General features: G+C 42.9%; 4 protein-coding genes across 19 annotated transcripts; 3 read left to right on the plus strand and 1 right to left on the minus strand.

Annotated features, from left to right (window-relative positions):
• The first annotated feature begins 1,180 nt into the window (after window positions 1-1,180).
• LOC125550377 (probable transcription factor At5g28040) lies at window positions 1,181-2,723 on the plus strand. Its single transcript, XM_048713361.1, has one exon. It carries the CDS (start codon window positions 1,313-1,315, stop codon window positions 2,519-2,521), a length of 1,209 nt encoding a protein of 402 aa, XP_048569318.1. The 5' UTR covers window positions 1,181-1,312; the 3' UTR covers window positions 2,522-2,723.
• Window positions 2,724-15,729: 13,006 nt separating this feature from the next.
• LOC125550378 (myosin-binding protein 2-like) lies at window positions 15,730-21,335 on the plus strand. The gene is made up of 4 exons (XM_048713362.1): window positions 15,730-17,529; window positions 18,465-18,956; window positions 19,065-20,427; window positions 20,708-21,335. The coding sequence occupies exons 1-3, from the start codon at window positions 16,689-16,691 to the stop codon at window positions 20,420-20,422; spliced, it is 2,691 nt and encodes an 896-aa protein (XP_048569319.1). The 5' UTR covers window positions 15,730-16,688; the 3' UTR covers window positions 20,423-20,427; window positions 20,708-21,335.
• A 9,188-nt stretch (window positions 21,336-30,523) lies between these two features.
• LOC125550380 (DEAD-box ATP-dependent RNA helicase 21) lies at window positions 30,524-35,804 on the plus strand. 7 transcript variants are annotated; one of them, XM_048713368.1, is made up of 3 exons: window positions 30,524-32,890; window positions 33,156-33,224; window positions 35,448-35,804. In XM_048713368.1, the coding sequence occupies exon 1, from the start codon at window positions 30,621-30,623 to the stop codon at window positions 32,802-32,804; it is 2,184 nt and encodes a 727-aa protein (XP_048569325.1). In that variant the 5' UTR covers window positions 30,524-30,620; the 3' UTR covers window positions 32,805-32,890; window positions 33,156-33,224; window positions 35,448-35,804. The 7 variants fall into 7 exon arrangements, with proteins under 7 accessions (XP_048569325.1, XP_048569327.1, XP_048569322.1 ...); XM_048713370.1 differs by having other exon boundaries at window positions 35,457-35,804; XM_048713365.1 differs by lacking the exon at window positions 35,448-35,804 and adding an exon at window positions 33,888-35,279.
• A 137-nt stretch (window positions 35,805-35,941) lies between these two features.
• On the minus strand, window positions 35,942-59,772 carry LOC125550381 (60S ribosomal protein L5-1-like). Of its 10 annotated transcripts, none has more exons than XR_007301597.1 (12): window positions 59,424-59,772; window positions 59,260-59,341; window positions 58,266-58,402; window positions 49,832-58,146; window positions 43,667-49,237; window positions 43,125-43,224; window positions 42,560-42,694; window positions 42,268-42,355; window positions 41,645-41,767; window positions 41,381-41,560; window positions 39,167-39,451; window positions 35,942-38,484 (listed from the first exon to the last, which is right to left on the minus strand). XR_007301597.1 is itself a non-coding variant. In XM_048713371.1 (3 exons), the coding sequence occupies exons 1-3, from the start codon at window positions 43,273-43,275 to the stop codon at window positions 42,299-42,301; spliced, it is 330 nt and encodes a 109-aa protein (XP_048569328.1). In that variant the 5' UTR covers window positions 43,276-43,659; the 3' UTR covers window positions 42,110-42,298. The 10 variants fall into 10 exon arrangements, 1 of the variants encoding a protein (XP_048569328.1); XR_007301601.1 differs by having other exon boundaries at window positions 41,381-41,430; window positions 41,505-41,560; window positions 41,645-42,355; XR_007301598.1 differs by having other exon boundaries at window positions 35,942-38,020; window positions 38,401-38,484; window positions 41,645-42,355.
• Between the last annotated feature and the right edge of the window lie 12,317 nt (window positions 59,773-72,089).

Below are 72,089 nucleotides of genomic sequence, written 5' to 3' on the forward strand. Positions count from 1 at the left end.
CCGCGGTCAACCTCCACCAAGCGCCGCCGTCGTCCTCGACCAAGTGTTGGTCGTCGCCGTCGTCGTTCACGACCAAGGGTAGCCGCCGCCGCCGTCCTCGACCAAGCACCACCGCCGTCGTCCTCGACCAAGCGCCGCCGCCGTCGTCGTCCTCGACCAAGCATCGCCGCCGCCACCGTCCTGGACCAAGTGCCGTCGCCGCCGCCGTCGTCCTCGACCAAGTGTCGTCGCCGTCGTCCTCGACCAAGGGTTGCAGCCGCCGCCGTCCTCGACCAAGCATCGTTGTTGCCGTCGTCGTCCCACCGTCTGGAGCTGCTGAGCTCCAGATCTCGTTACCCCGGGCTGCTGCGTCACCGCGTTCCTCACTGAAGGAAACGATCAGTGCCTTTGCACGGTGACTCGCGGCAACATCGGTCGAGTCTGCGCAACTTGGTCGATCCATCTCCTCTGTTTCAGTTCAAGTATGGGAGATAGCTAATGGAGCAATGCAGTTTTGGTCATGACGGGATTAGGTACTAGCCATATATCGCTCAAGTAGCTAGCAAACAATGATATGGCAAGACCAGCAAAATTCAGAAAAACCTGCTCGTGGTGCAGCAATATCATGCAAGTTCACCAAACAGCCATCTCTGGTCATACTTGCATCAGCCCAACCAGGCCAAGCTCACCCAGGACGCCCCATGCAATGCAGCCTGTAGCTACACAAGGAACCAAACACACCCTAAATGTCCCTGTATAATGCACGTGGGCATAATATAGGGTTTGCCGACGGTTGATGGGAATGAGGGGAGACTACCAACCCTTCCTTAAAAGTAGAGATAAAAAGGTAGAGTGCCTCATCATTTTATTACGGAAAACATTTTTTTTAGCAACAACATTTTTTTTGTTTTAATCTATGTTGTCGGGCCGGGCCTGACTACACCCGGGCTTTTCATCTTGGGGTCGGCTCTGCGGAGCCCAGCCCGGCCCGGCCCTGATTCTCCCTAGTCACTCACGAGCAACCCAGTGTCGGGCCCACGCGTCGGTGCACATACCCGTGGCCACCCACCCCCCACCGGTCACCACACAGACGCGCACCCAAGCGATCGACCTTTACCCCGTCCCGTCCCGTCTAGTACTACTCTACTCGTCTAGGTCTAGCCGTCTCCATCCTCGGAGCCGCACCCCCAACCCAATCAATCCAGCCAACCCCCCGTCCGGCCGCGGCGCGACCCAATCCACCCACCACAGATCGACCCCCCACCACGTCTCGCCTCCCAGAGAGAGAGAGAGAGAGGGAGAGGTCGGGGGCGGGGCTCGCTCGGCTCGATCCATGGCCTCGGACCAAACCCTCCCACTCCCACCCCCACCGCTACTCCCGTCCAACCCCAACCAGATCCCCACCCCGACCCCGACCGCACCGCACCCGACCCCGTCCCCGTCCCCCGCCTCCGCCGCGCGCAAGCTCCCCATCAAGCGCCGCTCCCCGCCGCGCCCCTCCTCCTCGCCCTCCTCCTCCGCCGGCGCCGCCTCCTCCGGCCAGAACCCGCCCTTCAAGTTCCAGCGCATCTGGTCCGAGTCCGACGAGCTGCGCTTCCTGCAGGGCCTCCTCGGCTGCGGCGCGCAGGGCCTCGTCTTCCCGCGCGACCTCAACGTCTTCTACGACCGCTTCTCCGAGTCCATGCCGCAGCCCTACACCCGCTCCCAGCTCTCCGAGAAGCTCCGCCGCCTCAAGAACAAGCACCGCAACGTCTCCTCCCGCGTCGCCAGGGGCCTCGACCCCGCCCGCCTCGCCCCGCACGACCGCGACGTCCTCCACCTCTGCTCCCGCCTCTGGGACCCCGCCAACGCCGCCACCTCGCCCTTCGCCGCCGCCGCCGCGCCCGCAGGCTCCTCGGGGAACAAGCGCCGCCGCTCCAACCCTGCCGTCGTGCCGCTCGACGTCCCGGCCCCCTCGGGGGACAGCAACTCCCATGGCTACAATGGGATCGGTTCCTCCACCCCCGGCGCCGCCTTCCCCGATGACAACGGCGCCGAGGATGTGATGTATCTTGAGCAGGAGAGCGGCCACCACCTCTATTTTGACGAGGGTGCCGCCTTTGTTGCCGACGGCAACCTTGATGGGATTACCTTGGACGGGATTGCGCTGGACCAGGCTGAGACAATGGCTGTTCTCACCGATGTCGGTGACAATGGAGTTGTTGCCGGTGACGATGGAGTTGTTGGCAACGACGCAGCTCCCCAAAATGCTGTCAACAATGGAGGTAATCCCCAAAATGCTATGAACAATGGAGGTACCGGTCAGAACGGTAACTGCAATGTATTGCTGCCGCGTAGCAGCGAGCATCGCATGGCAAGCGCCGTGCTGGATGTATTTGAGGAGTGTTTGAGAGAGGCAAAGGCCGATGGAATAGTCAACGGTGGCAATGCCCAGGAAAGCGAACTCGCCAGGCGATGGAGGGCGCAGAGGATTGATGAGCTTGATGTGTTGAGCCGAAGGCTCAGGTTGATCATTGAGGATGCTACCGCCGCTGGGCACTGAATGAGATGTATCCGATGACGTGCTTCCACCCTTTGCCGCCATGTATAGAAGAAATCAGGTTATTATGCATGCTATGTTTTTGTAGCGCATTGCTCAGCTTGAGCCTTGCCTTAGCCGCTCTAGTTACAAATTATGCCTATGTGACATTGCTATGGATATTGTTGTTCCGTTTAATAATTTAATCACTCGATCGTCTTAATAATGCCTTATGATTCCAGCATTGTTGTTTATATAGCATGCTTCTGCCACTATCATTTTCAGTTTATGCTAATGAGTAATCAGTAGTTCATGTAGCTTCAGCCCTCCACTATTACATGTTGTTCTAACTGCGCAAATAGCATAGGGTTCGACCACTGTGGGACAGATTAAATCTCATTGATCTATTTTGTGGGGCAAATAAACTATTGTACCTTGTTTTCTTCTTAATTATGAGCTGGGGGTTGGTTGTACCCTTGGTCTCGTTATTTTGAACCTACAAACTGTGAAAGATGAATATGCTGTTTCCCCACGGACCAAATTTATTCTGGTTGCTTTTTGTTGACTCATTTCCATGCTATTGCAAAAATTGTAATTCAAACAATGATTTAGATTGTCACGAGGTGCCACGGTATAGGAAATACCAACCCTATGTATGGACTAGGAATGTATGTTATCCTGCTTTAGACTCAGCAGATCTATTGTGCAATTTTGGTGTCACTGGGATTGGGTGGAATAGGTGCGGTAATGGTATTACATTGGTATTGACTGTTTCATTCAGATGAAGATTTGTATTTGAACCTAATTGACCATTTAAGACATTCATGGTACCCAATTCAAGCCAAATTTGAATTTCCATTAGCTGATTATAGGATAACAATGTAGAAAAGCGTCCTTGTTTTGTGATTCTGACCCTGACCAAGTGATGTGTTGGTTGGAGTATTAGATAACTTGTCAGATGGCATCCTTTTATGCAATTTGAGACCGTTGTTCTTTTTAATCAACTATAATCATTCCGCAATCTGCAGCAGGCCTATCCCAGCTGTATGTTGTTTGCTTATGTTGCCATCTTCTCATAACGACCTTATTTATAGAAGTAAATTGTATTTTTCAGTGAGAGCATTATGTCTCTATGCCCTGATGCTTCGTGATATGATGCTGGTGCTGATTCTCTGCATACCTGATAGGGTTCTAGATCTACTTGAATTAGTTGCATTGCTGCCGAGACTATTTTGCTCAACAAAATATCTAGTCAGCATAACCAAATAATATAAGTGATGTAAATTGATGTCTGTGAATCCCATTAAGATTTACATCCAACATCGGGATGCCTGTTTATTAGTTGTTACACTGTCTTAACATAGTTATGTTTTCTCTCAAATAAAAGAATGGCCACCGTTTTGAATTATCTTCTTTAAGCTGAAATATATGACATAGCACATAAGAAGCCTCAATCTGTTTTTTTTTGTTTCATTCGAGGACATATGTTAGATAATGCTGTCCTCATTTGCATATAGAGGAATGCTGGAGCAAACATGATGTCTGTTTGCGTGAGAATATTTTTTTTGTAATGTTATTGTGGAATGTAATGTTTTGTATCGATTCTTCCATTTAACTTGTGCTCAGTGATGGCCAAATTTTCCAGGTGACTGGTGTAGTGCATCTACAGTTTTTCTGGAGATCTCTTAACCATTCATTTTTTCAGAGGACCATTTATTCATTTAGCTCTTCGGATTGCATGAGGATTGTGCATCTCCACATTCTCGACTGAATGTTTTTCCTTTGTTTCTTCATAATGTGTTTCGGCATTTTTCTTGGATTCCTTTATAGATATAGCCCAGTGGTCAGTGCCTAGGTCATGACTTGTCTTCAGGTCCAAATTCAACTTCTTGCTCTAGTACGTACTGATTATCTTTCACCGATGTATATGGGTCTCCATTCTGATCAAATGGATCACCAGTTTGCAGCTTTTGCTTGCTGATCTTTTTCAATGCACGATATCACCAGCTTGCGAGTGTCATTGATCGAGCTGATCCGTGAATTTTGAACCCTGCTGATCTTGTCACATCTTTTTTCTGCTGTCTGTAATCTTTGGCTGTGGCACAAATCAAAGGAGTAGATCTCTCTACCTCTTGCAGCTGGTGTATCTTTGGCCAGACCACTTCATATCAAATGAGAGGATCGCTTTAGTTTCCGCAGTTCGTATCATCTTGGGAATAATTGACTTGTTTTCTGCCTGCCAGCTATGAGAGTTGCCCCCAAACATGCACATAATGAGTTGCTGGTAACTTGCTAATAACTTGGCTTCCATGAGCAGAATGCAGATTGTCTCTTTCGGTTTTGCTAAAAGTCAGGGCCCAAAAATGCGACTAAATCTAAATTTGTTTTTCGGTTAACCGATGAATAGGGCTTCTCTATTTTTATCTCAAAATGTTTTGCGCTGTACATGATCGTAGCCTCAACCTCTTGCTGCTGACAGTGGCTTGACCGCAGCTGAGCACATCGCTTGATCCATTAGACTTGAAAAACAGCATGCTATCATCAACGAAAAAAAAGTTGGTTCACTGCCTGGGCAGTGGGAGCCATCACAATACATTGCAAGTTTGATGATTCACTTCCGAGTTTTAGGAGTGAAAAACAGCAGGTTATCATCAACGGAAAACAAGTTGGTTCACTGCCTGGGCAGTGGGAGCCAACATTGCAAGTTTGATGATTCACTTCTGAGTTTTAGGAGGCACGGCGCTGCTAACAAGAACAAGTACGGACCCTACTTCGCTTGGTTTCATCGTTCTCTGAGGATATATCTGACGGTTAGGTATGAACCAAAAGAAAGCGCCCGGGTCTGCCGGGTCATCTCCGTCCGGAGGTAGTCGTCGCGCGCCCACCGTAGGGCGTCCGCGTCGGAGAAGTCGCATCGGGCTATCTCCTCGTACTCCGGGGGAGACTGGGCTCCGGCTTGGGCGCGACGGCGGCGGAAGGGCACGACGCCGTTGGTGGCCTCGAGCTACTCGGCGTGACGGCGGCGGAAGTAGGGCTCCCAGAGCGGGCTGTCGGGGACGTAGCGCGGCCCCTCCCTCGCCGCCCGCGGCAGAGGCGTGAATACGCGCGATCTCCGCACGACGCGCCGCCCCGGTGGGCGGTGGTGGCACCGGGACCTCGCCGGCGCTGATTCTCCACGCCCCGAGCACCCGCATGTCCGGCGGGACTGGGTACTCGGCCTTGAAGAGGAGCCGAGCTTCGTTTTCGTGAAGGTGGCGGCGGCCGAAGCCGTTCGCCGTCGCCTGGGAATCGTTCGGCCATTTCCATGAACTGAGACGGCGAGGGGAGAAGGAGGAAGGGGAGATAGGGCGCGTCGGCGGTGTAGACTCTGTGCGTGCCACCGGCGCGCTGGGGTCGGCTTATATAGGCGGAGGCGGCACGAGCACGCGTGGCATGCGCGGGGACGCGCGTCATCACGCCTTCACTGTGCCGCCCGTGAGGCATCAATAGCGGAGGCTGACCGGCGCGGCAGCGCGTGACATTGATTCGCCGCGGGAAACGAGGCGATGAGGACGACGAAGCAGCGAGAAGCGAGATGAGTCGCTGGCAAGGAGGGCCCACGGCTCTTTCGCGCCAAAAACGATTCGCCCGGCGCCTCTGAGCGCCCCCCAGCGCGTTGGGTTCGGGTTGGGTCCGCCAGCGTCAAATTCGGCCCGAGCCGGCGAAATTTAGGCCCTTGGGGCACGACTGGGCCGATTTTTTGACACCGACGGCTGAAAAGTCACCTAGGGGGCTTTGTTGGGGACGCGGTTGGAAATGCTTTTATAGTACCGTTTAAGCTCTCCGACATGAAAGGTGGATGCGGAATCATGTGTGTTAACGACATGGTACAACCTCAGTTCCAATTATGAAGCACTAAACATCGGAAATTCAGGAGCTGAATCATGCATGCCTCTTTGTCGATTGGCATAATAATTGCTTGCTTGGCTTTTTTGATACGTACTGGATATCTTTTCTCTGCCCGGGCTTACACGTGCATGCACTGTGGGTGTGATCATGCCCCAACATGAATCTTGCTCCTAGCAGATGCAAACGTAGTCTCTGTCGAATCATTCCGTGCCCAGAAGCCTAGAATGATGCGTGCTCTTCTCTTCTTGTCACCGGCACATTGATGCCTTGAGGAATTTCTTAGTGGGCGTACTTACGTGCGAGCAAAGTGGAGAGAGTTTTATTATAGTTAAACGTTCGAGGGTCTATTACAGCTGAAAGCAAAAGTCATTCCGTAATCTCCATTGAGGCTAATTTTTGATCGACTATTTGTTATTCGCACGAGGATTGTGCATCTCCACATGCTCAACCGAATGTTTTTTTTCTTTGTTTCTTCATGATGTGTTTCTGCATTTTTGGATTTCTAAATATTTGTCTTTTTAGATATTTCAAATGGACGATCATATACGGATGTATATAGACATATTTTAGAGTGTAGGTTCACTCATTTTGCTCCGTATGTAGTTACTTGTTGAAATCTTTAGAAAAACAAATATTTAGGAACGGAGGGAGTACATCTCAGTGACTAGTCAAATTCAACCTCTTGCTCTAGTACCGTGGTTATCTTTCACCGATGTGTATGTTCAGAACACCTTTGGTCTCCATTCTGATCAATGGAATTACCAGCTTGCAGCTTTTGCTTGCTGATTTTTTCAAGGCACGATATAACAGAAAAGAAAGGGAAAAATAAACAAAAAAATAATAACAGTGTCTGATCGAGCTGATCCGTGCATTTTGAACCCTGATGATCTTATCATATCTGTTTTCTTCTGCTGTTTGTAATCTTTGGCCGTGGCACAAATCAAACGAGTAGATCTCTCTGCTTTTCGCAGCTGGCGTATATTTGGCCATATACCAATTATGTATATCAAATGAGTGGATTGCTTTTGTTTCCGTGGTTCGTATCATCTTGGGAATCATTGAGTTGTTTTCTGCCTGTCAGTTATGAATGAGTTGCCCCTGAAGACGTACATACATGTCAGAGTTGCTGCTAATAGCTTGACTTTCATGAGCAGAACGCAGATGACACTGGTCCTGTTTTGCTAAATGCCAGCTGCCTTGGACAAAAAATTTCTAGAGGCAGTCGAATTTATGCTTTGCGCGAGGCTGGCGGTGGACCAATGTGAGGCATCGAGGGGGAGGGCGAGGGGGGGGGGGGGGGGATATCTGGTGCACCGGTGCTTGTGGTGCTACCGGTGCACCGAACTCAAGTCGCACATTTTAAATATTTGAATTTTTTAAAAAAAAAATGTAGCACATTGACACAACATTAATGAATATTGTCACAAAATTTCAAGACGAAATTCGAAACACAACTCCTAAAACAAAAATGACAAATTCAACACTAAATAGTATGTAAGATAAGTTGGGCTTTAGATTTGGCCCATTATCACATTGATGTCAATTTTGTTATTTTTGTATCTCAAAAAATATTTCAAATTTAGATACAAAATTTTATGACGACATACATTGATGTTATGTCAATGTGCTCGATTTTTTTTGGAATTTTAAAAATGTTGTACGGCATCCGGTGCACCAGTAGCACCACAAGTGTTGGTGCATCGGATACGTTCCCGTGTGGGGGGGGGGGGGGGTGTGGGGGGGGGGGCAGGGCAGGGCAACGAGGCGGTCCTGGGTGGCTGGGAGGTGGTGCGGGAGGAAGACAATGAAGAGTGGCGGCGCGATCCTGACCGTTGGATGAAGATTTGACGGCCCAAAAATTTGGTTTGTTTTTCAGTTAACAGATGAATAGGAGGCCCTATCTTTATCTCAAACTGTTTTGCCATGTACATGACCGTAGCCTCACCCCTTGCTGCTGACAGTGGCTTGACGGCGGCTGACCCACATCCGTTTAAGCTTTCCGACATGAAAGGTGGATGCGGAATCATGTGTGTTAGAGAGATAGTACTACAACCTTAGTTCCAATTATTATGAAGCACTAAACACCGGAAATTCAGGCATAATTTTAATGAAAAAAGTCTCTGTCGAATCATTCCTTCCGCAGCCTAGAACAAACAATGCAATGGGGTTCTTCTCTCGTCGTCCCTGAGACCTGATGTCTCGAGGAATTTCTTGGTGGGCGTACGTACGTACGTGCGAGCAAAGTGAAGGGAAGCTTTTAGAGGGTTATAATCTACTACAGCCGAAAGCGAAAGTCATTCCGTCACACTCCCCTTCCATTGGGTTCAAGCCAGACCGGCAGAATCTCCATCGAGGCTATTTTCCTTTCATTTTTGACCGACTATTTGTTGTTAGTCGCATGAAAAAAGTTTGCTTTTCTGTCCATCCTCGTCAGCCTGCCGTCGCGCCCTTCGATGTTGCGCTTCACCGACCCGACCACTGAACCACAAGTCGTTGATGTTTTTTTTAATAAAGGATGAATTTTATTGGCTCAAAATGAATCATCCTAGTTGACGTTTCCGTCGTGTTGCCTTGCCGGCCGGCCCTATCTGAGCTCTCCACACCTCGTTGTTGAGGCTTCAACCGTCCCTTCAAAGTTATTGTCCCCTTCTTTAGGGCCGGCAAGCCTGCTCCCCCCTCCTCCCATGCACCTTTGCACCCACATCCATCAACCTCCGCCGTCGCCCTTTGTCAAGCCGCCGCCCACCACCAGCCGAACTGCCACCCATGATGGGTGTTGCTACTACCATGTCGCCTCGTTGTCCCGCCCTGTTCGAGCCACTGCCTCCACCTCGCCGTTGTGGCCCCGAGCCCCCGACCATCCCTCTAAACCTTCATCCCCTTCATCAGGGCCGACGAGCTCCCTCCACCCTCGCACCCTTGCACCCTCACATGTCAACCTCCGCCCCGCCTCTACAGGCGGCGCAACGGCGTCCCGCCTCTGGCTTGTTGCTTGCTCACCCTCAGTCGATCGTTGCATGACAAAAATCAATTGAAACCGAAGACTACCAAATGTGCTATTTTTGTAAAATCCACTTCTTGTGAGGAGATCATCTTGGACTTATTGAAGACAATAAGAACAACACTAAGAAAATACTCACTTCGTTTCTAAATATAAGTCATTTTAGATATTCCAATGAGGGACTACATACGAAGCAATATGAGTGAATCCACACTCTAAAATATGTCTATGTACATCCGTATATAGTTTGTATTGAAATCTTTAAAAATGTTTATATCTAGAAACGAAGGGAGTATCATATATTGTATTAAACACTTCACTTCTCTCCCCGATTTTCCCCAACCACTATTCTTATACTTTCTTCATTTATGTATACTTCCCCCCTTTCCTCCATATAAGCCGCCTTGATCCAACGAACCCAAACTCCCGTCCCCCGCCATTGATCTGTCGTCGTTGGCTCGTTGCATGACGTGCATTTCCATTGGATGTGCGCTTGAATAGCTGGCTCGGTTACATGAATATCATCGTCTTCATCTACGATGCACGATGGACGATGCCATGCCTCAGCCTCCCTTGTGGTCTACATGAACAGTGTCACATACGTACTACGTAGCTGTACTGCAAACTAATAGAGATCGGTGACAACACCGTACACCGATGAGCCTGAAAATGATGTACCAGCAGCAGCAGATATATACAAGGCATCATGATCACACGGTTCAAACGAGTTGGCAGGTCGGTGGTACAGCTACAAACCGTGCTGCATTTGTCAATTACCAGTGCATCTCTGTCCCTCTAAGTCGTGCCGCCGTTACTCGGCGACTGCGCGTGTGAGGATTTTTTCGGATACGTAAGAGCATCTCTAGCAGATCCTGTAAAATCCTAACTCGCACAAACCGTTTACAGGTCGACAAAGATCTTGTTTGCGGGTCGAAAACATGGGCGACAAAACAAAAACTGTATATAAAACTGCATAATTTAAAGTGTGAGGATCTTTTCGGACACGTAAGGCACCTCCGTTCCCACGGATGACCACACGTCCATATCTTTTGTTGCGCCGACCATGTCTGTACGTACATCTGCGTAGGTCGTTTGCGTAGGTACCAGATTATAGCTTTTGAAGAATCAAGACGAATGGTATACATGCACTGCTCTGCTCTCAGGCAAGATTGAACACTAAAAAGGTGCATGGTCGGCGCGTATAAGAAAGAAGAAGACACCTTTGTCAGTTTTGAAAATGAGGACCAACTGTGCTTCGAAAGTGAGAGAATGTATCTGGCTCACCAGCATCAACATCAAGAAAAACAGACAAATCATAGCTAGAAACTGTAATTTTTAAAGTTACAAAAAAATCTGAAAAAAATACACATCTATTTATTTATAATATACTGCTTATCGTCGGAGATGTCAACGACCTTCATGCTGGCAGTGCTGGACGGCCTTGCCTCCAGGTGGATGGCCGCTTCCGCACCTCCGCTTCCTCATCGGAGTCAATCTCGGCGAAGATCTCGTCGAGCTCACCTCCGCGTCCGGCTTGATGGAGTCGAGGATAGTCTGCTGCTCGGTCACCTCCTTCGCTTGGGCCACCTCAAACTCCGCCGGCACCTCGGACATGGCGAAACCCGCAACCAGAGACACCGAATCTGCCTCTTCCTTCTCCGGCTCCGCATCGCACCATGGCCTCGTCTTGCTTCTACTCCTCCTCCTCCTCCTCCCCCTTCTCCTCCACCACCACCACCTCTTCCTTCTCTGGCTCCTGCAAATCCAAAGTTAGGCCGGCTGCGATCCTGGCTTCGCGCCTAGCCCGGGTCTGCTCAAGGAGCTGGAGCTCCCGCCCCAGCGTGATCATGGCGTAGGTCGTGACCCGGCGCCGGGACATGGCTAGCGGCGGACGACGAGTGGAATGTGGCGGCGACGGATGGGAGGGAAGGGAAATGAGGAGGGGGTAGGGTTTGGGTGCCGGCGTCCGGCTTAACTAGCTGAACTAGGGCTCTTGGGCGGCGCCATCAAGAATAAGAGAAGACGCCCGCTGGACCGAAGGGTTTTAGAGTGTTTTCGCGTGTGTCCCAGCGGTCAGTCCGACGTGGCAGGCACGCCCGGGCCTTCCCATATCCGCCTCAAATTTGGGCTGGATATGAGGACTGTCGGTCAGGTCGGACGTATAGAGCCGGTACGAGGAGCCCATCTAGGACAGTTTTTCGACCGAGTCGTCCTCACGGGCGTATAGGGAGTGGGGTGGGGAGCCTGACTGTAGATGCACTGAGCTCCTTAGGTTTGGAGCCTCCTATTGTGTAGGGGCTGTTGGGGTCGCTCGAGGCCTCACCTTTAAGAGTGTGTGCATGGTTTTTGTTTGTTTATTTTATTTCTTTTTCAGTCTTTTCTCTCTTGTCTTGTCTTTCTATTTTTTTATCTTTTTCAAATTTTAATTCATGAATATTTTAATTTTGTGAATTTTTTTTAAATTTATAAAAAGATAAGTTTGTAAATATTTTAAATTTTTGTGAACTTTATGTCAAGTTTGTGTTTTTTTTAATTTGCAACATTTTCAAAAATCTAAGATTTTTTTAAAATCCATGAAAATCTTTTAATTTAACGAACTTTTTTGAATGAAAAAAGATAGTTGGCTCTTTATAAGGTAGCAATGGAGCGAGTGAAAAAAAAGCTAAGCAAGCGGATGGATCAGGTAGTCGAGCTGAACGAGCGAGAGCTTCGTGGGCCGGTCCATGTAACTTTATATCAACAATTTCATGGTTTCAGCGTGAAATAGAAGCTCCCAAGAGGCTCGCATAACGACCATGAAATGTGAGGCGGTGTCAGTGAAAAATGTTGTGCTTGAAAATGTCTGTAGTAAATAGACAATGTTTCAAAGAGGAAAGAATCGACAGGTCCGGACTATAATGAAATGCGGTTCTGAACTTTTGAAAGCTTTGATCTGTGAGTATGAATAACCCAAAGCGGTTGAATAGTACCGAAAGGAAATCTTCGATACCAAGGCTTAGAGAAACTCATACAAAGGGAATTGATTTTGGAGACTTTGAATCAGGATATGTTCTTGGAGTTCAAACCAAAGTACTTGCTTGTGCCCCTCATCATATTATGGCTGTCGTATACTCAATGTTAATTTTGGATGCACTAAAAGGCTGGAAAATATATACTAAGAGCTTGATGGGGACAACAACTAGAAATGTTTTTCGTGGTGTCACAAATGATCTTCCACTTAGCCACCTGCATATGAAAAATAACCCTTAATCCTTGAAATGAACTCATTGAATTCATTAGTTCTCTCAAATGGTTTTGTCATAAATCATGAAAATAACTAGGATATGGTGCGAAGATGCACTTACAGCCTAGGACATGCGCTGGAGGCATGTGCGCACAACTACTGATCAAGTAAGTCATAAATCAGTGTTACATTTTTAACAGTATTTTACAACCTTCTCCATATGGTTGCTAATGCCACATGAACTAAATTCCCGCACTCCATATGAATGCGTGTGCACGCGAGCGGGCGAGATTGGGTGGGGAGGGGTGCTTTTGATATTTCCAGCTCTTTGGTTTTAGTCGATTAAATAAGCAAACCACTAGTTTTGGTAAAGTTCACATGATACATTAATTCCAAGGGACATATATGTTCCTGTGCTCCATGAGCGTTGGGAGGAGGGAGGCTTTGAATATTCAGTTTTGCTAAAGCACATCTAGATGTGCCATAAGTATTGCACATCTAAGTCCTACGTCATTGATCTTACGTCGAGATTCGTGTGGATATTTCTCTTTTTCTTTTTTCTTTTCTCTTTATGTTTGATTCACTCACTTAGATGTGCAATAACTAGAGCACATCTAGATGTGCCCTAGACACACCCTTGAATATTCCCCGCTCTTTCTTTGAGTTGATGAAATGGGCAAATCACTCGATAAAGACAATAAATGCATCAATTCCATGTGACGTAAATTCCCGCGTTCCATGCACCAACTATTGCAATTGACAAAATCCTAGCCACCAAGGTCCTCCGTCATCGTTTCCCATGGTTCCCGCCAATCTCCGGCAGCCTATTCGATGATAAGAGGCAGGAAACGCTAAATCTTTGGTTGGTATATGGCATAGGAGTATCGGCGGTGGAGGCTACGTCATTTGGAATGAACATCTACCGGCTTCGTCCCCATCTTGGGTTGGCGTTCGACCCTTTGTAGCCGATATCAAGGAGCTAGTGGTGTGTTTTTTTGGTTTCGCCTGCTTTGTCCTATGGTAATCACCATTGTCTTCTCCCTCGCACTTTTGGCAATGAAGCATGGTTTTGATGACATGTCGTGCAAGCAGGTGGTAACCACAATGCGTCAATGGTTCAAGTTCTTCACCTCTTTTGGCGGGCGTTGGGAGGAGGGAGGCTTTGATTATTTTCAAGTGAAATATATTCCCGCGCTCCATGGGCGTCGGGAGGAGGAAGGCTTTGATTATTTCCCGCTCTTTCTTTTAGTTGATGAAATAGGCAAATCGCTTGTCTCAATAAAGACAATAAATGCATCAATTCCATGCGACGTAAATTCCCGAGCTCCATGCACCAACTATCGCAATCGACAAAATCCTAGCCACCAAGGTCCTCCGTCATCGTTTCCCATGGTTCCCGCCATCTCCGGCAGCCTATTCGATGATAAGAGGCAGGGAACGCTAAATCTTTGGTTGGTATATAGCATAGGAGTATTGGCGGTGGAGGCTACGTCATTTGGAATGAACATCTACCGGCTTCGTCCCCATCTTGGGTTGGCGTTCGACCCTTTGTAGCCGATATCAAGGAGCTAGTGGTGTGTTTTTTGGTTTCGCCTGCTTTGTCCTATGGTAATCACCATTGTCTTCTCCCTCGCACTTTTGGCAATGAAGCATGGTTTTGATGACATGTCGTGCAAGCAGGTGGTAACCACAATGCGTCAATGTTCAAGTTTTTCACCTCTTTTGGCGGGTGTTGGGAGGAGGGAGGCTTTGATTATTTTCAAGTGAAATATATTCCGGCGCTCCATGGGCGTTGGGAGGAGGGAGGCTTTGATTATTTCCCGCTCTTTTCTTTTAGTTGATGAAATAGGCAAATCGCTTGTCTCGATAAAGACAATAAATGCATCAATTCCATGTGACGTAAATTCCCGAGCTCCATGCACCAACTATCCCAATCGACAAAATCCTAGCCACCAAGGTCCTCCGTCATCGTTTCCCCTGGTTCCCGCCGTCCCCGTCGACGTATTCGATGATAAGAGGCAGGGAACACTAAATCTTTGGTTGGTATATAGCATAGGAGTCTCGGCGGTGGAGGCTACGTCATTTGGAATGAACATCTATCGGCTTCGTCCCCATCTTGGGCTGGCCTTTGACCCTTTGTAGCCGATGTCAAGGAGCTAGTGGTGTTTTGGTTTCGCCTTCTTTGTCCTAAGGTAATCGCCATTGTCTTCTACCTCACATTTTTGGCAATGAAGCATGGTTTTGATGACCTGCTGTGCAAGCAGGTGGTAACCACAATGCGTCAACGGTTCAAGTTCTTCACCTCTTTTGGCGGGCGACTCATGTAGGTATTCAAGACCTTTGGTGTTAGTACGAGGTATAACCTTTTGTGTTTTTTCTCTTTGATCCGATGTAGCATTTTGCTTCTAATAATCTATAAAAATCAAATGGCTTGTCTAAAAAATCCCAGTGTTCCGAACAAGATCCAGGTCCACTATTAGGGCTCCTTTGGTTCAAAGGAATTTCATATGATTTCCGGAGGATTTGGACCGTTAGGATTTTGTTTCTACTGTAGTCGTTTGATTCGCATGACTGAAACCCTCAGACTTCTTGATATAATTCGTAGGATTCATTCATACTACATGCTCGAAGGATTTTTTTTTTCATCCATTCAAACTTCTTGATATAATTCGTTTGTGTTTTCTGTGCTATCAAACACTCTTGCATCCAAATTCCTATAGAATACAAGAGGACATGGCACTATTGCTGTGTCTTTTTCTATTCCAGAGTTTTGAGAATCCTAAATACGGTTGATTTTTTTTTCAAATGCTAAATCATCTCACCACTAGAGCAGTTGATCGGGCGACCCTCACTCGTCCACACTCCAACAAGTGGCGCTGGCATCCAGGACAAGAAAATAATAAGAGGAAAAAAAAACACTTTGAGCCTCAGCTGGCTTAAAAACTAGTAGCAGTACCCAGTGCAGGTCAAAGACGGCAAGAAGAATCCCAGAGGTGCCACCACGTTCTTCCCCCTCCAGATCGTCGCAGTACATGTCTCTGATCCGGTCGTCTTCGGCCACGGGATAGATTCATAGATAAACTACTACTCCGTGCTAGCAGGTCCAACCCGCCGTGCCATTCTCCTCCCGGTGCCGTCCGTCGCGAGTCTGAAACGAAGACGAGCCAGCCGTGCGGCCGACGCGACTGACGGCCAGCAGCGGCATCCGTCTCGCCGTCCGACCGCGACGCCTCCGGAGAAAAGCCGCCAGAATCTACCACCACTGCCACGTTCTACAAACAAGAGCGGAAAATCTACACGGAGATCTATCCATCTGCCACACGAACCCGCGACGCGGCCAGAGAGGGAGTGATGACACCGCCATCGCTACCGGGAGAGGAGGAGACGAGCTCGCGCAGCGCTGCGCGTCGTCGCCCCCAACGTTCACCACCGATCATTTGCTATACCGATTAATTACGGGCATTATACGCCTTAATGGCGAGGATTTACCAGCGGCCAGCCCAGCATCGCCACTGACCCCAGCCGAGCACCTTTCCTCCTTCCTTTTTATTCGTCTCCCCCTCGACATTCCGCTCGTCTCCTCCGCCTCCGGCCCGTCCGTCCTCTCCACCAAACTCCTCCTCCCTCCTCCCTCCGCCCCCCTCCTAGACCCCTCCTCCCTCTTCCTCTGAAAACCGGCGCTCACGATCCTGTCGCCATCCTCCGTGTCGACAGATTCCGCCCCGGCGTTCGTTCTTGGCCACCCTCGCTCGCCGCCCCGCCCGGATTCCCGTTCCCGTCGCAATCTGCTGGGGAGTTGTTCTCTTTTGTTCTTTTCCGTTCTTGTTCTTTTCCTCCATGAAACCGGCTCCTCATTCCTCTTCGTCTTCTTCGTGAGAGTGGTTCGGTTGGTTGGTCGGTCGGTCGTTCCACCAGAAATCGCATTGCCCTGTTTCCCGATACTTTTTCCAGTCAAAGAGGAATTTTTGTTGTGCTTTCTTCGGTTCCACGGCGAGTTCTGGCGGCGGGGCCGGCGTGTCCGTCTATCGATCGGTTGCATTCCCTCCGGTCGCCGGGAGACAGAGCCGCGGGGAGATTCGATGGCCTCGGAGCCGGCCGTGGCGTCGGGCGTGTGCGGGAGGAGCGGCCGGGCCGCGCGGCTGCTCGCCCGCGCGCTCCTCGAGTGGATCCTCATCGCGCTGCTCCTCGCCAACGGCGTCTTCTCCTACCTCATCGCCCGCTTCGCCGCCTTCTTCGGCCTGCCGCCGCCCTGCGCGCTCTGCTCCCGCCTCGCCGTCGACAGCCTCTTCGACGCGTCTCGCCCCGGCGCCGAGCCCCTGCGCCGCGTGCTCTGCGACGGGCACGCCGCCGAGGTGTCGCGCCTCGGCTACTGCCGCGCGCACCGCCGCCTCGCCGACGCCGCCGACATGTGCGAGGAGTGCGGCGCGGCGGCGCCGTCCGGGAAGGCGCTGCTGTCGTGGATGAGGCGGAGCGAGCTCGGCGAGCGGGACCTCGCCTGCGCCTGCTGCGGCGTCGCGCTCGAGAGCGGCTTCTACTCGCCGCCCTTCCTGCTCCCCACGCCGTCGGCCGCGGCTCACGACCCGGGCCGCGGCTGCGACCAGGACGGCCACGGAGACGTGGTCTTCGTGTCCGAGGACGGCCCTGTGATCGAGCTCTTCGACGAGAAGCCATTGGTGGAGGATGATTCCATCGGTGTCATTTCAGCTCACCGCGCTGGCACTGCCGGCAGCGTTGAGCGACTGGTGCCGCTTGAATCCATCGACTCCTTGGCCGTCGGTGTGCCTGAGCTGTCATCTCACCCCAGTGGTGAAGGGGAGGGAGCAGTTGATCATGTGGCCGTGGAGCAGGACTATGTGGTGCCGGAGAGGAAGGTTAATGCCACCGAGGAGAAATTTTTGGTGGCCTCTGATGCTCAGCACTGTAAGTAATTATTTTTCATTATAAATTTATGAATTTATCCATGCTCTTGCTATAGTAATGACATATCTTTTCAATTGCACATTTATTTACTGTGCCAGCCATGTGCAGTGCATATCTGTTTGTTATGCCAGTGGTTTCAGTGGAGTAGAATAGACAGTACTATTTCTTGCCAATTGTTTCCTGACTATTCTAGATATGATCTTTGAGTGTTCTTACCTAGACTTGTTATGTAAGTCATTTTAGTAAAGTAGAATAGACAGTATTGTTTCTTGCAAATTGTTTTGTGACTATTCTGGAGATGATCTTCCTACCTAGATTTCTTATTTTAGCTGATCCATCCCATGTGATATGCTAGATTTTTAGCATCTGTATTGATGAACCTTTAATGAACTAAAGAATAACTGGAAGTGTCCTTGATAGCATGAAATGGACCTCTTATACACATGCTCTTGCTAATTGCAAGAATAACTGGAAGAATAACCTTATAAGTTCTTTATATCCAATTTATACATGATCTCGCTATAGTAATTACCTATCTTTTCAATTGCTCCACTGCACGTTTATTTACCGTATATCTGTTTGTTATGTAAGTCATTTTACTGAAGTAGAGTAGACAGTATTATTTCTTGCAAATTATTGTGTGACTATTCTGGAGATGGTCTTTAAGTGTTCCTATCTAGACTTCTTATTTTAGGCTTCTAGCTGATCCATTCCATGAGATATGCTAGATTTTAGCATCTGTATTGATGAACCTTTGATGGAACTAAAGAAAAAACGGAAGCGTCCTTGATAGCATGAAATGGACCTCTTAACTAAATAGAAGCGATTCTTGTCAACTAAGGTCCTTTTAGTTGTCAACAATTTTAAGTGCTGATAGTTTTGCTTATTTAACATTAATAAGAGAAAAACATATTGATTTTAAATTTTACACGCAGCTCCTCAGATGAATAATGGATTGAAAGAGATGTCATCATCAGAGGATGAGCAAGTTGAACAGGGCACTGTGGAACATGAATTGTTTTCCATGCCATCTGATACCATGGAGCATGGATTAGTTGTTGACAAATCTGATGGAAATACTGAAGAGGTGCTGGTTCAACAAGCTGGCATAAAGGATGAGTGTGACGCTATGCCAATGGAAGGTGGGCCACATGACGTAGAGGTTTCGAACGAGAACACTGAGGAGAACCAGGTTCAACAAGCTGAGCTGAGTCAGGAATTGGATTCGGTAATGATACATCCCAGGGAGCATGTCGATGAAGAATGTGAAGAGGAGAAAATATCACTGGCCGAGTTGAAACAAGAATTGGACTCCGCGGCACTTGATTCTTGGGAACAAATTACTGAGATTTCAAGTGAGAACATTGAAAACCATGTTGAACAGCCTCAGCTGAACCATTTATCCACTTTTATAGCAGCAGGCGAAGGTAAAATATTAAGACTATAAGAGTTTGTTTCTACCTGTTTACTGCATTTTGGTTGACTTGTTTAATATGATTGGCAATTTTTGAAACAATTCTTATTATTTTGAACAGATGATATTGAAGTTGATCCAACTGAGGATCTTCTACCAAGCTTGCACCAACTTTCTGATGGGCATTCAATAAGTTCAGACAAATCATCTTCTGACTGCAGTGATGTTGAAGATAAGAGAGTTTCTGATACACCAACTGATATTGAAGATATCAGTTATTTACAGGAATTACCAGACCCTAAAGCAGTGACTGCTGATACGAGGTCTGTTGATTCAAGTGTGGCTAATATGTTCACTGATCTGGAAAGCGTTGAACTGGTGAGTGTTGATCAACTCAAGTCTGCTTTGGGAGCTGCCCACAAGTCATTGAGTACGCTATATGCAGAGCTTGAAAATGAGAGGAGTGCAGCAGCTATAGCTGCTGATGAGACCATGGCAATGATAAATCGCTTGCAAGAACAGAAAGCTGCAATGCAGATGGAGGCGATGCAGTACCAGCGACTTATGGAAGAGCAGTCGGAGTATGATCAAGAAGCACTGCAGAGGCTGAATGATCTAGTTGTAAAGAGAGATAAGGAGAGGCAAGATATGGAGAGGGAGCTCGAACTGTATCGCCACAAGATTCATCTCTATGAGGCGAAGGAGAGGAGGAAAATGTCCAGGCACAAGGCCGATGACCAGAATGGATCATCCTCAGCTTCATCAAGTGCTGAGGACAGTGATGACCTTTCCCAAAGTTTCTATGAGGGCGATGAGTCTGCCCATGGTCTGAATGGAAGCAATGGCAGTAGTCCCACTGATGTTGTTTTACATGAAACTGCTAGTCATATTGTTACACTTGATGGCTCGCTAGCTGACTGTGAGGAAGAGAGGCTCTCCATATTGGATCAGCTGAAAGTGCTAGAGGAGAGGCTTTTCGACCTCGAAGATGAAGAATCTGATAACTTGAAGATGGACAAGCATTTCACAGAAGATAACCATTCAAACGGTGCCTCAAATGGTTTCTCTGATGAGGACGTCACCTTCAAACTTCATGATAGTAGAAAAGGCGTAAGCAATGGAGGAAAGAAGCTCCTCCCTCTGTTTGATGATACTACCATGAGAAATGGGAGTGGCCTCCTAACAAAGCAAGTTACCGTCGCAGATCCTTCAGCAGAAGTCATGCTGGAACTTGCCAAGGAGCAAGATAAGCTGGCGATTGCCAGTGAGATTGATCAAGTCCATGAGCGCTTGCAAGCTCTCGAGGCCGACAAGGAGTTCATAAAGCAGTGCGTGAGGTCCTTGAACAGAGGAGGCAAGGGTTTTGTTCTTCTTCAGGAGATCTTGCAGCATCTTCGGGACCTCAGAAGGATCGAGCAGCGTGCAAGGAACAACTCTGGAGAAATCTCGCCCCACTATCTGCATCCTTACACGGATTAATAAAGGTAAAGAAGCGCGCACTTTTGCTTATTGTCTGCTAAATATTGTATTGCACATGGAGTATGGTACAATCATTGTTTCTTTGTTTAGACCATAAGAGGATTAGTTTAGTGCAACTTTCACAAGTTCATTAATTCCATGCTCAATGGATAGACAGTATACCAACACTTTCCGAAAGGAAGCTATGCACTCCACATTCTCTTTGTATACAATGCTTAAATTTTCACCAAACTTTCCCGCCTAACGCGACCACATTCTGGCCTGATTGATTGTTGTTGCTTACAGATAAGCGCCGAGGCCCGCGATCGTGTTTGTCAGCGACAACGCATCAAGATGGAGATACCAACAATCAGAAAAAGAAAGTTTGCACACCACCGACAGCAACAACAGCGAGTGAAGAGGGAAGTTTGCCGACTAGCTAGCTAGCATAGTCAGGCGAGAAGTTGAGAAGCTGGGCTCTGTCATCTCGGGAGGAGAAGGAGCTCCCCCTTGGGTAGGTCGGGTTCGGCATATCGCCGTCGGAATTCGGACGGCGGATCATGCCGCAACCCTGCCTTGTAAGGTTTTTTTGGTGGACCGCTCTCCCCCCCACGTTGTGTCGTTTAATTTGCAATCTTGTGGGGTTTGTGTTGCGAACTTTTGCCCGAGGGCGAGACGGTTGGTGAGCCGCCCACCCCCCCATGAGGTGTGTTTCGTGGCAGAAATCATGGCTTTGCGAGAGAGCTTCCGGGGTCCATGAATTAATTAACGTGGAACAGGCCAGCGCCAGCTCTATAGGATGAATGAATGAACACAAAAAAAGAAAAGAGAGGACATTTTTTAAAATTTTGGCTGGCCTCAGTGGGCTTTTCCGCTGTATAAATCCCAATAGTTTTATGTGAAATGTGAGGCTGGTTTTGGGTGGTGCTTGGCATGATTGTGTGATGAGGAAGGAGCATTGCTGTGGATGTGGCTCCGGCTTCCCTTTCACTTTTCTCCTTTGATTCTGGGTTTGGGTACTGTCTAGTCTACTAACTAGAGCTTCCTTTTTCACCTTTTGATGATGAGATCCATGGGATGGACGCTGAAAGCAACGGGCCTGCGTTGCATGATTGGGTTTAGCTGTCCAGGATCATCATCATGGACGCGGCTCTGCTCACCGAACAATCTGTTGGTTGCGGTGGACCGGACCGGCCTGCACCAGCCCTACCATGTTGGCATGCAACTCTGCAGTGCAGTGCATGCATGAACCTTCTGCTCTGTGCAGTGCATCGTATCTTCTTTTCCGGTGGCACTGCTGCGGGCTGGGCACCGGACAAGAGGAGCCTCTTCTCCCCTTGGATCCATCGAGCGCGTGCCTTGTTTGCCACCGCAATCATCGGATGGTGTTTCGTTAGCGTACAGCCAGCCAGCTCGTTGGCGTCGGATCGGAGGCTGGATGTGTCACCACTCGTACCGTCCCTGTCGATCGAGGGCGGGCCCACGCGTAAGAGGGTGAAACGTCGTGTGCCTTTTTTGTTTTCTTTGAGCAATAATATGTGGAAAAAAACACCGAAATTACAAAGCAACTCTTTGTTTAAGAAACTTCCAATCTATTCATCTTCGACCATTGCAGTACAAATAACACCAGAGATAATAAAAATCAGTTTTGCCAAAGCACATCTATGTGTGTGTGCGCGCCATAAGTATTGCATATCTAAGTCATGTGTCATTGATCTTACGTCGAGATTCGTGTGGGTATTATTTTTCTTTTTATTTTCTTCTTCTTTGCACTTGATTCACTCACTTAGATGTGGTATTGCACATCTAAATGTGCCCTAAAAGTTTACAACTAGGTTAACGACGACTGACGACTACAAGAAAGAAGACATGCCATGCCACGATCATCAAATAAAACAAAATTTTACTTTGAGGCGTCAAAGCAATGCTATCGGCGTAACGAGCCACCGACGTGCCGTTGTCACCGTTCCGGTACCGAGGTCTTTGATTGCGAAGGGTCGAGCAGGTTCACGAGCTGCGTCCGGTCGAGCTGATGCGAGGGAGACGTGTGCTTTGGGTTCAAGCATGGGGTTGATGGAACAGGCCACAACTCGTTCCTGCCTCCTACTGTACGTGAAGACGTGGAGTAGAGCTGGTTGAGGCTATGTTTGATAGCAAAGTATTATATAAATCAAAGTATCAAAAACTATAGTAATTTTGCTTATAGGTGTGAGATACCATAGTTTTATCAAAACAAAGTATTTTGCAGTATTCAGAATACATAGGACCTGTTTGGTTGTTGCCGCATAACGCTGTAAATTTTGTTGTTTAGCCGTTATGTTTAAGCACTAAGCAGCTCTGTTTTTAAAAAAGAGGTTTGGGATTCTTTTTTTTATGCAGAGAAAAAACTGCAGTTTGTCCAATACTACAATATTAAAAGCACAGTTGTTAGGGGCAACCAAACAGCTTATTATAAATAAAACCGTGGTAATCTCAAAAATTATAATATTCTCAAAATATTTAGAAAATACTTTGCTAATCAAATAGTGCCTGATTGGTTCCGTTTGTTCCCGGCGGGACGACATGAGGTGAGGCGGTGGAGGTGAAGTTTGAGCGTGACTGCGCCAACGGCGTGCAACAGTTTAGAGGCTGTCACGGAGTCTGACGGCAGGGACGCAGAGACGCTCTCGGACGAATGACAAGATAAAACCGTCGGTTCGATAGTCCAGATCAACCACAACGCACGGTAACAATGGCGTGTTGAGGATGTAAAGGAAAACTCTTTATGTAAGCCGACTGATCTTTGCGTTGCGTAAGTCGCGTCCCAAGCCATTCGATTGAGCTCATCATGCGGTATACACGCTTCTCTGTCCCATGGACCCACCCACCCAAGCCGCCTCAACCTTATCCTTCGATGCGAGCATGTGAGCCGCTCGTCTTCTTAAACTGCTCTGCTCTTTCTCTAGGTGCACGGCAGCGATGGCTGCTTCCCATCCGCACCCACCAGCACTGCCACACACGATGCTCCAACGCAGCATCCGCCGTTGGAACCGCGCCATCGCCAGCGCCGCGTGCTGCCGTTGCATCCATCGTCCTCGCTGCATCGCAGCATGCGCCGTCGCCGCCGCTGCATCGTAGCAAGCTTTTGCCGTCGCTGCATCGTGTTGTTGTTGCCGTTGCAGCCATCGCCGCCGCGTGTTGTTGCTGCCGTTGCAGCCATCGCCGCCGCGTGTTGTTGCTGCATCCGCCATCGTTACCGCGTGCTGTCGTTGCATCCGCTGTCGCCGCCGCTGCATCGCAGCATGCGCCGCCGCGTGCTGTCGCTGGATCTGTCGTTGTCGCCGCGTGCTGCGTAGCAGCATCCGCCGCCGTCGCCGCCGCGTGTTGCCGAGGAGCCGGTGCAACGACGAAGCATCGTCAGGTTTGCTGATGCTGCGATGAAGCATTGCCGAGGCGCCGGAGCAGCGACAAAGCATCGTCGGGTTCGTCGGTGCTGCGATGAAGTATTGCCGAGGCGCCGGAGCTGCGACGAAGCATCGTCGGGTTCGTCGGTGCTGCGATGAAACATATCTGAGGCGCCGGAGCTGCGACGAAGCATCGTCGGGTTCACCGGTGCTGCGATGAAGCATTGTCAAGGCGCCGGTGCTGCGATGAAACATTGCCGAGGCACCGAAGCTGCGACGAAGCATCCTCGGGTTCGCCGGTGCTGCGATGAAGTATTTGTCGAGGCTCCGGTGCTGCGTTGGAGCATCGCCGGGCGGCCAGCCGGCCAGTGTTGCGTCTGTGACTGATGGCGGGGTTGCTGTGACCAGACGAGACTCCGGCAAACGGCAGCGCTTCATTGCCTGCTGAGGAGGGGGCTGCTGCTTCCAACAACTAAGCACTGCGAAAGAAGAATACGAAGGAAGAAGAGGAAGAAGCGTTGTTGAGAGCCTATGATCTAACGGCCACCTACGTCTAAATCAGACGGCTGCGCAGGGGCTGATCTTTTCTAAGATCAGCCGGCTTACGCCTAGCAGCCGCCGGATGTAAACGGCACTATTGCTAGAGCCTAGCGTGTGAGCAGGTGTGGTGTATAGCATTTGCATGCATGCGGGATATCTTGCACTAACAAAAAAAAGTTTGCCTTCTGTAAAAATATACGGTACTCCTTACCATCTACTTTCTCTGTCCCATAATTTAAGACGTTTTTTCGCACTACACTGATATACTCCCTCCGTTCGGAATTACTTGTCTCAAAAATGGATGTATTTAGAACTAAAATACATCTAGATACATCCATTTTTGAGACAAGTAATTTCGAACGGAGGGAGTATTATTTGTCGAAGGGGGTACGTTATTGAAGTACTCTTGATTTTTTCTATTTGCCACCGTGATTTAATACTATGTATGTTCTGTGGAAGTTTCTTAGAACAACATGCTGCCATCAAGCCCATGAGCCGATGGGTCGTGTTGGTTTGTCTTTCAACCTGTCAGTGTCACCCCTAGCTATATCTTCACTGCTGTGTCTTGATTTGCCCATGAGGCCATGACGACAACAACAACAATGTGAGTAGAATGTAGATTGTCTCGTGCATCCATGTGTTGGATTGACGTCTAAGTAACAATATCATTCGTTGAGAAGGAAATAGAGAAACCTTGTTTGTGTCCAACTTAGCATTAGTGTCACGGTTTATGGCTTAGTCCTGGCGAGTTGATCTGATAAAACTCATCATCATGTAAATACTAATAGAATGCCCGTGCGTTGCTACGGGCTCTTTGTATATAACAATAGTTCAACATTAATTGTGTATAATATATACTTTACCCTCATATTAATTATGCTTATGCATCATTGTCGACCTTTTTTGATGTAAAGACCCTCTTTCTCACTCTGTCTCTCATCTCCAACACTCTTCTTTCTCTCTCTCTCTCTCTCCATCCATTTCCCTATTGTGCCCTCATCTTCTCCATCCTCTCAAATTCTTTCAATCAGTTTTTTAAGTGTTCGACTATACACAAAATAATATTTTTTTCAGTGTAATATTTTCAGGACTAATAGCATCTTCAATAGACGGTCCATATGTAAAAATAACCAACATTTGAATCTTCTGAGGCAAAAAATATCTCTCCAACAGACGGTCTATATGCAAAAATAAATAAATACATTTCCGCCTCCACGAGATGTAAATTACAACACCTCGCGGTGCAAATTTACATCTCCGGAGTGCCACATGTCGTCCATCGGAATGGGTCTCACCCGATAGCCTCGTTCCCTGATGAGATTTATTTTTTATGATTTACACATTAATTTTCTTAAAATCGGTTATTTGTTTCCTAATTAATGTGATTGAGCGATTTTTCTTAAAATCATTTATTTGTTTTCTAATTGATGTGATTGAGCGATTTAAGGTAATGTTAATTAAATTAGATTTGATCTTTAGAGATTGATCGTTGTTGATTGTACATTACTAAATAATTTGCGTCAGCATGGAAAATTCTGATATGTTCAGATTTCTTTCATTGTGTGAGAGGGTGACGCGAAAATAAACCGTTGAAGTGGGGAGGGGATGAAAAAAATCTACGAAAAAAACCCAGTGAAAATGGGATGGGACGAAAAAACCCGAAACGGAGACTACCAACTGCTCCATTAGAAGTAAATAAAATAGAATGAAGACCATGAGAAAGAAACCAGATGGAAACCCCGCCAATGCAAAGTAATACTATACATTTTGATTTTAGAAGGAGAAGAAAAATAAATAAAAAAGACCCATGGAAATCGAGGGTTCTCATCTATTCGACGTCAATAAGGAGAACACCCAAGAGCCAAAGATGAGCGTAGGGGAGATGGATTCACAGACGTGCTTCCAGTCACGGTGTCTTTGGTACCTAGGGTTGGTAGCTCTAACCAACTAGCACTGTGAAACTGCTTTTTTTCTTTGTAAACTGTTGTTGTTCTATTTGTTAAGTCACCATATGAATATATTGTGCAAATATCCTCCATCATGGGTGTAAGATATTTATTTGGTGTTGCGAGTGTTGATACATTTTTGATAAATTTGGTCAAAGTTCATAAAGTTTGATTTAAGACTAGACTGATATGAGTAATAATGTCAAATGGAGAGGGCATGCTTTGTGGAAGTTCCTTCTAGAAATATCCCAATTCTCTAGTACCCACCTTTCCCGCCGGATTATTAGTCCGGAGGGACATTTTGGTAAGATCAGGGCACAAGGGGGGTGGCTTTCCTGTTTCAAATTTGCCCCATTAGCGCGCTAGAATCACTTGGCATTAGGTAGTAAATATCCTGTAAGTGCATCTAGTGCCGTATCTAGTTGGTTTTGGAGTATTGACGACAAACCTAGTTGAGGGACTAATGTGTTTGTGAGAATTGCAGGATAACACAGGCAGAAGTCCCTCATTGATTCGGTTTTCCTATCAGAGATGACCCCTAACAAATGTATGAAGACATTGATGTCAAAGGTGGTATATGAAGATATTCACATTGAAGACTATGACAAGAGAAGACATCGCATGAAGCCTATGGAGCTCAAAGACTTAGATCTTTCGTAGTTCTTTTTCTTCTTTGTTGAGTCATAGGAACCACCGTACTATTAAGTGGGGTCCAAGAGAACCAGTCAGAATGACTGAAGTGATGCTTAACCAAAACCTATGTCTTCGAGTGAAGACTATGAGAGCGAATCTTGTCCAGAGTTGGACAAGTCAGCTTTGCTTGTAGCCCAAGTAAAGTTACCGTGTGAGTTTGAAATCTGACCGTTGGAACACGTGTCAGTTCCTTAGTGACTCAGGGTCATTTCGGACAAATCAGGTCGGGTTACCTAGTGGCTATAAATAGCCCACCCCCTACAACCATAAATGGTTGGCTGCTCAGAGTTAGTATACGGCTTTTGTCGTTTGAGAGCAACCCACCTCGAAGCCTTTGAGAGAGAATTCCTTGCGAGGATAAAGCCCTAACCACCCAGAGCCAAAGAGAATTAGGCATCACTTAAGTGTTCTTGTCTGTGTGATCTGAAGACTTATTACACTTGAGGACTGTGAATCCTCCAGCCGGTTAGGCGTCGCGTTCTGAGCATCCAAGAGACATTGTGGATCGCCGGTGAACGAAGTCTGTGAAGGTTTGGGAGTCTACCTTGAAGACTTACCAGAGTGATTGGGCGAGGTCTGTGTGACCTTAGCTCAAGGGGAATACGGTGAGGACTGGGTGTCCTAAGCTGCGTGTTCAGGACTGGGTGTCCGGGACTGTGTGTCCTCAGGTTTAAATACCTAGCCGCCCTAACCAGACGTACAGTTGTCACAGCAACTGGAACTGGTCCAACAAATCATTGTCTTCAACGTGTCACTGGTTTCATCCTTTCCTTCCCTTTACTTACTGTTGGTCCTTGTGAAGTCATAGTATGATTGCACTATCTTTTATCTTCACTGAGTGACTGCGTGTTCTGTTTGGCTTTATAATATCTTCCTACCTGATCCTTACTACATTGCTGCTATTAGTCATTGTGCTTTCACTCCATTGAATATTTGATTATGGTTTGCCTAGTGTAGTCTACCTTCCGCTGCATGGTAATATGTTTATTTCTATTGTTCGTCTTCATAACTTCCACGTTTTGAAGACTTTCATAAAAATCGCCTATTCACCCCCCCTCTAGTTGATATAACGCACTTTCATATCCCAACAATTAATATCGCCTCTCTTGCACGAGTCCCTCCCTCGCGTGCGCACACTTGCCACACTTGCATGGGCCCATGCATGTCATATTGCCTTTCCTGGACTTGTTTATCATACAAATAGAAACCCAACGTTCCTTTTTGAAGTTTTACCAAGATGGAACCATGATTTGGAGAGAAAGGCACCATTCCCGAGTTTTGCAAATATGGTGCTAGGGTTTGAATTGTGGAGTACACCATCTCTTGTTATAAGTCTAGCCAGCTTCTTCATATTCTTTCAATGCTCTTTGTTTTCTAAAGCATTGCTTCCTGGCGATCTTAACAAGTTCATGTCAAAGGTGGCCTCGAAGCTGGCAAAGGGGATGGGAGTGGTGGCCGATTGTCCACCACCAACGTAGTAGACAATGTCGTGTACACAATGGAGTCGACCAGCTACATCTCGGTCTTACTTGGCTTGTGTGACATCATAGGCTCATTGGATGGTGGCGGTGGAGCTCGTGAGCCAGTTCTAAGCCTTGTTGGGCATGACCCAGTGTAGAGTAGTCGTGTGCGTGCAATAATATGCATATTTTAGTTATAAATTTAATATGCCTCTATCATGCGCATTAGGCATATTTTAATCCAAATTTAATAGTTATAGATTACACATGTGAAAAGGACATCTAAAACCCTAGGTGGGAGGAAGGCCCGCCTCTCCTTGAGAGTGAGTTAAGCGGGTTATTGGCCCATTAACACATATTGTGCCTAGCCAGCCTCTTCATATTCCAAATTTAATAGTTAGGTGCCAGGATTTGAATTTTGGAGTACACCATTTCTCATTATAGGTCTAGCCAGTCTCTTCGTGTTCTTTCAATCCCTTTCTTTTTTCTAAAGCATTGCTTCCCTGCGATCTTAATAAGTTCATGTCAAAAGGTGGCCTTGTGACCCACAAAAGGGTGTGGGAGCGGCGACTGATTGTCCACCGCCAACGTAGTAGATGACATTGTGGTACACAATGAACCTGACCAGCTACTTCTCGGTCTTATCTGGTGTGGGTGCGAGTGGATAGCATTCGGCTTGTGTGACATCATATGCTTATCGGATGGTGGCGGTGGAGCCTATGAGCCAGTTCTAGGGCTTGTTGGACACGAGCGGGTGTTGAGTAGGCAGCGTGCCTGCAACAATAGGCATATTTTAGTCATAAATTTAATATGCCTCTATCATGAGTAGTAGACATATTTTAATTCAAAATTTAATAGTTGTAGATTACAGATGTGAAAAGGACGTCTAAAATCCTAGGCATGAGGAAGCCTGCCTCTCCTTAAGAGTGACTTAAGTGGGTTAGTGGCCCATTAACACATACATTTTCAAAAAATAAACATTTAACTACATTTTTTAAAACAAAAATATATTCAAGACCAAATTAAATAAAAATATTGAAAATCATTTTCATAGGCCAAGAATAAAAGTCTCGTATTACTATTGCCATACTCAAAGGAACCGAATGCTACTTGGTTAGGGAGATCTTTTACGAACCTGGCGCAAATAACATTTTGCAGACTAATGTGGGCAAATGGGAGGGTCGGGATTTCTTGGCATGGAACTGGAACGCAAATGGATTTTTCTCTGCTAAGTAGGGTATGAATATTTCATAATCAGTACGGACACCAAGGGTGGATATTCATCTAACCTTAAAAACCATAAATGCTGGCTGAAACTATGGAGTGTGAATGCTCCTAAAAAATGAAGATCCATGCTTGGCTTGTCACCCTTTGAAGTGTGGCTGTGGGCGCAGAACTGGCCAGGAGGAAAATAAATTTAATGTGAACTATTATTTGTTTCCATTGGTCATGTATTAAAAATGTTCACGAATAAATCACACACCAAATTTGTGCAATATGTAAAACTATTTGTTGGGACTAGTATATGTGGACATGTTCATTGAAAAAAGATGTTCATTACTATCAATATTTTTTGTGTATCTTGAAGAGTAATATGACAATACATTCTAGAACAAATATGCATGTATTTAAAAATAAAAAATGCTCACGACTTCAATAATAAAATGATCGTGTATATTAGAAAAGATCTTCATGTACTCAGCACTAAAATAAAAAAACTTTTAAAATAAAAATAGAATATAAAAACACAACAAAATAGAAATAAAAACTACTTCCTTCTCACACTCAACAACGACTGGGTGGCTTCGGCGAGGGAGAGACATCATCAGCGGCGCGCCATCGACCGGTTCAGGACGAAGAACATAACCCGCAGGACTTTGATCTATTTTCAGGCGTATGTACCACCAGTTTGATCAATAAATCCGAAGCCTCTTTCGGATATAGAGAAAAAAAATGGCAAAGTACCTAGTTATTGGGCTGGCCCAATAGCACCACGCTCCAGGCTGATTCCGATCTAATGCGGCCCGGCCCGAATTCCTCTTACGGCCCAAGCTCCACTAGGTCGGTTTTCTCTTTGGAGGAACAGTCAGTCTCGTATGCAACCTGATCTTTTTTTCCCCACCTGTGGGCAAACCCTCCCCCAGCCTGCACGCATCGGCACGGCATCTCCTCGCTCTGCCGCGCCGCCGCCGCCGCCATGAAGCGCTCCTTCGACGCCATGGAGGCGAAGCCGGTGTTCCTCTCCAAGGAGGAGCGCCAGCGCCTCGCGCTCGAGCGCCGCCAGGCGGCCGTCGCTGACCAGCGCCGCTCCGCGCTCGACATCCTCCAGTCGCTCCCGCGGCCCCCTCCGCCGCCTCCCCCGTCCGGCGCCCCCCGAGACTCCTCCTCGTCCCACCGCGACCCCTCCGACCGGGACAGGGGCGACAGGGGGGACAGGGACAGGGACCGGGACCGGGACCGCCGCCGCGACGACGACTCCCGCCGGGACCGAGATCGGGATCGCGACCGCGACCGCGACGAGCCTTCCCGCCGGGACCGGGACCGTGACCGCGACCGGGACAGGGAGCACCGGGACAGGGAGCGCGGGGAGCGGGACAAGGACCGGGAGAAGGACCGGCTGGAGAAGATGGCGGAGAGGGAGCGGGAGAAGGAGCTGGAGGCCATCAAGGAGCAGTACCTGGGGTCCAAGAAGCCCAAGAAGCGGGTCATCAAGCCCTCGGAGAAGTTCCGCTTCTCCTTCGACTGGGAGAACACCGAGGACACCAGCCGCGACATGAACATGCTCTACCAGGCGCCGCACGAGGCCCGCCTGCTCTACGGCCGCGGCTTCCTCGCCGGCATTGACCGGCGCGAGCAGAAGAAGGCGGCCGCCGTGTTTGAGAAGGAGACCCGTGCCGAGCAGCGCCGCAAGTTCGGCGTGGAGGACCGGCCTGAGGATGATGTGGCTGATAAGAAGAAGGCTGCCGCCGCGGAGATGTATGATGCCTTCGACATGCGGGTGGACAGGCACTGGTCTGAGAAGGGCATCGAGGAGATGACGGAGCGGGATTGGCGTATTTTCCGGGAGGACTTCAATATCTCCTACAAGGGGTCTCGCATACCCCGGCCGATGCGCAACTGGCCTGAGAGCAAGCTTGGGACTGAGCTGCTTCGTGCTATTGAGAAGGTTGGGTACAAGAAACCGTCACCGATCCAGATGGCTGCCATTCCACTTGGTCTCCAGCAGCGTGATGTCATTGGTATTGCAGAGACAGGTTCGGGCAAGACTGCCGCTTTTGTGCTTCCTATGCTGTCATACATTACTCGCCTGCCGCCTATAAGCGAGGACAATGAGGCCGAGGGTCCTTATGCTGTTGTCATGGCACCTACTCGTGAGCTTGCTCAACAGATTGAGGAAGAGACGGTGAAGTTTGCAACCTATCTAGGCATTAAAGTCGTTTCCATTGTTGGTGGTCAGTCGATTGAGGAGCAAGGTTTCAAGATCAGACAGGGCTGTGAAGTTGTAATTGCAACGCCTGGTCGGCTTCTTGATTGTCTGGAGAGAAGGTATGCTGTGCTCAACCAGTGCAACTATGTTGTACTTGACGAGGCTGATAGGATGATTGATATGGGATTTGAGCCACAGGTTGTTGGTGTCCTTGATGCCATGCCGTCAAGTAACCTGAAACCTGAGAATGAGGAAGAGGAACTGGATGAGAAGAGGATTTACAGGACAACTTATATGTTCAGTGCCACCATGCCACCTGCTGTTGAGCGCCTTGCTAGGAAGTACCTCCGGAACCCAGTTGTCGTCACAATTGGTACAGCTGGCAAGGCCACAGATCTGATAACTCAAAATGTGATCATGGTGAAGGAGTCAGAGAAGATGTCACGACTCCAGAAGATACTCACAGATCTTGGGGACAAGACGGCCATTGTGTTCTGCAACACAAAGAAGTCAGCAGACAACCGTGCTAAGGATCTGGACAAGGCAGGTTTCCGCGTCACAGCACTGCATGGAGGGAAGTCACAAGATCAGAGGGAGATCAGCCTTGATGGATTTAGGAACCGCAGGTTCAATGTTCTTGTAGCGACTGATGTTGCAGGGCGTGGTATTGATATTCCTGATGTCGCTCATGTTATTAACTATGAGATGCCTAGTTCAGTTGATACATACACACATCGCATCGGAAGAACAGGGCGTGCAGGAAAGAAGGGACTTGCAACTTCATTCTTGACTCTGGATAACACTGATATTTTCTTCGATCTGAAACAGATGCTTACTCAGAGCAATAGTCCCGTCCCTCCAGAACTTGCTAGGCATGAGGCGTCGAAGTTTAAGCCAGGATCGGTTCCCGATAGACCTCCAAGAAGAAATGACACCGTCTATGCATCTCACTGAAGCAATCTGCTGCAGAAGAGGCGGAGATCCTTCTTGGGTACAATTCAGGGCCACCTTCTACTGTGTCGAGATTTAGTACTTATGAGGTACAAACATGATAACAATTGAACCATTATCCTTTCCTGTTTGCAAACCAGCCTTTCTATTTTCTGTAACCTAAGTATATTCGGATATTTCTGTGATGATTCAGAACTGGACCTATGTATCTTATTGTACTGTGGGTGCCATAATGCAACTGTCATGCCCAAACATCGACTGCTTTTGAAGTGTTTTTTGCAGGTTAAACAAACTGAGTTTATTTTTTGTACAGCCAGTTAATTTCTCCAGATTCATTTTCTATCATTTTTGCAGAGGGCAAATGCTCAATCTTGATCTTCATTGTGGAGATTTATGTGGTTCTTTCAACATTAGTCTCAAGAGGTGCCAACTTTCTTATTTTCCTTTTTTGTTATGCACTTCAGTATTCAGTTGTAGAGCTATGTATTTCTTTTTAAGTAAGCTATAATAAAATGAGATTTGAAATGACCGAGCTACCATGTCAAAAAAACATTCCGATTGTGTTAGGTCTCATTATAATTTTATTATACACTTCATTCAAGAATGGATAGAAAGTGCTTTTGTTTGGCTAAACTTCTGAGTTCTAGACAATGATTATGAATGTGCACAGGTGCTGAAGCCTGTTGAATAACTAACCTTAGATCAATGGCTATGGTAGAAATATAGTCATTCTTTGTTGTTTCTATGGATTGAATTTTTTGAGAGAGCACAGCTAGAGTTAAGTGTTTATATGTAGTCATATGAGAGCAGTTAAGATAGTTGATCGTGCTCTGCTCTGTGTTTTGTGTTTGTTGATTGCCACGTTGATAAAATATGTGTCACAATGTGCATGAGGGTAATATCTCGTAAGAGTAATGAATTTTCAGAGAGAATTGGAAGTTCCATCTGATTGAGTTTTGGGTTATGAGCAATTGACCCATTTGGCCATTTCTGTGCTAGTCCTGTACAATCAGTGCATACTGCTGAAACCAAAGAAATTGTGCTAGATAACCTAATCTGTTGTGTGTTTATGATGTAAAATCCCAGATATGTTTTGTGGAAGATCAGATCCTAGGTGTTTGTGGGCTTGTACCAATGATCGGTGATGTGGCCATATACTTTTGATTTAGAAATTGCACACCCACTGTTGCCTGTTAAACAAAAGGTATACTTGCTAATATTTGCAAGTTTTCTTATCTTCAGTGAAGAAATGATGGCATTTTTAAGATATATCCTATTTTTCAACTATAGTCCTTCCACACCATGGGACCCCCAGCTGGAAACCCTGAAACCCCCCAGTCCCTTTCTGTCTCACATTATCACCACATTGTGTGGGCTTCACCTTGCACCCACACGCCCCATGAGACATGATGATTTTTAATGATTTCAAGGCCATTTTGAGTGAGCAGTAGTTGTCTTGGTAGTCTTAAATAACTCATGTGGAATACTGCTTCTCTTCCAAAATATTTGAAGTACTAGGTTTCTCTAAGTCAAACTTCCTCAAGTTTGACCAAGTTTATAGGAAAAATTATTGATATCCACAAAATCAAATATATATAGTATGAAGTTATATTTATGATTAATTAATTGAAACTAATTTGGCATTGTGGGTGTTGGTATATTTTTCTGTAGACTTGGTCAAACATAAAGAAGTTTGACTTATAAACCTAGAAATTCAAGTATTTTGTAACGGAGTATATATCTCTTAACATAGGAAACGAACAACAGATGGTCATGCTAATGGTATTGAAGAGGACATTTGCAGTGTGCACAGTGGCATAAAAAATGACGTTTGCGGTGGCATAGGCATAATATCAGTGTTTCAGTTGATCCATTTGTTAACAGTTTCAGCTAAAATGTCTTAAAACCATTCTTTTTGATTTTAACTATTGTCAATTATTATTGTAATCTAGAATACGCTTACTCAGATGTTCCGGTGGGAGCATGCTTGTTTTAAAGGTGCTGAACATTTGTAGGTTTGTAAGCTCATTTGAATTTAATCTGCCTTCCCATTCTAGTGCTCTAAATATAGTACCTTTTCACGCGTAGGCATCCAATAATCAAATTCTGGGCATGTTGCTGAGGATGTGTGTTCTGCTGTGGATCATTATGGAGGACCCAATCATCAAATGCCTAGCGTATAGGAAGGGATATCAGATGTGTGTGGACTGTGGTGTCTTGGGTAGTTAGTGAAATATGCCAGAGGGGCTGCTCCGATATAGCCAGAATGATGCAGCCCTCAGGGATGGCATGCCACTGAAAGCTCCCTCTGTAAAGAAATATAAGAGATTTACAGAGGGAGTATCTCTTAAAATGCACCAAGCAAATTAAGCAATACAATAACGCTACATAATCAAATGTGATAAGCATTTTGTAACACCCACAAGCTTTGTGCCCTGTTTCTAAGTTACGTTCTGATGATGGAACTGTTGCTGTCTATACCCTTGTACTGTTTCTAACCTGATTTGCTTATTATGTTGTTTCAAACCACCTGGCTGCTTGTTATGTGTTTGAGACTTATTAGAGTTGATTTTGTGTAAATGAATTTGATACTGTGAGTTTGTGGCACACTCAGATGTTGTTTTGTGTTTTGTCATAACTTGGAAGGGAAAGCAGGGTGAGCACGACAGCAGCTGCATTTCACATCACCCTAGCATCAGCAACCCCAACTCCTTGTCCGCTTCCATGGATATATTGTGAAGGTTGGCACTGAATTTGACAGAAGCATCTTACCAGGTTGTGGATTTCAAGGGGTGATGTAGTGCAGATTAGCTGAGCAAATTCGGAGGTATGGTGAGTTCTCCGATGAAATTGGCCAGCCCTGTTGAATTCTCTTAACTAGTTGGTAGTCAGTCCTATCTGTACGTGATGTGAAGTAGATCGTGAGTTCCAGTTTGGCTATCTGGAACCTTGGCGTCGTGTAACTTTGATCAACGTCTATCTGGAACCTGGTGTTCTGTCGTAGCATCGATTGTGGGTGTGTACACGTGTGTGCACCATGACACGTGCCTCCGCCGGGGAACAAACGCCTGCCACCATGGCTTGGTTTCTCCCTTCTTTGGTGCAAACACCGCTCAACGCCAGTACAAAAGCAAACAGCCGCCATGCGGTCACCATTCTGTCATGTGTTATGCAGAGCACCGATCGCCGTTCAGAGCATCGATCCGCCATGGCGAGCACCGTAGTGAACCGCATGACAAGATGCGCGCCAGGGACGTGGGGAAAGTGGCCCGCCGAGGCCGGCGACTCGCTGCCGCCGCTGGCGTCGAGCTGCGCACCGCGCCGTGCGGCAAGTTCCAGCGTTACCACAGATCCTGGCGCTTTGCAGGTTCATTCAGGTTCTGCTGCATGGTGTACTATGCTGCTTCTTCTGCCTCCGGTGTCCATCGTCGTCGGTTGTTAAGAGGGAGTGTGATTTGCTGCTTTGCAGGTTGTGGAGTGGAACAAGCAACTGCTACGGTGTCTAAGTCTGAATAATATTAAACTGCTACTGCGTCAAGTCTTTTTTAACCGAAATACTGCTTATAAGGGTGCGTTTGTTTACAAAGTATTTTTGCAGTTTTCAGGAAATACTGTGGTTTCTGAAAATACTTTGGTATTACATACGTTGAGGTGTTTGGGTAAAACAAAAGCAGAAGTTTCATAAACTGCAGTATGCCAAAAACTGTGGTTATTTTGCAGTATCTAAAAAAGTGGTCCAGACCTCTTTTTCCTAAACAGAAGCGAGAGAAGTCATTGAAGAGAGCGCACTTGACGTTCCTGTCTACGTTGAGATAAAATCAGATGCATGCGATCACTACTATTTTGCCTCTTTCCATTATCTTGTTAGCGAATCTTATTCCATCTCCTAATTAATAGGCGAGTCGGTTAACATTGCCTTCTGTTAATTGGTGTCCCAAGTCCTTCTGGTGATTGCAAGTTGCAACGCTGCCGGGCGGCATATACATTTTAGATGGCACCGGTGGATGGGAATACAACACTACTAAATGGCGGCTGTTAGCATACGCTAATTAGTCCGGTCATGTAGCACCTTTAGTTAGTTGAGTTAGTTTTATCTGTCATCCTGCCTTATAATCCGGTCAAAACTGTAGTATAAGAACACCACCCAAACACCTGGTAGTTTTAGTAAAACTGAGAAAAACCATGGTTTAAAGAAACTGCAGTATTCTTTGGCCACACATCGAAATACTGTGGTTTTCAATTACCACGGTTTTCTAAAAACTTTGTTGCCAAACTAGTTTTAAATGTGTACTGGGAATTGTCGTAGCACTTGCTCTTACCTCGAGTTAACATTCAGACAATTGAAATAGATTGGATAATTGTCTAGTTGTGGAAGAAAAGTTCATATCAGTCCTAGGCACAAAACATTTGACCAGCCGTGACCCTTTCTCCTTTCTGAGATACTAGATATCATCTCTCACAACCAAGCATTGGGCAATTCAAATGCCATGCAATAGAACGACACCAGATCATTTAAATGCTGAACGAGAACTACCTTTTGTATTACATATAGATGCCGGCAAAACAATACAAAACAGATACTAGTACATGGGATGCTAGCTCTCAAGTAAATACCAAAACATTATTACATTATGATAATACATTGTAACACGTTCAATACCAGACTCTGAACTGCCAAGGCTAATCTAGAACGTAGGAGTAGCAACCACCTCTCGCAAACCGTACTTGATAAATGGTAGAGGAACAAAATTTCCAAAACAATAAAATTGAGAAAAGTAAATGATTAATTAATCTGCTAAAACTTAGGATGATTAAGAACTAAGAAACACGGATACATGGTAATACAACAGCCATATGGGGACGTTAAGTATATATAAAACAAAATAACAATATGCCATCTAATAAAAAGAAAAATAATGATGGGATGCAATTATACTGCCCCCTTTGTTGTCTCCCTGCCTGTCAATGGTTGAGTTGAATGAATCTAAATCTCCTCATACCGAGATCTTTGCAACATGCAAATACATACTATGCTAATATTGGAAATTGTAACAAACATAAATCTTCACTTCACCCGTGGAGGATTGGCTGCTGCTCAAGATATCATGCCCCTGGCCAGCAATAAGACGGCGACACCAGCAGCAACAAGGAAAGACCCAAGCACAAAGCGGCATCCACAGCAGGCGGAAGTTAAGCAAGAACCCAAAGCAGCAAAGGCACTCCGACAGCCGACAGCAATAGTTCAGCAGCAAAAAACGAATCAGAAAGAGGTGAGGGTGAGGTAATTTGTTTCTAAATATCATTATCTTGGTCAGTATTTAACAATCTGGCATTCTGTTTCGGAAGTGTATGGACAGGGAAAGCTCAGTACAGTGTTGACTTGCAATGAAAGTGGATGGATGGTTTTTTGGTTCCATGAGGATGAACAATTCCTGCATGTTGTTTTGATTGGTCCTAGTCCATAAAGATACGGTGTAGATTGTCACAAAGTTATCCATTTAACATTTAATTAACACTTTTCAATAATCTCAATGCAGTTTAGTGTAGTTTCTGTGAAATTTCAGTTCTGCGTAAAAATGCAGTTATATATGCAGTTTACCTGTATTCTTGCATCTCCTGACCAACTTTTGAGCAAGGGGCTTGAACAAAATGGGTGCACATACTTGCATATTTTGACTAACTCCTGAAAAAGCAAGGATAGATTACTCAATCTATGTGTATTGTAACTGCAATATGATGCTTGGTCACATGAATGCATTGCTTTGCTAAGTCTTCTAATTTCTGTTGTATGGTGTTCAGGTTTTTGGGACCAAATTGCTACATATAGCATGCATTGCTAAATCTTGTAGCTTAATAGTTGGGACAAATTTTTGCTGCTGCTAGCTTGAATACTTGACCATTTTGAAACCGTAATAAATCCATAGGAAACTCAAGAAGGGTTGTCTATAGGAAATTAATAGACATGACCATCTAACAATTACAATTTAGCTTGAAATAAAATGATTATCAGTACATAATCTCATTCCTAACCTTGTAATAACTCAAAATAATGCTGATTTGGAATGAGAAGCTTGTGCATTTCCCATTGCAGATCAATGTACTAAATTTGCATGTGATTCTACAAAGGACAAACTTTATCTACATGACATTAACTTTAGAAGCACATAATCTGTTTCCCACTCACATTTTCCTGGAGTACTCATATTGGTGATGCGGCAGGTATGAATTTTGTACTACTGCAAAAATCAAATCTGAATGAGGTGGGCGCGATGTTACCTGCTCAAGCTTCCTTGCTGCCGGGAGCAACTAACGGCAGAAAGTTGCGTTGGGGGAAGAAATAGGGGAGGAATGAGTTGAAGGCGTACCTTGCTGCCACGAGGTGAGCTGTTTGGGAGCTTCAGCAGCAGACGAGACGGCGAGTACAGGCGGTGGCGGCGGTGGAGGCTAGACTGCAGCGCGTCACCCGCGCTCCCTTCTAGGGGCCGCTAGATAGAAGGGCCCAGCAGAACCGAAGGAAATCACCGCCGCCGAGCAGAACCGAACGAAAGTCCCGACGCCAATTGTAGGCTGGCAACACAAGCGCTCCACCCAGCCGAGCAAAGAACAGCGCAGGCATGCAGCGACCAACATCCACGGTGGGTCAACGCGCCCTGTGGTTTGTGCATGAAGCGTTCAACTGAGTCACTCATGTTAAGTGAATATGGAGAGAAAGATTAAGATAACAAAATATTGTAGTTCTGATTGAATAAGAATTCCAGTTGCTACTTGTATAAGTGTAGGGTTGAACATATTTTAATGGCAAAATGTTCCACTGTTTGCTTGAACGTTATGACTAAATAAGTGTTCTGGTAAGCTTTGAGCATTTGCAGAATTGAACAGAAGAATAACATATGCAGAATTATGAACAAAGCTGAACAAAACTGAACTGAATTCCACTTGTTGCTCCTAACACTTAACTAAATGGCACACAAAACTGAACTTGAACTGAACTAAATGGCAACTATTGCCTAGAGTTGAGTTGAGCTGAACTAAATGACAATTATCGCCCAGAATTGACTAAACTGAATGGCACCCAAAATTAAACTTGAACTAAACTAAATGGCAACTATTGCCTGGAATTGAGTTGAAATACTTGTTTACACTCTCACTTGAGTTAGAGCACATGTTTTCCAAAAAAAACAAAAGTATTTCACCACAACCCAGAAAAAATGCCATCTGTGACCAGGCCCTGTAAATAAAAAATAGAAGTATAGTTTTTAGACAGAAATTATGATCTCTAGATTTGTAAACTAACTGAATATGAGTGAATCATTATGACTGAATGAATGCTCCAGTAACCTGCAAGTTTCCAGTTTGCACCACGCAAGCAGCGTATTCAACTATGTATGACAAAAAAGCAGGCCACCACTATAGCTTGTACAGATTTTGTAGTTATACGGAAACATCATGTTCTCCGTCTTACTATGAAACTGCACCCCTTGTGAATCAGGCCACTCCAAAATGGTGTCCATAATTTGAATCAAAAATATAATTTTGGTCCACTGAAGTTGGTGTACACCACACAAGACCTAGGTATAAATTTCCATAAGAAGTGATTTCTATTTGGTTCCTGTGATAAGTAATAATCAGAAATAACACTCAACATGAGCTAAGCTAGCCAGGTAAGATTAGTCAACCTAATCCAGTTTCCTACTAGGCCTTTAAATTATTTCTGCCGAGGGAAGCATGTTCAATTGCCTCTTATTTTTCTTCCTCTTAGCTTCATATCAGTCGGCGCTTTTCCATCACCGGTGAACATTAAAAATGAATACAATTGCATGATCACATAGAAGTATAATTAAGTAGCAGCAGCATATACGATCTATAATAATGCAAAGCATAGCCAGACAACCATTCGATGCTGATTACAATCAAAGGTGCAACAAAAGGTCAATGAAAATTGTTAATCTGACAAAAGAGTGAAAGCATCATTAATATTGGAAGAAAACTAAATATTACTCCCTCCGATCCAAAATAAGTGTGGCAGTTTTGAACGAACCCGGGCTCAAAACTGCGACACTTATTTTGGGTTGGAGGTAGTAGAAAGAAAATATTTTTCTATAAAAAATAGAAAGAACATGTCACCTGCAGCTCATACAAAATTAGCAACATCCAAAGACAATCAACTATAATTCAAACTAAATATTTGCCCCCAGCCACCAACAAAGGCAAATGAACTGGAAGCACAATGAGGTAAACCATAGGTGTCATACAAACGAAGTAACCAAGTACAGGATAAAGTTCTTCCAAGCCCAATCGCAAGCCCAAGCAAGTAAAAAAGGAGGCAATTTATCCATGAATTCAGACCAAGACAAAAGGAGAATAAAAGGTTCCAAACAGAGCATATAGGCAAACAAAGCATACAGGCCAAGACCCAAACATCAGAAAAACAAAATTGACGACGCGTTGGAAATTGCTCTTAACCAAAACTTTTCTATTATTGATTCTCAAGGAAGTTCATCTTACTGTAAGCCTAAATTCTGTAATTCATGAGCAACCCCAATGGACTCAGATAAATCAAGGATGGAGCGATAAAAGACCTGAAGGAAATGGAGCATAATAAAATCCATAGCTCTGGTAAAAGGACGCCCTTCCAAAACAGCAGGTCAGTAGCCAAGCAAGCTCATAAAGTCATAATTCATATGATAAATTCAGGTATGCCACCTGCATCATTCAGTATGGCTATGATGAGAACCATGAATAATGCCAGAAGAACAAACCTGCAACCATAAAAGACAGCAAGATTACTGGTGGTGAAATACTGTCACGATTACCTACTATTGGATTTGCTGCTGCATTCTTACCACTATCCGTATGGTGATGCAAACGGCACAAATTTGCAGCCAAGTAGTACAAATCGTCAGGGCTCTTAGTAGGAAGAAAATAGAGGAACTTCAGCTGAACTTTGCCGTGTAGTTCACCATGCACTGCAAAATGGAGAACACAACGCAGCGGCCAGGCTCTGTGAGCACGATGTTGACGCGGACCTGGCAGCGTCCCTCGTGTCTGACACCGCTTGCCGCAGGTGCCCAACAAAATCCGAACAAAGACAATGAACATTAATGATCGCAGGAAGTGCATAGAAAATCCATAGTTTTGATATATAACTATATAATACAAGATTATTTTTTGCATACAACTGTATCTTATTGCATAGCAAAACTTTTCTATTATTGATTCTGAAGGAATTTATTTACCGTAACATCTTAATATTTTAAGGTTTTAACAAAAGAAGAACATATAGTTTAGGAATGAACGGACTACATGAGTATGAGGAAACATTTATACCCATTACTATATATTGATAAACTTCATTATCAGTTGTTTGACTTTAATAAACAGCAAGATATATCCAATTCTTGTGCGTCTTTGGAGGTTCCTTAGTTGATCTTGCCATGGTAGGATAAGCACAAATGGTAGCATGAACCTTATTCCATGTCATCGGCCGCAATATTCTTTCAGATGTACTCACTGAAGTGAGATTGGTACTTCTTAGGTTCCTCATCAGCTATTGACTGAAATATGGGTAGGGCAGAAGTTAAAACGAGATTCAGTAAGCTGCTTCAGAAATAAGAAGAAAGTACACTTGCTTTAGGATACTTTATATGGGTGAATCGGGCCCAGATATATCTTCCAGAAAGAATTCATGTATACAACGACAGCCCTAGGGAATGAAAAAATGGCATTATAATACCACGAGGGCAATGGATCCAACTCACCTTCATGTAGTCAGCAACATGACCTTCATAGATGTATTTGCGGTGAATCTCAGCGCCCGGCTGCTTCTTATCCTTCTTGAAGCCAGCAAATCTCTTGTCACTGTGTGGAATACCAAGACCACCATCCAAAGCTCCCTGCAGTAGCCAACAGACTGAAGCGGGTCTCAAATGGATAAACTATATGCTTCCTAATTCAATAACTTAGAACCCCCTAAATATAGAATAAAAGAAGCAGACCAACAACAGGCAATAAATGCAGTCCAAGATTAGGCATACTTCAAGTCCATCAGTGAGCCTGCCGCAGAGCGATGGATCAAACAACACTGTAAGTAAGCTATATTTTTTTTGGCTTTCCATATTTACCAACTACATCCTTTAAAATGTCTATTATTTAGATTTCTAACCTATCAAGCAAAATTATCAATCGTGCATTCAAGATCTGTAGGTAAACAAAATAAAGGAGACTTTTCACCACAAATCTCATCCAGCCATCACAAACCATAGCATCAGAATAAGAGAACAAAGTTTAACAAAGTGACAAAACAACAGAAAATGAAAGCATTACAGCAGCAGCTCGCCATGGCAATCCTGAAAAGCAAAGACTTGTCAGTGTGGAAGAGGTATGTAAAACCCTCTCTGCCTGATCTTCCTACTCTTCCTCGCGACTGCAGATGAAAAGAAAAGCAGTGAACTTGAGGTCCAGATCTCAGATTCATACATCCAATTTTTTGCCAAGAAAAGCAAAGTAAAAATCTGAGAACTAAAACCAACTGATACAGCTGCGGGAGCCCAAATAGTTCTGCATACAAGAATCTTTAATTCCCCATAAGAAAACTTCTCCATACCAAGTTGTATATTCTTTGACACTTTCAATGGGAAAAATATTTAGCAATAAAACTGGTCATTGAAGCTAAATCACCATTCATCTATGCAACAAGAACATAAATTAGTATCAGAATTCTAACATCAAATGTAGGTGTAGTCCATAGATAAGCTAACTACCTGGAATACCTAGCAATTTAAAATATATGCTTCAATGAAGCTCAGAATGAGAAAAAAAGGGAGACAAGAGTGAGAGCAGGGAGGAGAGCGGAGGTGGAGGCAAACCTGAACCGCCTCGGCATCCTTGCTCCTGCTCCTCCTGTGCCGGGAAGGAGAGGGTTGTGGGGCGCAGGAGATGCGTGGAGTCACCATTGTGCACAAGCAGCAGGTGTCGGCGCCCATCTTCTAAGGCCACCGCACGCCGCACGAGCCGCCGCACCACTAGACTACACATGCTCCTTGAGGAAGAGGCAGAGCGGAGCCAAACTAAATCTCATAATCCACCATAAAATTTGGTTAAAGATCACAATCGGCTAACTAAATCCAAATTGTTCCAAATTTATTAAAGATTCATTTCCACAAAAATAATAATCACCATGCTCATCTATTAGACCTAAAATCTCATAATCCACCAAACATCTTTGACTATCTTTTCAAGACACAATATCCTAACTAAATCCAACTAACATCTCATAAATCACAGAGAAATTTGTTTCAATATCACAATCACTTAACTAAATCCAAATTGTTCAAGATTAATTAATACACCGGACATCTTTGACAATCTCTTCAAGATCACAATCAACTAACTAATCCATCAAAAATCTCATACTCCAACATAAAATTTGGTTCAAAATGACAATCGCTTAACTAAATCCAAAATTTTCCAAGTTTATTAAATAATTATTTATCCACCAATACAATAATCAACATGCTCACCTACTAGACCTAAATTCACATAATCCACCAAACATCTTTTACTAGCTTGTCAAAATCACAATCGGCTAACCAAATCCAACCAAAACCTTATAATCCACCGTAAAATTAGGTTAAAAGATCACAATCACCGAACTAAATCCAAATCATTTCAAACTAAATTAAATATCTGTTCATCCACCAATATAATAATCACCATCCTCAGTTATTAGACCTAAAGTCCATAATCCACCAAACATCTTTTATTATCATCTCAAAGACACAATCACCTAACTAAATCCAACTAAAATCTCATAAATCACAGAGAAATTTGGTTCAATATCGCAATCATCTACCAAATCCAAATTGTTTAAGATTAATTAATCCACCAAACATCTTTGACATCTCCCCAAGATCACAATCTACTAACTAAATCTATTGAAAATCTTGTAATACACTATGAAATTTATTCAAGATCACAATAGCCTAACTACATCCAAATTGCTCCATGTTTACTAAAGGACCATTTATCCACCAATATAATAACCACCGTGCTCACTTACTAGACCTAAGTTAACATAATTCACCAAACATCTTTGACTAACTCTTCGAGATCACAATAACCTAACTAAATCCAACAAAACCTCAAAATCCACCGTGAATTTGTTTGAAAAATAACAATCACCTAACTAAATCAAAATTGTTCCAAACTAAATTAAAGATCTGTTTTATCCACCAATATAATAATCACCATTCTCATCTACTAAACTTAAAATCTCATAGTCGAGCAAACATCTTTGACAATTCTCAAGACACAATCACCTAACTAAATCGTCTAACTAAATAATTTGGTTCAAGGTCACAATCGTCTAACTAAATCCAAATTGTTCCAAATTTATTAAAGATTCATTTATCCACTAATATAATAATCAGCATGCTCACCTACTAGACCTAAATTCACATAATTCATCGAACATCTTTAACTACCTCGTCAAACTCACAATCACGTGACTAAATCCAACCAGAACCTTATAATCCATCGTAAAACTAGGCTAAAAATTGTTCCAAACTAAATTGAAGATCTGTTTTATCCACCAATATAATAATCACCATTCTCATCTACTAAACCTAAAATCTCATAGTCCAGCAAACATCTTTGACTATTCTCAAGACACAATCACCCAACTAAATCCACATAAAATCTCATAATCCGGCGTAAAATTCGGTTCAGTATCACAATCACCTAACTAAATCCAAATTATTCAAGATTAATTAATCCAACCATCTTTGAATATCTTCTCAAGATCATAATCAACTAACTAGTCCATAAAAATCTCATAATCCACCATATAATTTGGTTCAAGGTCACAATCGTCTAACTAAATCCAAATTGTTCCAAATTTAATAAAGATTCATTTATCCACTAATATAATAATCAACATGCTCACCTACTAGACCTAAATTCACATAATTAATCAAACATCTTTTACTACCTCGTCAAAATCACAATCACGTGACTAAATCCAACCAGAACCTTATAATCCATCGTAAAATTAGGCTAAAAAATCAAAATCACATGACCAAATTCAAATTGTTTCAAATTAATTTAAATATCTATTTATCCACCAATACAATAATCACCATCCTCCTCTACTAGACCTAAAATCTCATGATCCACAAAACATCTTTGATTATCATCTCAAGACACAATCACCTAACTAAATCGAACTAAAATCTCATAAATCACAGAGAAATTTGGTTCAATATCACAATCACATAACTAAATCCATACTGTTCAAGATTAATTAATACAACGAACATCTTTGACTATCTCCTCAAGATCACAATCAACTAAATCCATTGAAAAATCTCGTAATCCACCATGAAATTTGTTCAAGATCATAATCGCCTAACTGAATCCAAATTGCTCCATGTTTACTAAAGAAGTCGCTACTTCCTTGAGATTGAGGTTTCTTCTACCTCTAATGCCTTCTTTATTTCCTAAGAGGAGTATATCCAGGATCTTCTTGCTCGTGTTGCTCGTACTGATGAGCTTACTGCTGAGACTGCTATGGAGCTCAACATCCATCTTTGTGTCCACCTCCGCTCCCTGAAAGTCCGGACGGGCGTCTGTTGCCTGGTCACGGGTTGCTATGTGTGCTGTCTTGATCCCACATCCCGTGTTCCCTTGCTGGGCGACACCATGCTCAAGCACCACCAATGGCGAGCAAGAGCTCAGACAATCGACGCATACCTGAATTTTACCCACAGGACACGCCCGAGAACACGCGCTACCTATCGTCAAGGCCAAGGGCGCACATTAGGAGAACGTGGGATGCTTAATCAAGTGTGTGACACAAAATCCGCAAACAGGACAAGAACACCAAGCCGGACAACGGGGAATGGAGAGTGCACATGCACGTGGGATGCTGGATCAAAGTCCATCTGCTGCCACTACCCCCATTCTCTCCTCTTTTGCCTTGTTTACCGGTTATTTTCAGTAGTGGCATCATTGCCTTGAGTCACTTGTGCGTCCCTCATCTCTATTCACCAATATAATAATCAACATGCTCACCTACTAGATCTAAATTCACATAATCCACCGAACATCTTTTACTAGCTTGTCAAAATCACAATCACATAACTAAATCCAAATCGTTTCAAACTAAATTAAATATATGTTCATCCACCAATATAATAATCGTCATGCTCAGTTATTAGACCTAAAATCCATAATCCACCAAACATCTTTTATTATCATCTCAAGACACAATCACCTAACTAAATCCAACTAAAATCTCATAAATCACAGAGAAATTTGGTTCAATATCGCAATCATCTACCAACTCCAAATTGTTTAAGATTAATTAATCCACCAAACATCTTTGACATCTCCCCAAGATCACAATCTACTAACTAAATCTATTGAAAATCTTGTAATACACTATGAAATTTATTCAAGATCACAATAGCCTAACTGAATCCAAATTGCTCCATGTTTACTAAAGAAGTCGCTACTTCCTTGAGATTGAGGTTTCCTAAGAGGAGTATATCCAGGATCTTCTTGCTCGTGTTGCTCGTACTGATGAGCTTACTGCTAAGACTGCTATGGAGCTCAACATCCATCTTTGTGTCCACCTCCGCTCCCTGAAAGTCCGGACGGGCGTCTGTTGCCTGGTCACGGGTTGCTATGTGTGCTGTCTTGATCCCACATCCCGTGTTCCCTTGCTGGGCGACACCATGCTCAAGCACCACCAATGGCGAGCAAGAGCTCAGACAATCGACGCATACCTGAATTTTACCCACAGGACACGCCCGAGAACACGCGCTACCTATCGTCAAGGCAAAGGGCGCACATTAGGAGAACGTGGGATGCTTAATCAAGTGCGTGACACAAAATCCGCAAACAGGACAAGAACACCAAGCCGGACAACGGGGAACGGGGAGTGCACATGCACGTGGGATGCTGGATCAAAGTCCATCTGCTGCCACTACCCCCATTCTCTCCTCTTTTGCCTTGTCTACCAGTTATTTTCAGTAGTGGCATCATTGCCTTGAGTCACTTGTGCGTCCCTCATCTCTATTCACCAATATAATAATCAACATGCTCACCTACTAGACCTAAATTCACATAATCCACCGAACATCTTTTACTAGCTTGTCAAAATCACAATCACATAACTAAATCCAAATCATTTCAAACTAAATTAAATATATGTTCATCCACCAATATAATAATCGCCATGCTCAGTTATTAGACCTAAAGTCCATAATCCACCAAACATCTTTTATTATCATCTCAAAGACACAATCACCTAACTAAATCCAACTAAAATCTCATAAATCACAGAGAAATTTGGTTCAATATCGCAATCATCTACCAACTCCAAACTGTTTAAGATTAATTAATCCACCAAACATCTTTGACATCTCCCCAAGATCACAATCTACTAACTAAATCTATTCAAAATCTTGTAATCCACTATGAAATTTATTCAAGATCACAATAGCCTAACTACATCCAAATTGCTCCATGTTTACTAAAGGACCATTTATCCACCAATATAATAACCACCGTGCTCACTTACTAGACCTAAGTTAACATAATTCACCAAACATCTTTGACTAACTCTTCGAGATCACAATAACCTAACTAAAACCAACAAAACCTCAAAATCCACCGTGAATTTGTTTGAAAAATAAAAATCACCTAACTAAATCAAAATTGTTCCAAACTAAATTAAAGATCTGTTTTATCCACCAATATAATAATCACCATTCTCATCTACTAAACCTAAAATCTCATAGTCCAGCAAACATCTTTGACTATTCTCAAGACACAATCACCTTACTAAATCCACATAAAATCTCATAATCCGGCGTAAAATTCGGTTCAGTATCACAATCACCGAACTAAATCCAAATTATTCAAGATTAATTAATCGAACCATCTTTCAATATCTTCTCAAGATCATATTCAACTAACTAGTCCATAAAAATCTCATAATCCACCATATAATTTGGTTCAAGGTCACAATCGTCTAACTAAATCCAAATTGTTCCAAATTTATTAAAGATTCATTTATCCACTAATATAATAATCAGCATGCTCACCTACTAGACCTAAATTCACATAATTAATCGAACAACTTTTACTACCTCGTCAAAATGACAATCACGTGACTAAATCCAACCAGAACCTTATAATCCATCGTAAAATTAGGCTAAAAAATCAAAATCACCTGACCAAATTCAAATTGTTCTAAATTAATTTAAATATCTATTTATCCACCAATACAATAATTACCATGCTCCTCAACTAGGCCTAAAACCTCATGATCCACAAAACATCTTTGATTATTAGCTCAAAACACAATAACCTAACTAAATCCAACAAAACCTCAAAATCCACCGTGAATTTGTTTGAAAAATAACAATCACCTAACTAAATCAAAATAAAATCTCATAATCCGGCGTAAAATTCGGTTCAGTATCACAATCACCGAACTAAATCCAAATTATTCAAGATTAATTAATCGAACCATCTTTCAATATCTTCTCAAGATCATATTCAACTAACTAGTCCATAAAAATCTCATAATCCACCATATAATTTGGTTCAAGGTCACAATCGTCTAACTAAATCCAAATTGTTCCAAATTTATTAAAGATTCATTTATCCACTAATATAATAATCAGCATGCTCACCTACTAGACCTAAATTCACATAATTAATCGAACAACTTTTACTACCTCGTCAAAATGACAATCACGTGACTAAATCCAACCAGAACCTTATAATCCATCGTAAAATTAGGCTAAAAAATCAAAATCACCTGACCAAATTCAAATTGTTCTAAATTAATTTAAATATCTATTTATCCACCAATACAATAATTACCATGCTCCTCAACTAGGCCTAAAACCTCATGATCCACAAAACATCTTTGATTATTAGCTCAAAACACAATAACCTAACTAAATCCAACAAAACCTCAAAATCCACCGTGAATTTGTTTGAAAAATAACAATCACCTAACTAAATCAAAATTGTTCCAAACTAAATTAAAGATCCGTTTATCCAACAATGTAATAATCACCATTCTCATCTACTAAACCTAAAATCTCATAGTCGAGCAAACATCTTTGACTATTCTCAAGACACAATCACCTAACTAAATCCACATAAAATCTCATAATCCGGCGTAAAATTCGGTTTAGTATCACAATCACCTAACTAAATCCAAATTACTCAAGATTAATTAATCCAACCATCTTTGAATATCTTCTCAAGATCATAATCAACTAACTAGTCCATAAAAATCTCATAATCCACCATAAAATGTGGTTCAAGGTCACAATCGCCTAACTAAATCCAAATTGTTCCAAATTTATTAAAGATTCATTTATCCACCAATATATAATCAACATGCTCACCTACTAGACCTAAATTCACATAATTCATCGAACATCTTTTACTACCTCGTCAAAATCACAATCACCTGACTAAATCCAACCAGAACCTTACAATCCATCGTAAAATTAGGTTAAAAGATCACAATCACCTGACCAATTGAAATTGTTTCAAATTAATTTAAATATCTATTTATCCACCAATACAATAATCACCATCCTCCTCTACTAGATCTAAAATCTCATGATCCACAAAACATCTTTGATTATCATCTCAAGACACAATCACCTAACTAAATCGAACTAAAATCTCATAAATCACCGAGAAATTTGGTTCAATATCACAATCACATAACTAAATCCATATTGTTCAAGATTAATTAATACACCGAACATCTTTGACTATCTCCTCAAGATCACAATCAACTAAATCTATTGAAAAATCTCGTAATCCACCATGAAATTTGTTCAAGATCATAATCGCCTAATTGAATCCAAATTGCTCCATGTTTACTAAAGAAGTCGCTACTTCCTTGAGATTGAGGTTTCCTAAGAGGAGTATATCCAGGATCTTCTTGCTTGTGTTGCTCGTACTGATGAGCTTACTGCTAAGACTGCTATGGAGCTCAACATCCATCTTTGTGTCCACCTCCGCTCCCTGAAAGTCCGGACGGGCGTCTGTTGCCTGGTCACGGGTTGCTATGTGTGCTGTCTTGATCCCACATCCCGTGTTCCCTTGCTGGGCGACACCATGCTCAAGCACCACCAATGGCGAGCAAGAGCTCAGACAATCGACGCATACCTGAATTTTACCCACAGGACACGCCCGAGAACACGCGCTACCTATCGTCAAGGCAAAGGGCGCACATTAGGAGAACGTGGGATGCTTAATCAAGTGTGTGACACAAAATCCGCAAACAGGACAAGAACACCAAGCCGGACAACGGGGAACGGGGAGTGCACATGCACGTGGGATGCTGCATCAAAGTCCATCTGCTGCCACTACCCCCATTCTCTCCTCTTTTGCCTTGTCTACCAGTTATTTTCAGTAGTGGCATCATTGCCTTGAGTCACTTGTGCGTCCCTCATCTCTATTCACCAATATAATAATCAACATGCTCACCTACTAGACCTAAATTCACATAATCCACCAAACATCTTTTACTAGCTTGTCAAAATCACAATCACATAACTAAATCCAAATCATTTCAAACTAAATTAAATATATGTTCATCCACCAATATAATAATCGCCATGCTCAGTTATTAGACCTAAAATCCATAATCCACCAAATATCTTTTATTATCATCTCAAAGACACAATCACCTAACAAAATCCAACTAAAATCTCATAAATCACAGAGAAATTTGGTTCAATATCGCAATCATCTACCAACTCCAAACTGTTTAAGATTAATTAATCCACCAAACATCTTTGACATCTCCCCAAGATCACAATCTACTAACTAAATCTATTGAAAATCTTGTAATCCACTATGAAATTTATTCAAGATCACAATAGCCTAACTACATCCAAATTGCTCCATGTTTACTAAAGGACCATTTATCCACCAATATAATAACCACCATGCTCACTTACTAGACCTAAGTTAACATAATTCACCAAACATCTTTGACTAACTCTTCGAGATCACAATAACCTAACTAAAACCAACAAAACCTCAAAATCCACCGTGAATTTGTTTGAAAAATAAAAATCACCTAACTAAATCAAAATTGTTCCAAACTAAATTAAAGATCTGTTTTATCCACCAATATAATAATCACCATTCTCATCTACTAAACCTAAAATCTCATAGTCCAGCAAACATCTTTGACTATTCTCAAGACACAATCACCTTACTAAATCCACATAAAATCTCATAATCCGGCGTAAAATTCGGTTCAGTATCACAATCACCGAACTAAATCCAAATTGTTCCAAATTTATTAAAGATTCATTTATCCACCAATATATAATCAACAGGCTCACCTACTAGACCTAAATTCACATAATTCATCGAACATCTTTTACTACCTCGTCAAAATCACAATCACTTGACTAAATCCAACCAGAACCTTATAATCCATCGTAAAATTAGGTTAAAAGATCACAATCACCTGACCAATTGAAATTGTTTCAAATTAATTTAAATATCTATTTATCCACCAATACAATAATCACCATTCTCCTCTACTAGATCTAAAATCTCATGATCCATAAAACATCTTTGATTATCATCTCAAGACACAATCACCTAACTAAATCGAACTAAAATCTCATAAATCACCGAGAAATTTGGTTCAATATCACAATCACATAACTAAATCCATATTGTTCAAGATTAATTAATACATCGAACATCTTTGACTATCTCCTCAAGATCACAATCAACTAAATCCATTGAAAAATCTCATAATCCACCATGAAATTTGTTCAAGATCATAATCGCCTAACTGAATCCAAATTGCTCCATGTTTACTAAAGAAGTCGCTACTTCCTTGAGATTGAGGTTTCCTAAGAAGAGTATATCCAGGATCTTCTTGCTCGTGTTGCTCGTACTGATGAGCACACTGTTGAGACTGCTATGGAGCTCAACATCCATCTTTGTGTCCACCTCCGCTCCCTCAAAGTCCGTACGGGCGTCCGTTGCCTGGTCACGGGTTGCTATGTGTGTTGTCTTGATCCCACATCCCGTGTTCCCTTGCTGGGCGACACCATGACCACACGCTCAAGCACCACCAATGGCGAGCAAGAGCTCAGACAATCGACGCATACCTGAATTTTACCCACAGGACACTCCCGAGAACACGCGCTACCTATCGTCAAGGCAAAGGGCGCACATTAGGAGAACGTGGGATGCTTAATCAAGTGCGTGACACAAAATCCGCAAACAGGACAAGAACACCAAGCCGGACAACGGGGAACGGAGAGTGCACATGCGCGTGGGATGCTGGATCAAAGTCCATCTGCTGCCACTACCCCGATTCTCTCCTCTTTTGCCTTGTTTACCAGTTATTTTCAGTAGTGGCATCATTGCCTTGAGTCACTTGTGCGTCCCTCATCTCTATTCACCAATATAATAATCAACATGCTCACCTACTAGACCTAAATTCACATAATCCACCGAACATCTTTTACTAGCTTGTCAAAATCACAATCACATAACTAAATCCAAATCATTTCAAACTAAATTAAATATATGTTCATCCACCAATATAATAATCGCCATGCTCAGTTATTAGACCTAAAATCCATAATCCACCAAACATATTTTATTATCATCTCAAGACACAATCACCTAACTAAATCCAACTAAAATCTCATAAATCACAGAGAAATTTGGTTCAATATCGCAATCATCTACCAACTCCAATCTGTTTAAGATTAATTAAGCCACCAAACATCTTTGACATCTCCCCAAGATCACAATCTACTAACTAAATCTATTGAAAATCTTGTAATCCACTATGAAATTTATTCAAGATCACAATAGCCTAACTACATCCAAATTGCTCCATGTTTACTAAAGGACCATTTATCCACCAATATAATAACCACCGTGCTCACTTACTAGACCTAAGTTAACATAATTCACCAAACATCTTTGACTAACTCCTCGAGATCACAATAACCTAACTAAATCCAACAAAACCTCAAAATCCACCGTGAATTTGTTTGAAAAATAACAATCACCTAACTAAATCAAAATTGTTCCAAACTAAATTAAAGATCTGTTGTATCCACCAATATAATAATCACCATTCTCATCTACTAAACCTAAAATGTCATAGTCCAGCAAACATCTTTGAGTATTCTCAAGACACAATCACCTAACCAAATCCACATAAAATCTCATAATCCGGCGTAAAATTCGGTTTAGTATAACAATCACCTAACTAAATCCAAATTATTCAAGATTAATTAATCCAACCATCTTTGAATATCTTCTCAAGATCATAATCAACTAACTAGTCCATAAAAATCTCATAATCCACCATACAATTTGGTTCAAGGTCACAATCGTCTAACTAAATCCAAATTGTTCCAAATTTATTAAAGATTCATTTATCCACTAATACAATAATCAGCATGCTCACCTACTAGACCTAAATTCACATAATTCATCGAACATCTTTTACTACCTCGTCAAAATCACAATCACGTGACTAAATCCAACCAGAACCTTATAATCCATCGTAAAATTAGGCTAAAAATCAAAATCACCTAACCAAATTCAAAGTGTTCAAAATTAATTTAAATATCTATTTATCCACCAATACAATAATCACCATGCTCCTCTACTAGACCTAAAATCTCATGATCCACAAAACATCTTTGATTATCAGCTCAAGACACAATCATCTAACTAAATCCAAATTGCTCCATGTTTACTAAAGAAGTTACTACTTCCTTGAGATTGATGTTTCTTCTACCTCTAATGGCTTCTTTATTTCCTAGGAGGAGTATATCCAGGATCTTCTTGCTCGTGTTGCTCTTACTAATAAGCACACTATTGAGACTGCTATGGAGCTCAACATCCACCTTTGTGTCCACCTCCGCTTCCAGAAAGTCACGGACGGGCGTCCGTTGCCTGGTGATGGGTTGCTATGTGTGTTGTCTTGATCCCACATCCCGTGTTCCCTTGTTGGGTGACACCATGACCGCACGCTCAAGCACCACCAATGGTGAGCAAGAGCTCGGACAATCGACGCATACCTGAATTTTACCCACGGGACGCGCCCGAGAACACAACACTACCTATGGTAAGGCCAAGGGCACAGATTAGGACAACGTGGGATGCTTAATCAAGTGTGTGACACAAAATCCGCACAAACAGGACAAGAACACCAAGCCGAACAGCAAGGAACAAAGAGTGCACACGCACGTGGGATGCTGGATCAAAGTCCATCTGCTGCCACTACCCCCATTCTCTCCTCTTTTGCCTTGTGTACCAACTATTTTCACTAGTGGCATCATCGCCTTGAGTCACTTGTGTGGCCCTCATCTCTATCCACCAATATAGTAATCAACATGCTCACCTACTAGACCTAAATTCACATAATCCACCGAACATCTTTCACTAGCTTGTCAAAATCACAATCACATAACTAAATCCAACCAAAACCATATGATCCACCGTAAAATTAGGTTAAAAGATCACAATCACCGAACTAAATCTAAACAGCTTCAAACTAAATTAAATATTTGTTTATCCACCAATATAATAATCACCATGCTCAGTTATTAGACCTAAATCTCATAATCCACCAAACATCTTTGATTATTTTCTCAAGACACAATCACCTAACTAAATCCAACTAAAATCTCATAAATCACAGAGAAATTTAGTCAATATCACAATCACCTAACTAAATCCAAATTGTTAAAGATTAATTAATACACCGAATATCTTTGACTATCTCCTCAAGATCACAATCAACTAACTAATCCATCAGAAATCTCATAATCCACCATAAAATTTGGTTTAAGATCACAATCGCCTAACTAAATCCAAATTTTTCCAAGTTTTCTAAAAATCCATTTATCCACCAATATAATAACCAACATGCTCACCTACTAGACCTAAATTCACATAATCTACCGAACATCTTTTACTAGCTCGTCAAGATCCCAATCACCTAACTAAATCCAACCAAAACCTCATAATCCACCGTAAAATTTGGTTAAAAGATCACAATCACCTACCTAAATCCAAATTGATCCAAACTAAATTAAACATTTGTTTGTCTACCAATATAATAATCATCATGCTCATTTACCATAACTAAAATCTCATAATCCATCGAGCATTTTGACTATCTTCTCAAAACACGATCACCTAACTAAATCCACTTCAAATCAAATAAATCACCGAGAAATTTGGTTCAATATCACAATCACCGAACTAACTTCAAATTTTTTCCATCGACTAAGAGGCACCTACGGCAACTTCGTAAAATCTCAAGATGATATGCTGGCTCAGTTTCTCGAAGGTGCTCATAGGGGTAGGATGTGCGTGTGCGCGTTCATAGGGATGAGTGTATGCTCGTCTGTATGAGCGCTTGCGTCTGTACTGTGTTAAAAAAGATTAATTAATCAACCGAACATCTTGGACTATCTCCTCAAGATTTCAATCAACTAATTAAATCCATTTAAAATCCTGTAATTCACCATGAAATTTGGTTCAAAATCACAATCGCCTAACTAAATCCAAATTACTCCAAATTTGTTAAAAAATCTATTGAGCCACCAATATAATAACCACCATGCTCACTTACTAGACATAAATTCTCACATAATCCATTGAACATCTTTGATTATCGCGTCAGGATCACAATCACCTAACTAAATCTAACCGAAACATCAAAATCCACCGTGAATTTGCTTAAAAGATCACAATCATCTAACTAAATTCAACTTGTTTCAAACTAAATTAAAGGTCTATTTATCCACCAATATAATAGTCACCATGCTCACGTACTAGACCTAAAATCTTAAGATCCACCTAACATCTTTGACCATCTTCTCAAGATCATAATAACTTAACTAAATCCACCTAAAATCACATAAATCATCATGGAATTCGGTTCAATATCACAATAACCTAACTAAATTCAAATTGTTCCAGGTTAATTAATCCATCAAAAATCTTTGAGTATCTCCTCGAGATCACAATCAACTGACTAAATCCATCTAAAATCTCATAATCCCCCATGAAATTTGGTTCAAGATCACAATTTCCTAACTAAATCCAAATTTTCTCAAGTTTACTAAAAATTTACTTACTTAACCGATATAATTACCACCATGCTCACCTACTAGACCTAAATTCACATAATCCACCAAACATTTTTTACTAGCTCGTCAAGATCACACTCACCTAACTAATTCCAACCAAAACCTCATAATCCACCGTGAAATTTGGTTTAAGATCACAATCACTTAACTAAATCCAAAATGTTCCAAACAAAATTAAAGATCTATTTATCCACCAATATAATAATCATCATGCTCATGTACCATACCTAAACTCTCACAATCAACCGAGCATTTTAGACTATCTTCTCAAGATTAAATCACGTAACTAAATCCACCTAAAATCTCATAATCCATCATGAAATACGGTTCCACAATCACCTAACTAAATCCAAATTGTCCAAGATTAATTAATCCACCGAACATCTTTGACTATCTCCTCAAGATCACAATGAACTGCATCAAAATCTCCTAATCCACCATAAAATTTGGTTCAAGATCATAATCGCCTAACTAAACCCAAATTGCTTCAAGTTTATTAAAGATCCATTTATCCGCCAATATAATAACCACCATGCTCATTTACTAGACATAACTTTTCATAATCCACCGAACATCTTTGACTATCTCGTCAAGATCACAATCACCTAACTAAATCTCCACTTCATCTCCATTTTGTAAAACCTTATTTTCAGAATCATCCCATGGGCATTAGTGGCACCCTTGGGTTTTTGTAAAACATTTATGAGTAATAAAGATTCTTCCCAAGTCCTATGATTTACGCGACTAGCATGGCTAAGCATTACTATTAAACTTGCACATATGACGCACATTTATTTGTGACCACTACATGGTTAGAAAGGAGGGGTTTTAAGAATGTCAAAGGAGGGTGTCAATACCAAGCACATAGAGGATAGCTAAACCCTAGCTAATTAACTTAGCATAAGAATGTCAAAGGGTGTTCAATATTAAGGACATATGGCATAGCTAAACCCTAGCTAATTTACTTAACATAGCAATACTAGTAAACAATACTTTATGCATGAAAATTAATTATAAGTGTAATGCAAATATGGGTTCAACATGATCCAAGTAGATTGCTTGCCTCGCTCAGCAAAGTCTTCAATGGTTTTGGTCACTCCTCGAACGTCCTTGAATCTTTTGAAAGATATTGATTTCTACTCATTGGAAAAAAAATTTAACACACAATCAATAAACAATATGTGCAAAGGGCTCCAAAATTTACAAAAGTAGTATCATAGTAAAGAGGGAAATTTTCGATGAATTTTGGAAGTACCCTGGATTTAGAAAAAGAGAAATGGCATTGTGGGACAGAACGGGTCTGGCTGATTAAACATTACTACACCAGGGGAAGGGGGTCGACGTCGAAGGCGTGAAGGAGAAATACACCTTCACTTACACGCCGATTTAAACCTGCATTGGGGCGATCACACAAGCCACACATGAGCAGCAAAACCAGGATAATCAAGCAATATATAAAGTTCACAATCAAGCATCATACCAAAGTCATATATGCTACCTATATTATTGCACACAACATGCAAGCACGGTGCACTGGTTAGATCTTGTGAGATATACTATCTCACCCTAATGAATACTCAGTAGTTAGCCATCAGCCTCCCTTCTATACTGGGGACAAGTGCAGTTTCCTCGCTAGAAAAACAATGCATATGGTTCAGACTTTTTCACACAACTAAATTACAACATCACATTCTAATTTCTAAACTCCGAGTGCAAAGCATCAAGTCTGTTCAGGAGAGTAGGACTAAGATTACCCACGGCCATGATTTAATTTTGTCGAGTTTTTCACTCAATGCACTAAGCTGAACGCAGACAGAAGTTCACTATAGAAGCATTATACAGATTTCAGACTTCCTCAAACAAAATAGTTTGGCTGAATAAAAACGCATCATGTCTGTTCAATAAGATTACTCACGTCTAGAATCAAGATTGTGCACAAGTGTGAAATGCAAGTGTCCACAACATCAGAATATTATATTTTAACATATCAAAATTGCAATGACAGCAATTTCATGGTCCAAGCATCCAAAGAACTTGATTTTGATAAAGAAGAGATTGTTTTTTTTTTATTTCCCACTTAGCTCAAATCTGCCTCGACTAATCACATGCAGGAAAAATATGCATTCGAATCTACTTAGCATTTGGCTGGACTAATCACACGGAAAAAAATTGCAGACGAATCTAGTTAGGATTTGGCTACTTATCACAGGCAGGGAGAAGTGCAGATGAGGAAGGGGGGCTGAGCTTACTTCTCGGCGTGGTGGAACAGGTAAAGGTGGACGAGCTTCTTCACCTCGATCAACCATGCCGGCACGTTCTTGACCGCCTGCGCTGCAAGCACACACACGCAATTCAGTCGCCGGAATCTACGGCGTGAGATGAGATGAGACGAGGAGTGGAGCGCTAGCGGGACCTGCGGGAAGAGGTGAGCGACGTAGAAGCCCTGCGAGATGAGGGCGTGGAGGCGCATGAGCGTCGACCTTCTCGCCGTGGAAGCGGGAGGTCGAGGCGCGCCGGGATGGCGGCGGCATCCGGGTCGTCGAAGAGATGCGCGTCCGCCGCACCACCCGCGACGTTGCCGCGCCACTGGCCCGCATTCCCGAACCAGTTTCTCTATATGCTATAGGCAGGCTTGCTTGCCCCGGCTCCCTCGTCGAACACGGCGGCAAGCTGCGCGGCGCGGCGGGGATCTGGGTGGCCGCCGGCGGCTATACTGGGAGCGTTTCGCGGTCCGTGTCGGTGGGAACTCCTATGTGACGCATTCTGCGTCAACTAGGTGCGGCTTCGCACAGGAGCAGCTGACTGGCGGGCTTTGTGGGCCGCGAGGCGCGCGTTTCCCTGGTTTTGAACTGTTTCTACCGCTTCATTGATTCTGCTTCGCGAAGCTGTTTGTCCCTGCTGTTTTCCACTGTTTCTTCTGTTTTTACTGTTTCTTCTGTTTTCCTTGTATAAACTAAACAATGGTACAGTTTCAACTGTTTTCCAAAGAAACATGAAAAACAAAAAGCTTGAATTTACTAAACAATGGTTGTAGGTTCCATTTTTATGAAACCAGGTGCTGTTCCTATTGATTCAACTAGTTTTTAATTATAAAAAAACATGAAATTTCATTTTACATTTATTACAAAGTGGTACTTCTAAAACTGTCATAAAAGTGGTAAGCTTACATCTTGATGAAATTGGGTGATGATAGTATCACCAAGGCGTCATGAAAGACAAAAAAAATGTACATGTTTTACTGCTTATTTTCATAACTGTTTCAGCTGTTTTCGGACATTGTTTACAGTTGAAGGTCTTGGAAGAAACTATCACTAGATCAGCAAGAGAAAAAAAAGATAGCTCTATCAGTAAGGAAACATTTTTCCCATGGAAGTATTCCTTTGAGTTGAATCTTGCAGTGCACTTCCCTTGAAGGTGACAGTATTAATGAGACCCTTGAGAATAGAAAGAAGAATTAGAAGAAACATATACGCGATTAGAAGAAATTAATTTCACTGTTCGGTATGAAAGAACAGGCTTTAAGAAAATAACATCTCTTTTGTTTCCATGGGAGAGAAAAAAAAATAGAGAACTTACATGTCTGCAGGAAAAAAGTTACTAACAGCAGCTGAATTTCATTGTCCTTGCATGTTACAATCTCAAAAAGAAATTTCTGACGTAGAGCTTGTAAATCATCCTACAATATTTTAACATGTGAACAAATTTTTGGAATATTTTTTGACATAGAGGTTGTAAATTTCATTGTTCACATATTTTTTGGAATATGTGATCAAATTTCGGAAACAGGAACAATTTTTTGAATTAGTAAAAAAAATAAACATGTGGACAATTTTTTGAATTTGTAAACAAATTTGGAAACATGAACATTTTTTGAACATGTGAACAAATTTTATGAAAACCGAAAAGTTTGAATTTCCCAAACATTTTTCGGAAATTGAACATTTTTGGAGTTTGTGAACATTTTTATGAAGCATGAACGATTTTTGAATCTTGAGAATAAATTTGGAAGCGCGGATTATTTTTTGAAGCACGAACATTTTTTGAACCTTGAGAACAAATTTTGAAACGAAGAACAATTTTGAAAAATCCTGAACAAATTTGGAAGCATGAACAATTTTGTAAAGCACGAACATTTTTTGTTTCTTGAGAACATATTTTAAAATAGAGAACAATTTTGAAAAATTCCAAACAAATTTGGAAGTGCGAACATTTTTGAGAAACACTATTTTTGAGAAAAAAAACATGAAGGTTGTATGAAACAGCGAACACTTTTAGAAATTGAGAACAAAATTTGTAAAAACTCAACAATTCGAAAAATGCAAACAATTTTTGGAAATGGGAACATTTTTGTAAAGTCTCCCAAAACCCGAACATTTTTCAAATTCGAAAACAAATTTTGGATACTTGAACATTTTTAAAACTTGGAACATTTTTTGAAACTCCCGAACAAAACTTGAACACATGAACAGTTTTTAAAACTTGCGTACATTTTTTCAAAACTCCCGAACAAAAATTGAAGCATGAACATTTTTTGCAATTTGCGAACAATTTTTTAAATGGAAACATTTATGGAAACTCGCAGAAAAATTTGAAAACATGAACATTTTTTGAATTTGGTGAACAAATTTTGAAATTGGATTATTTTTTGAAACTCCCAAACATAACTTGAAACATGAACAAAAAGAAAAGAAAAAGGAATTGAAAGATGAAATAAAGAAACAGAAAAACGAAGAAAGAAAAAGAAAATAAAGAAAAAACTATAAAGAAAAAGCAAACAGAAAAAACCAGTGAAAACCCGGTTCAAGAACCTTCCAGAAGGTTCCCAAAACCGTTCAGGAACCCTCTAGAAGGTTCCCAAAACCGGGACGCTGTAGCGCCTGTGCTATCTCGTGACTGGGCCGGCCCATCTTGATCGCTAGTCGCTCGCTTCTCTGTGCGAAGCCTTGACAACTGGACGCAGCGAGCGTTCAATAGGGTTTTCCCGTGTCGGTCTCCTTCACCGGAGCGCGATTGGGTACAAGCGGGCCGAACTTGACATGTAACCTGGGTCGTTTGCCAGAGGAACTGGACCGTAGACACAGCACGAGAGGTACCCTCGACCGAACTTCGCTCCTGCTTCTCGCTCGGTTCGCCCGCTCCCGCTCGTTCGGCCGCACACTTGCCTGTTAGTTTTTTTTGTGTGTGTGTTGCTAGTCTGGTAGGAAAAAACCGGCTGGTTTTAATACAGTTGAAAAAATAGTTTACGGATTTTTTTAAAACGTTCATCCATTTGAGAATTTTTTGTTAAATTGGAAAAATATTGTGAATTTTAAAAAGTACATAAAATGTAAAATGTTTGCCAAAATATAAAAAAATTGAGAATTTGAGAAAAACTTCACGAATTTGAAAAAAGTTCGTGAAATTTTAAAAACTTCAAGGCATTTAAATAAGTTCACGAATTAAAAGAATAAAGTTTTCTGAAAGAGTTCTTGGAAAAAGAAAAACGTTCATAGATTTTGAAAAACAAATTGCTAATATGAAAAAAGTTCGCTAATTTTAAAAATAATCATTGATTTTGAAAAAAATCATGAATTAAAAAAGTTCGCAGGTTTTGAAAACAGATCATGAATTCAAAAAGGTTCATGAACTTGAAAAAAGTTTGTTTTTCGTATAAAGTTCACAAAAATGAAAAACAAAGTTCATAATTTGGGAAGAAGATCACGAAATTTGGAGAAGGTTCACAAATTTAGCGAAAACTTCATGGATTTGCAAAAAAAAATCACAAGATTGAAAAAAGTACATGAGTTTGAAAAATATGTTTGTGAATTTGAACGTTGTTTCCGAATTCAAAATTTAAAAATTCCATGGATTTGAAAAAGGTTCATGAGTTTGGAAAATGTTCACGAATTTGCAAAAAGTTTGCAGATTGAAAAAAAGTTTCATATATTTTAAAAAAGTCCAAAATTAGAAGAAAAAAAGTGAAGAAATTCAAAAGAAAGTTCATGAAAAAAATGAAGTAAAATAAAATGAAGCAAACATAAAAAACCAAGTGAAAATTGTGCATGAAAAAACCAAAAGAAAAATCATCGAGAAAAACCATGCAGAACTTGAAACAAAAATGTGCACAACAAGAGAGAAAGAAGTAGAAGTAGGTGCAGGCCGTTAGAAATAAAGCAAGAGTTTTGGAGTTTGAATCTTAACTTGCGCATTATTTTTTAATTTTATAAAAAGGGGGAACAAAATTAAAAGGGTCGAGCCCAGGACAAAGAGGGTTGTGCGTCAGTTTGTCGGTAAGCTTATAACTGGCATTGAGGGGGCCAAATAGAAGTTGGCCATAGCGAGTACACTTCTGAAGTGAGGTGTGTCGATCTCACTCAGGTCGACTCCTCCCGCAAACCCCTCGTTGGAATGCAGCCTCCTCCGACGCATTCCTGCCTTTCTCCTTCCTTCCAGTCTCGTCGCGACCTCCCGCGAGTGTATGATCACTTTCAGTCGAGGTCCGTGAGAAGGCAGGAGGCGACCACGGGCAGTCAATATGGGAGGAGGAGGAGGAGGGGGGAGGGGGTCGCGCATCAACGCGTTGTCGTCATTCCCCATGCAGGAGGCGAGTGCTGGGAAAGCATGACTCTCGATGGAGCGGGGGCAGACGCCTGTCGGTTGCTACGGGTAAGTTGTACCTGGGAACTTTAGTCCACATCGCAGATTTAGTCGGATTTCCACTGAGTTATAATTGTTTCCCTCAGCCAAGGTATCACCAAGCAACAAGAAAAGGAGACAGAAGCATATACGGTCTTTGATAGGGTATGGTACGGTAGTTGATGTAGTAAGGTACGGTCTTTGGGTTGTTGACAGGCACATGTAGGTATAGGGGGAGCTCTGAACTATAGTTTTATTTACCAATACATTAGAGTGGCCTATTTACAAAGGAAAATGATGATATTATGTCCCTAGTATATCTTTACTAGACGTATAGGAAAGTGGCTACTCTCTAGTTATGTTATATATCCCTGGTATATCTTTGCTAAAACTCTAAAACTGAAGCTTTACAACAGCTACAATAGCCAGCCCTGTAGTGTTGTTCTTGTAGTTCCAGTTTCACTTTTGCTAAGACAAAATTTAAGTAGATAACAATTAATCTTTGGGATGCTTACTTTATGAAGCTACCAAGATAAATTTACAAAACTATGTGTGTTATTATTTATGTTTGAGTGCATCCATCATGAGGACTAGCTGATGAACGTCATGTGGGTCTCCATTTTGTTCCCTGTGTGAAGCTTAAAATGATGGAATAGGGAATTTGTGTTGTTGGTATGAACTGTAAATATGAAAGTGTCGTATGCATTGTTTAACTTCGATTGTCTGTAGAGAAATGCTATCTACGTGGGCTACTTGGTTAATTAGCTTGCCAAAAAAACTGATGCATTGGTTGAGTAGGCAAGCTAACAATATGTTTCTTGTTAGGTGCTTGAGATTTGCAAGGACAAAAACTTGTTCACATTTATTTTCCTTGTTGAAGTAAATTTTCTCGAAATGTAGCTCTGCATCATTCTATCATGTATGTATTCTAGAAAAATACAAGACATCTGAGTGGCCCAATGGTTGTTAACCCTTATTCGGATCCTACATAGACGAATCTAATCATGCAATTCATTGGATAGGTTGATAAAATCGTGTGGATGCGCATCCAATGAAGTAATGTGTTGGGTGTTGCTTTCTAGATTTTTTTACCTCCTAAACTTAACAATCCTATATGTTCAATTTAATTTTACCCTTCTACCAATTTGCATTGTTCATAACATGGTCTGTATTTTTTTGATAACTTGTGTTGTTGTTTCCACGTGAGAACATTAATGTTTTTTCAAAGATGATGAAGCTTCTACGGTTCATATTTTGGACTATTAAATGTTGAAGCTTTGCTTGTTGTTAAGTCATCAATCCTATTGTTGTGTCAACAAAAACATAGGATAAGGTAAGTCATGGACTCTGATCCTCACAATTCAGACAGTCGAGGACCGTTGCTCCAAAATGCGCACCCCGCGGAGTCACACACAGTGTCTGACTGTCTGTGCTTGAAGAATGTGTAGAACAGGATCCCCGACACTATGAAGAGGCTCAAGGATACAAGTCAGATTTGCCAAACTGCAATGTGGAATGCACACATCAGAAATCTTGGTAAATACTTATGTGCAACATACAAAAATGCCATCTAGAGTAACATGTATTTATGTACCTCTCCTGTCGGCATGGATGTCAATCCTCGTTATCTCTGCCCCACGTTAGTTGTGGCGAGGTTTTCTGTTTGGAGGATATACATAAAGAGAGTGATATTTTTGGAATCTCCACATCTCAAGCCAAGTTGGCACGCTGAAAAACATCTTTTTTTTTCGTTATCACTCTCTTTCTTGCACATTTGTTCACAATGCTTGCAGGCACATAACAAAATGAAAAGACAGTTGTCCTAAAAACACATCACAAATTTTCTTCAAAAGTGTCTTGTAACTTCCAACGTGCTTCCTTGTAAAAGATGAAGAACGTCAGCTTTTTTAAACACATGACATGCCTGCATCGGATGATCAATGACGCAATGTAATTCCAGCCCAGAAACCATAAGGAAATCAATGAAGGGTAACTCTCATTTTTAAGTTTTTAGTCCTTAGTACCCCTAAGAATGATTTTTGAGTTGTTCTAAAGATCAATGCACAACCATCAGTTGTTAGTATTCATTCATTGAGTATTTCTTGTTTCAGAATACTTGTCATTCTTGAGTTATCATTCATACTAGTTTGCATGTAACAAGACGGTGTGCCAGATCTGCATGTCGAACCACACTAACAGGAATTCATCGAGTTTACCATTTGGACCCTATAGGGTGGGCCGAGGGTTGGAAAGCCCAACAGGGGCGAGGGTGGTGTGGAGTTGAACATTGAGACCAAGTGGGATTCGACCTGAAAGCCAAATGAAATCAGATGAATTTCCTTACAAATGGAGGAATGAACTCAACTCAAAGCAATAGATACACGTGCCAATTTGTCATTGGACAAAAGATGACCTGGACCAAAATGAAAAACAAATGTCTGATGGTTATATTAGACACTCCCATCCTAATATTCCAATTGTCCACATATGTCTTGTCCTCCACCCACCTCTAAGAGTGTCTCCAACAACATGTTATATTTGGTTTTGCATATACCCATATAAGCAATGGTCTAAAATCATTTCTTCTTATATACAACCGTTTTTTCAGCATATTGTCTATATTTTCTCTCCTTTATTTTAGCACATCTTGTAACTACAAATTAAACAATTATAATTCAAACGGTTTGTAGTTGCAACGGTTATAATGCTAACAACTACTTTTCAAACAACTCTATTTTTAGTGGCTAGTTTCCCAATAGCTATCTTCCAACGGCTATATTGCATGCCAATACATACCACCCTCCCACCTATCTCTCAGCACTCCTGAATCCACATGTCTCGTCTCCCACAACACAATGAGTGGATGATGATTCGTTTTGGATTTGTCAAGAGAGAAGCCTCTAGTGAAACTATGCCCCCCAGGTCTACTTCTATCATATATTGAAAATCCTAAAAAATACCTCGCTGCAATTTTACTTTATTTATTTTATTTTGTATTCTTGTTCGATCTATCTATCTATCATCATACAATTTAATCTTGCAATTAACCGCCAAGGGATTTGCAACCCCTTGTTCACGTTGGGTGCAAAGATTTGTTATTTTGTTTACAGGCACTTCTAACGAGGTGTTGTGTGATTCTCCTACTAGATTGATAATCTTGGTTTCATAAATGAGGGAAATACTTATCTTTACTGTATTGCATCATCCCCTCCTCGTCATGAAAAAACCCAACGCGGCTCACAAGTAGCAAGCGACAACGATGGCCACTCAGGTGATGATGTTGCTGATTACTTTGTGGTGGAAAATATTGGACGCAATGACCTCTGTATTTCGCGAAAAAAACGTCCCCCCGCTGACAGGTCAGACCCACCAGCTATATCTTCGCATGCAAGGAAGTGCCTCCTTAGTACGCACAAAAAAATGAATACTCCCCCTGCTAGCTGGGACCCACCATAGTGGGAGGCTGACATGTGGGTCTACTAAGTTGACGAGGCCGGAGGGCTTTGTCAACTTAGTCAATATCAATGATTCTAGCTCCAGGGACCGTACGATGTCCATCCAACGGCCGTAGTGCTTCTTCAACCTCTGGTCTTCTTGCTCCAGCCGCCCAAACCAGCGCCGGTCATGTCGCCTCCTGCCTCCCATGGCCGGCTGTGCTGCCGCGGAGGCCTGACCGCCCCCTACTACTCCCACCGCTGGCCAGGCCATGCCTCTACTTACCCACACCCCATGTTATTCTATGGTGATAGCAACCTCACACCGAAACCGAACCATTGAACCCTCGTACTCCTCTCCACGTGGGCATCCACTTCCGCGTCTTCCCCGGCTCTGCGTCGTCCCCTTCCTAGGCTTCGCCGTCGTCCACCGCCTTGGTGCTCTCGGCGAAGCATAGTCAATGTGGTCAATGAATGTAGCACCCCGGCTCAGAGAAACCGGAACGCCCCGTATTCCAGCCCAGAGATCGAGGTGAAGTCTTCTGGAATACAACACTGCTCAGCATAGAACAAACTAGCTTTCTATTAATACACCAATATGAATACAAGGTCCCCGATATTACAATGAATAACATCAGCACGACGACACTATGCCATCCTCAGTTGCTCTATGCAAGTAGCGTAACAAGTTGAGGCAGCGGGACAACTACTGGCAGTGGAACAACGAACAACGATGATGGACTCCAATCCGCAGGGATTCTGGCTGGAACGTTTATCCTAGCTCGCGAACATAGGAACCACACCAAACAAGCAAGCAATCCAGGCACGACCTGCAAACTGGCATGACATGCCAGGTCAGTACATTGAATGTACTTGCAAGCTCACAATAACCAAAAGCAGTCAAGACAAACAACAGCATGGCATTAGCATGTTAAATCAATCATGAGAATAATACTAACATGGCATGCACAACTGAACAGATACAACTTTTGTTGGGGAACGTAGTAATTTCAAAAAATTTCCTACGCACACGCAAGATCATGGTGATGCATAGCAACGAGAGGGGAGAGTGTTGTCTACGTACCCTCGTAGACCGAAGCGGAAGCGTTGACACAACATAGAGGAAGTAGTCGTACGTCTTCCCGGTCCAACCGATCCAAGCACTGTTACTCCGGCACCTCCGAGTTCTTGGCACACGTTCAGTTCGATGACGCTCCCCGGGCTCCGATCCAGCAAAGCTTCGGGGAGGAGTTCCGTCAGCACGACGGCGTGGTGACGATCTTGATGTTCAACCGTCGCAGGGCTTCGCCTAAGCACCGCTACAATATGATCGAGGTGTAATATCATGGAGGGGGGCACCGCACACGGCTAAGGAACAATCACGAAGATCAACTTGTGTGTCCATGGGGTGCCCCCTGCCCCCGTATATAAAGGAGTGGAGGAGGGGAGGGCCGGCCCTCTCTATGGTGCGCCCTAGGGGAGTCCTACTCCCACCGGGAGTAGGATTCCCCCTTTCCTAGTCCAACTAGGAGTCCTTCCATGTAGTAGGAGTAGGAGACAAGGAAGGGGAAGGGAGAAGGGAAAGAAGGAGGGGGCGCGGCCCCTCCCCCTAGTCCAATTCGGACTAGGCCTTGGGGGGGGGGCGGCCTGCCCTAGGCAGCCCCTCTCTCTTTCCCGTATGGCCCAATAAGGCCCAATACTTCTCCCGGCGAATTCCCGTAACTCTCGGGTACTCCGAAAAATACCCGAACCACTCAGAACCTTTCCGATGTCCGAATATAGTCGTCCAATATATCGATCTTTACGTCTCGACCATTTTGAGACTCCTCGTCATGTCCCCGATTCCATCCGGGACTCCGAACTCCTTCGGTACATCAAAAATCATAAACTCATAATATAACTGTCATCGAAACCTTAAGCGTGCGGACCCTACGGTTCGAGAACAATGTAGACATGACCGAGACACGTCTCCGGTCAATAACCAATAGCGGGACCTGGATGCCCATATTGGCTCCTACATATTCTACGAAGATCTTTATCTGTCAGACCGCATAACAACATACGTTGTTCCCTTTGTCATCGGTATGTTACTTGCCTGAGATTCGATCGTCGGTATCCAATACCTAGTTCAATCTCGTTACCGGCAAGTCTCTTTACTCGTTCCGTAATACATCATCCCGCAACTAACTCATTAGTTGCAATGCTTGCAAGGCTTAAGTGATGTGCATTACCGAGAGGGCCCAGAGATACCTCTCCGACATTCGGAGTGACAAATCCTAATATCGAAATACGCCAACCCAACATGTACCTTTGGAGACACCTGTAGAGCTCCTTTATAATCACCCAGTTACATTGTGACGTTTGGTAGAACACAAAGTGTTCCTCCGGCAAACGGGAGTTGCATAATCTCATAGTCATAGGAACATGTATAAGTCATGAAGAAAGCAATAGCAACATACTAAACGATCGGGTACTAAGCTAATGGAATGGGTCATGTCAATCAGATCATTCAACTAATGATGTGATCCCGTTAATCAAATAACAACTCTTTGTCCATGGTTAGGAAACATAACCATCTTTGATTAACGAGCTAGTTCAAGTAGAGGCATACTAGTGACACTCTGTTTGTCTATGTATTCACACATGTGTTATGTTTCCGGTTAATACAATTCTAGCATGAATAATAAACATTTATCATGATATAAGGAAATAAATAATAACTTTATTATTGCCTCTAGGGCATATTTCCTTCAACTTTAGCATGGCAAGAACATATGAACATGATGATACTACATGCAACATGATGACATTATCATGCACCAACTTACTCTGCTCGGCCTAGGATGAAAACGGCGCGAAAACGGACGGAACTGGGTGCTACCATATTTGTTTTCATATTTTTTGCAGAAGCAGAAACGAATACAGAAACCCCAGAAACGAATACAGAAACAAATACTACCAGAAGCAGACATGAAGCGAATACAGAGCGGACACGGAAACAAAACGGTGTGTTGACCAGAACTTAAAACTCCCTTGAATCATAGAGAAATATAAACAAAAAAAACCGACAAATTTATGGAATTGTTAACATGACCACAAAATAATATGATTGTGTTAGCAACATAGGATAGTATTGAAGTAGTACAAGACAATTCCGTATAGGGCCTAGTTGAGTACGTGTGTGGTCGTAAAAGTTGATCCTCCAATGATCCATTCTACTCATTCTTCTCATTGTGTCATTGTGTGTTGTTTGGTAGTTGGGCTACAAAGCAGCCATAGGCATATAGCAGAAATGGAAATTTGAAAAAAAAATCATTGATTTTGAAAAAAAATCATGAATTAAAAAAATTTCACAGGTTCTGAAAACAGTTCATGAATTCAAAAAGGTTCATGAACTTGAGAAAACTTCACGAAATTGGAAAAAGTTCAAGACTTGAACAAAGTTTGTTTTTCATATAAAGTTCACAAAAATAAAAACAAAGTTCATAATTTGGGAAGAAGATCACAAAATTTGGAGAAGGTTCACAAATTTAGCGAAAACTTCATGTATTTGCAAAAAATATCGTAAGATTGAAAAAAGCTCGCGAGTTTGAAAAAAATGTTTGCAAATTTGAACGTTGTTTCCGTATTCAAAATTTAAAAAGTTCATGAATTTTAAAAAAGTTCATGTGTTTTGAAAATGTTCACAAATTTACAAAAAGTTTGTGGATTGAAAAAAAATGTTTCATGTATTTTTAAGAAGTCCACAATTAGAAAAAAGTGAAGAAATTGAAAAGAAAGTTCATGAAAAAATAAAATGAAGCAAACATAAAAAAACAAGTGAAAATTGTACATGAAAAAACCGAAAGAAAAAACACCGAGAAAATCCCTGCAGAACCTGAAACAGAAATGTGCACAACAAGAAGAGAAAGAAGTGGAAGTGGGCGCAAGCCATTAGAAATAAAGCAGCAGTTTTGGAGTTTGAATCTTAACTTGTGCATTATTTTCTAATTTTATAAAAAGGGAAAACAAAACTAAAAGGGCCGAGCCCAGGACGGAGAGGGTTGTGCGCCGGTTTGTTAGTAAGCTTATAACTGGCATTGAGGGCGCCAAATAGAAGTTGGCCATAGCGAGTACACTTCTGAAGTGAGATGTGTCGATCTCACTCAGGTCGACTCCTCCCGCAAACCCCTCGTTGGAATGCAGCCTCCTCCGTCGCATTCCTACCTTTCTCCTTCCTTCCAGTCTCGTCGCGACCTCTCGCGAGTGTAGGATCACTTTCAGTCGAGGTCTGTGAGAAGGCAGGAGGCGACCACCGGCAGTCAATATGGGAGGAGGAGGAGGAGCAGGGGGCGCGCATCAACGCGTTGTCATCATTCCCCATGTAGGAGGCGAGTGCTGGGAAAGCAGGACTCTCGGTGGAGCAGGGGCAGACGCCTATCGGTTGCTATGGATAAGTTGTACCTGGGAACTTTAGTCCCACATCGCAGATTTAGTCGGATTTCCACTAATTTATAATTCTTCCCCTCAGCCAAGGTATCACCAAGCAACAAGAAAAGGAGACAGAAGTATATACGGACTTTGATAGGGTATGGTACGGTAGTTGGTGTAGTAAGATACGGTCTTTGGGCTGTTGGCAGGCACAGGTATAGGGGGAGCTCTGAACTATAGTTTTATTTACCAATACATTAGAGTGGCCTATTTAGAAAGGAAAATGATGATATTATATCCCAGGTATATCTTTACTAGACGTATAGGAAAGTGGCCACTCTCTAGTTATGTTATATATCCCTGGTATATCTTTGCTTAAACTCGAAAACTGAAGCTTTACAACAGCTACAATAGCCAGCCATGTTGTGTTGTTCTTGTAGTTCCAGTGTCACTTTTGCTAAGACAAAATTTAAGTAGATAACAATTAATCTTTGGGATGCTTACTTTATGAAGCTACCAAGATAAATTTACTAAACTATGTGTGTTATTATTTATGTTTGACTTCATCCGTCATGAGGACTAGTTGATGAACATCTTGTTTTTAGAGTTTAGAGAATACT

Source organism: Triticum urartu, chromosome 4 (genome assembly GCF_003073215.2).
Source record: "Triticum urartu cultivar G1812 chromosome 4, Tu2.1, whole genome shotgun sequence".
NCBI lineage: Eukaryota > Viridiplantae > Streptophyta > Magnoliopsida > Poales > Poaceae > Triticum > Triticum urartu.

Excerpts from the sequence above, each read along its gene's own strand:
- LOC125550380 (XM_048713368.1), top strand. The coding sequence starts at position 30,621 with ATGAAGCGCTCCTTCGACGCCATGGAGGCGAAGCCGGTGTTCCTCTCC.
- LOC125550377 (XM_048713361.1), top strand. The coding sequence starts at position 1,313 with ATGGCCTCGGACCAAACCCTCCCACTCCCACCCCCACCGCTACTCCCG.
- LOC125550378 (XM_048713362.1), top strand. The coding sequence starts at position 16,689 with ATGGCCTCGGAGCCGGCCGTGGCGTCGGGCGTGTGCGGGAGGAGCGGC. Across the intron at positions 17,530-18,464 it reads GGCCTCTGATGCTCAGCACT|CTCCTCAGATGAATAATGGA; the intron begins GTAAGTAATTAT and ends TTTTACACGCAG. Across the intron at positions 18,957-19,064 it reads TTTTATAGCAGCAGGCGAAG|ATGATATTGAAGTTGATCCA; the intron begins GTAAAATATTAA and ends TATTTTGAACAG.
- LOC125550381 (XM_048713371.1), bottom strand. The coding sequence starts at position 43,275 with ATGAATCTGAGATCTGGACCTCAAGTTCACTGCTTTTCTTTTCATCTG. Across the intron at positions 42,695-43,137 it reads TGCTTTTCAGGATTGCCATG|GGAGCTTTGGATGGTGGTCT; the intron begins GCGAGCTGCTGC and ends TGGCTACTGCAG. Across the intron at positions 42,356-42,559 it reads ATGTTGCTGACTACATGAAG|TCAATAGCTGATGAGGAACC; the intron begins GTGAGTTGGATC and ends CCCATATTTCAG.